At 39.1% G+C, this 72089-nt stretch overlaps 1 protein-coding gene across 1 annotated transcript; it reads right to left on the minus strand.

Annotated features, from left to right (window-relative positions):
* Positions 1-7961: 7961 nt before the first annotated feature.
* On the minus strand, positions 7962-55117 carry uts2r (urotensin 2 receptor). The gene is made up of 4 exons (XM_083933199.1): positions 54678-55117; positions 52738-53461; positions 50770-51148; positions 7962-8048 (listed from the first exon to the last, which is right to left on the minus strand). The coding sequence occupies exons 2-3, from the start codon at positions 53449-53451 to the stop codon at positions 50771-50773; spliced, it is 1092 nt and encodes a 363-aa protein (XP_083789325.1). The 5' UTR covers positions 53452-53461; positions 54678-55117; the 3' UTR covers positions 7962-8048; position 50770.
* Between the last annotated feature and the right edge of the window lie 16972 nt (positions 55118-72089).

Below are 72089 nucleotides of genomic sequence, written 5' to 3' on the forward strand. Positions count from 1 at the left end.
CTAGATCCTACATCTGAGGCTATCAAATCCCCAAGGCTATGATGGATTGTGTATACCTGAAAGTTTACACTGAGTGTGCACTACTGTTAAACATGTAACAGAATAGATTTTAGACCTGGGTACTTTTATTCCAGCCAGCCAAGTGGAGAGGTGTATCCCTTCACTGATTTAAAGCATCTCATTAGGGTTGTAGCTGAATATTTCCTAATTTCCACTGGGTATTGGCAGTCAATATCACATACTGAGGTATACCATTGGGCCATTTTAATTGCATTTCTTGACTTTTAGATTCATGGGGTAAACATAAGCCTCACTGGATATGGAGGTTTAGAACCAGGCAAAGAACTAGCAAAACATTAGTTCAATGAATCCCAATTGCTTTGATCAGATGTTTTCTATTTTTGTGCTTTTTTAAATTTTGCTTTAAGTCTGTAACGTGGCTAGGACAGCGTTTATTGTCCAGAAATGCTGATTTGGGAAAGATCTCTTGGGATGCCCGTTAAGAGAATGCACTCAGCAAAGAGAGAAAGAGCTCTGAGCACTTTGTGATGTAAAATTTAGCAGTTTTGTTTTGCATATGACAAAAAGAGCTGGAGCTGTGCAGGCTTATGCAGCTTCCTTATTAACTTATTCTTTGCTCAATAAGCATGAAAAATATACTGTAGTTCCCCAACTGATCATGACATAGACTCTGAATAACGTCACACATTTATCACATTAAATGGACAGATATCAAGTGTAACTTACCTACTTGCTTTGTAGTCATGATTAAGATAACATGGGTGATCATATCAAGTGAAGGCAATCAAATCATTCCAATGGTGACAAGCTAAGCTACAGGCTACACTCAAATTATCAAATGTACATTAAACCATAGGTCAGTAAGTATCAGCCCCAGTCCATGCTATCCATCAAAGCAGAATCACAGACACCAGTGACCCAATTCTAATATAATTTAGAGGGTTGTGAGGTGGCTGATGATGGCTTGACTCTGTGACTGTGTAAAGTTCATAAATCTCAAGTGATGACCTTAGTAGCCTATCATTAAAACTATAGAAGGAAAGATTATGTAAGACATTTACTGCTTTGGCAACTTAATTTTCAGTCTGAATGGTTGGTAACACGTTACAAAAAGTGTATGCCTCTTGAAAAGTGTCCTTTAAAGGAACTTACGTTAAGGCCTCCTTCTTAGCTGTTAATCAGCTGCTGGCTTACAGATTTGTCTCTAATAGTGTAGTATATAGTAAACATCAAACTTATGTAGGCTTTTCCAAGTCCTCAAAAAAAGTTTACTCTAGGATACAGTACATTTTGAGGGCCCTTGATGACAGTGGTGAGTTCCACAGAGAGGGGGCTGCGACTGAAAACATGTCACCCCAGGTTCGGGGCTTGGTCCTGGAATTTGCAGGAGGTTGACATCAGCAGACATGAGGCACCGGGAGTGGGTGTGCTTTTGAAGGAGGTCAGAGAGGTAAGGGGAAGCAAGGTCGTTGAAGGCTTTGTAGTCATTGAGTAGAATCTTGTAGTTTATCCTGTGATTAATCGGGACCCAGGATGGTATGGAGGACTAGGGTGATGTGGTCATGTGAACGGGTACAATTTAGTAGACGGGGGCAGAGTTCTCTACATACTGAAGTTTATTGAGAACTTTGTTTGTGGAACCACAATTGACAACACTGACAGATGATTTCAGTTGGTTATTTACTGTTATGAAATTAAACTGTAATATGTATATTTATGTGCACATTGTAAAACTCCTCTCTGTACTGGTATTTATGTTGTTGCAATATAATATTCTTGACAAATTTTGTTAACTGTAGTTAATGAGGACATCCGGCTCACTCAGGCCTCTGATAAAGCTGAAGCCTTACTAATGTTTTCTTAGATGACTCCTACTAATGTGAACATTATCTGTAATAAAAAATCATAAAGTTATTTCAGCTGTCAGGACTTGATTGAAGAGATCTGTGATGGAGATCCACATTCCCCTGCTCCTCTGACATTGCTACACTAATTCTCCAGATCTAAAATTAATTATCTTGTTATAAGAAAACGGAGGAAAAAAATCTTGTTATCTCTGGAAAACGGATCAAAATGATCTTGTTATCACGAGAAAACTGAGGTATTATCTCTCGTTACCACAGGAAAACAGAGGAAATAAAATGTATATAATCTATGACAATTTAGGGCTTCCGTAGGTAAGGGAGTCCGGCCCAATGATTAAGATCTTAGTATAGTATGGTGGTGAAGAGTAGATCATGGAGAATCTCTTCATTATTCCCGATTAGCTGTGAACGAGGCGCTAAATGGGGCTAAAACAAACTTGTTTTTTTGTGTTTTCTAAAGAGCTATTGAATTTCTTCTGAGAATCTATTATGGTCATAAAAATGATATATTAACAGAGAGCAATATCTCTAAAAACATTTTAACAATTATATTCTTAACACATTTGCATGCACATTCACGTGTCATATGATTAGCTAACACAGCCAAAGTATATGCTTGTGAGCTAGCAACTTAAAAGTCCCATACTTAGTGGAAAGAAAAATAACATCATTAGCTTGGGATTTATTGTTAGTACTGAGGTTTGTAAAATTTATTTTTGAAAAAATAAATAAATTCATTGTTGTGGGTGTCAAGTTTATTCATGTATGTATTCTTTTTTTCAGCCTTATTTCTTAGTTTCCCTTAATTGCTATGATTGTCGGTAATTGGTAATTTTTCACTCGCCCCATTGCGGCTCCACTCTGCCAACTGGCCACTCCCACCTCATCAGACACTTCTGGACACACAGCTGCTCCTAATCTGTAATCATGTCAAATACTTAAGCCTCCCCAGTTGGTGCACTCTTTTCCCATTTCTTCTCTGTGTTCACACAGCAGACTTTCCAGCATTCTCCATTTCTCTGTCTGTTCTTGATTCCCCTCCCTTGCCGTGTCCCTGGAAACCAGACCTGACTTCGGTCCCACATTACGATTCCTGCCTCAGCCTTTCCTGTGACTTTAGCTTGTCTCTCAGACCTGTATTCTGTGAACTGAGCATGCCTTCCTTCAAACCCATGCCTCACTGTTGGAATCAAAGGCTCTGACACCCAGCTCTCAAGTCAAGAGTGCCACAAAGGATAGTGCTTGTGTGTTTCCTGCTGACAAAAATAAAAGTAATTACAAACTGTGCCAGTTTCCCAGTGTGCTACATTTGGGTCCTAACCATGATGAAGTACCATTACTGTAGTTGGATAGTAAGAAAACAAGCTGACAGATATTTTGGTAGGAGACAAAAGGTGTTGGCATTGCTCTGCCTCGTTGCAATTCACCATTAAAAAGAACTGATTAAGAAAAATCAGTATCCTTAATTGCAGGTTGGCTGTGTGTAATTTCATACAACACTAACCTGTCAAAATGCACTCACTAAATGAGTATAGTGTATTACATGTACAGTACTAACAGACACAACACTTTTGTTACAAGTTACACTTTAATAGGATAGGCTTGTGTTTCAGAATTACCCTTCTGAAACACTTCAATCTACAAGCAATGGAATCAAACCCAGAATTACATAGTGTCTCAAAAAGAAATGAGTGATCAACTAAAAGCTTGAAAGCTTTTGAGAGGTCAATTAAACAGCAGCAGAATGCTTCAATTTGTCCATAATAAGATAAGAAAACACTTGACTCAAAGAACTTCCTCTTATTATACGGCAGAAAGAAAATGGCAACAAATTGTTTCTTCCGAAGGAAAGAAAAACCAATACCACAGCAATAACAAAAAGAACTCCGTTGTTGATGTGCTTTTATTTTTAATAATTGAGAATCAATTTTTTGTCATTTATTTGTTGCTTTACATTCATAAACATACATAATGTATTTGATAACTCTAACTCTGTGTCTCAGGGGCATGTGATTGTGTTTTTTCTCTACCAATCTGTTAGTCGTTTCCTTCCCTCCGGTCAGCTCAGTACATTTCAGCAGTCTATGTGATAATGAAGAATGCTTCATAGGAAGTTTTCTGTCACATCATTAGGAATGTTGAATGTTTCCTCAGATAACCCCACAGTCGTACAATGCAAAATAAGAATTGATTAACCTAATTAATTACAGAGATTAACATCTTTTCTACCAAGAACACACACACTGACTCACATAGGTCAAACAGTTCTTTTTAATACAAGCGCACCTCATTTACATCACTTATTGTCTTCAGTTGAGAATAACAGACTAATAGCATCAGTTTTGCACTGTAGCTGCAGGTAATATGTTACTCACAGGGAGAATGCAATTAAAGATAAATACATCAGCCAAGGGCGGACAAAGCCCTTGTGACTTGATGTGTGGGTCATTTCTTATTTAACCAGATGGAGATTTACATATGCAGTTTACTAAAAAATTCTCAGATATCAAGTACAGTATAACCGCCCACAAGATATATGGTCTGAGTGGCTACATTAGCATGCAAGGAGAGGCCTGTTATTAATCCTGTAATTAATTCAACCCAAGTTTGATTTGGTAGATACATTAACCAAACAAGACGGTGGATATAACCATGCTGGAACTTTTTTGACATTTATGAAAAACATTGCTGAAAGACTGCCTTCGTCTTCATCAGTTGTTTTAAAAGTAAATATTGTTTGGCTTGAATGTGATTGGATTGACAGGAGGTGGATCTTTATTCAACCACAGATGACATTTAAATTTAGAAGAAATTATGAAATTTTAATAGCAATAGCTTTTAGCTTGTTGTTTTGCGTTTCTGTCCCACACAGTATGGTTGAGTCTCACTGTTCGGATCAGTTATCCCATATTAAGGTGTGTTCAGAAAGAAGGTTAAGCTGATTACCATCTATATACAGTATACTCTTCTATGTACATTTAGTAAGCAGATTCATACAGCCTCTGGATTCGTGTGAATCTGAATCTTCATCTCATATTTGCAATTCACGCTTATCCAGGCACATTTCCGTCCAACTGTATCTTTCAGTTGACTTTGTATGCAATGACACTGACTGTAAAATTTGCTTTGTGTTCTGTCTGAATACAGTTAAAGTGCAGGCAGTAATATTCAGCCAATAAGAACTTATCATCATAAAGAAAACTACATGTTCAAGAGAGCTGAAGCAAATGAGTTTCTAGTGTAGAAACGTAAAAATCTAGCTGCCACAGACCTAATATTTTGCTACATAGTACATTCGACTAACATTAATCAGGTGTCCTTAAACAACTTTTTCCCCCCACCTCCTAGTGGTCAAAAATGATTGTTTTAAGATTGTAGCCTGACAGCTAGCTTTTGAAAAAAAAAAAATATTGTTTTTTTTTAGTTGATAATGAGATGGAAACAAGGGTAGAGAGAGGGGCACAGCATGCCACAAAGGCCCCTAAATGAAATCAAACCAGGAACACTGGATATGACACATGATCTCTAGTTATAATTTGCAAATGCATATTAGTCAGTTCATTTTCAATTTCCAAGGGATGTCATTAATGGACCTAACAACCTAACAACAGATGCTTACACTGGTAGAAACGTTGGTATCTACTTGAGCAAATGAAACACAGCTCCGTGTATTTGTGGGCTTCTGCGAGGTAAAGATGCAAAAATGCTGAAATCTTGTTAGACCCTCCCTGGCTGATACATGCAGAGTTATCAAAGTCCATGCCCATGGTTGGGACATGACCTAAAATTCTCTGGGGATTACAAACTGATTTACCCTGATGAAATGATTAGGTTTATTTTTTCGGATGTTAAAAAGCGCTCTCCAACAGAAGATAATGTACAACTGTTGTCCTCATAATAAGTAAACTGTGCTAATTCATGTGCAATAATTAAAAGGCTACTCCATATTTTTAGACAGACAATCTAACAAAAGTTGAATTAATATATTTCAATGCAAGTTCTGCTGAGGGTTTGCCATGGACCACTGAGCTCTGCTCTTCATTCCACCAATGAAACTCTGGATTCATCTGCGGAAGGAGCAGGCAATACAAATGGCTATGATTGGTTTATGATTACAATCCACATGTGGTTGTTACTACACAGTGACACCAGGCCTTGCCATGAATAATAACGCCGCCCTTAGGCATTGCAGAAAGCACAGTTTTGTGTTATGTGTGACGATGCCCATTATACATGTTAGGATTATCACTTTTAGTATTCTAAGAAACCTCCTGCTCAGTCAAATAGGATGGAAGGCAACCAAACCATGCCATGCTTTTTGGTTGGCAGGCAGTTCTCTCTGTGGTCAGTAAATTGGTTTATTTATGACATGGGAGACCCAATCACAGGGTATGAAATCTGGCTTTTCTCCACTTCATATGAGCGTAGCCAGTGTTGATTTCTCATGTGTCTATATACAGTGTACATGAGTACAAAGCCAGCAGGCTACATCTAAAAAGGCGATTGAACATCTTCAGATCCCACTATGAGATCTGTGTAAATTCCTCCCATTTTTCAAGCTCCTGCATACAAATTCCTCCCAAATCCAAGAATAAGATTTCTTCAGAGTATTGATTGGTTAAATATGCATCAGCCAGGCAATGTTTGCCGCTTGTCTCCTGCTGCTCTGGGAGTTAAATCAATAGAGATGTAACAGCATGGTTCGTACCTGCAGCTCTGCTCATGCTCTGTGTGTCCTTCGTTGTATCAGAATTGAAGCCATCATAAGATCAAACTGGCCTGGGATGACAGTAGAGGCCTCTGTGGAGCCTCACAGTTCTGAGAAAATGAACATTAAACGCTCTCGGCTTTTCAGTGTTTTGTTGGGATGTTGTAGAAATTGACAACATCGCACAGTAGCATTAGATAGCAGTATTGGCATGCAAAGGAATTCAAATATCTATACACAGATGAAATACATCAGCAGCAATATTTATATGGGGGAATAGAGTTTTTTTTTCTCAGTCATATATTAAACTTTGATTTTAGCTATTTACAATTTATTTAAAAAAAGTTCCAGGCTCTGATGTTTTTATGTATTCAAGAAGCACCTTGTTTTGCTTATAGTACAAGGCAGCCATTTTTCTTTAATAATGTTCTTGTTGAATTTAAAAAAGACCTGAAGAACCAACAATATGCTAGCACTATGTCATGTTAATGAATAAACAACAAGTGCAACCATATCATTGGATTTCTAATTTTTTTGTTTGTTTGTTTTAACCACGCTAGTGGTGTGACTGTGGTGTGGATGGAAGTGTTGGTCAGTTGAAATGTCTCATGTATAAAATGGATTTTGGTTAATTTTGGTTTGTATATCTTTACCTATCATGAGGTAAACAGAGGAAGTAATCCATTAGGAATGTACCTTTGCACGCGTATGATGTTAAGGTGGTGTTTTAGTACATTGAGCCCGGTTCAACTTTGTTCTTTGACAACCTCATCTCAAATGAATGATGGAGCTGTGTTTTTTTCGTGCAGTGCAGTTCTCTGTCGCTGAACACTACCTTACTGTTAAAATATGAACATTACGGATGTCTTCCAAAATCAGTCTTTTATAGCTCAAGCTCCTTCATGCATTTCATCTTTCATGGATTTAAAATATCACGCCAGATCCTTTTCTTTTTCACTCCAGCTTGACTGACGTTAATTTCCTTTTTTGGGAAAATCAAACCACTGTTGCCTTTACCTCACTTGTGCATCAGAATTACTCCCCCGTTGTCTGTTGTCCTGTGAACAGAACTCCTCCAGTACAAACAAACACAGTTTCAAGGACACCTTCACACAGCACCGTGAGGACAGATGATAAACATATAAGAAAGCATTAATATTAAAGTCTTAGTTTTGTTATGTAAGATGCTGATCTTTCTCCTCATACCAAAGGATGTTCTGGGAGCGACAAATATATACACATGAAGGTGTCTACTTTGTATCAAACAGCAACTTCTCATTCAGTTACTTCTGGTCCACACACATTGAACTGCAAGTACAAAAGTTAGTAAGAAAGATCCTCTACTCCTCTGTCACAGTTGTGGTGATGAGGAGTTCAGGGTCTGCTCATGTTTATGTCGTCTCTGATAGGTTCTTCCTCTCCTTTCTTCTTTGTCCAGCACAGATCAGCCATATCTATCAGGGAGACACCATAGGACAGGCTATTAATACTATTGTAAATCCTCTAAACACACACACACACACACACACAGAGAACATGTTCTCGTTGGGAACAGCATGTAAAAATAGCAAAGAAGCAGTTATCAGCTCCTGTGTGCTTTCAGAAAGGTAGGCACAGCTATTTTTGGGTTTCCCAAACACACTCTCACACACACACTCACACACACACACAAGCAGAATTCAAACTCAAATCCTGAAAGCATGATTTAAAGACCATAGTTGACAAGATTGGCTGGCAGTATCAGATTAGATGTGAAGGGTGTCTGCAGTGTTTTTGGTTTCACTGCCGTTATTGTGTCACTTTCACAGCAGTTTATTCTCATAAATCCTCATACATAACATACATACAGAACCGCTTCAGATCAACCGGTTCTCTCCAGGATAGAGTCTTTGAAGAGCTGAACAGAGTCTGCGTTGCAAGCTCAGAGGGGCCAACAAGAGGTTTTTGACACAATAAAATATATCTGTTGTTGTCATCTCCTTGTCGTTTTAAATGAAAGTGCTAACCAAAGTTATTTTAACTTGTACATAGGTCGAACCACAGGCTAATTTCCAAAGAGTTGCTCCTATTTGTGGCTTCAAAATTTTAGAAAAGACTAAGCACATCGGAATTGTGGTGAAAACAACCAAAAACTTTCTGAAATATGAAATATTATATGCAAAAACTTTTTACAGATATAGACCAGATGTGTGAAGGTGAGACAGTAATCTGTGTTTAAACAACCCTCTCGAGCTCTCTTTATTCATGCGTCTAACAACTACTGCTTGTGCGTATAACTGTATTGAGAAAGCTAATTTAAAACTTTGTACCCAATCACATCAGGACATGTCCCAACCCTTCGACTGTTGGACGATTTGCTCCGAGGAGCCTGATTCGACAGTTGAATCGTCCCAAAATATGGTTATGAAACAATGGATTATTCCATTCTGGCTCTGGGGGTGGGGCTGAATGTCGGATTTTACATATAGATGTTTGGTTTCTCCCAAACGATGATAAATAGCCTATTTGGGTATAAATATAAACCTATTAATAAACACTGTTGCCAAAAATGTGAAAATAACGCCTGTGCTTTTAATCTATTTCCTTAGTGTGCGGAATTACCCCCTCCCCCTCTGAGACTAAGTTGTACTATCCAGGATCGGCACCGTCAGAGTGCATCTTGGCTGGGCTTTAAATCTATCTGAGCGTCAGAAATAAAAAGAAAAACAGCCTGCTACTGTTTAATCATCAGCATTATTTCCTTAGAATATTTTCCCATTTGTTGTTTTTCATTATGGATGTTCAATCTGACACAGTCTTACACAGCGCCGTTAAAGTAAAAAACTACAGTTCTAAATATACCGTCAGCTATTGTCAAAGAAAGATAAAGACAAAACACATTGATGTTATAAAAACAAATACTTTTAACAAGATGCTACTATCATAACTCAAACATCACATCTCTCAGTAACCCTCTGCCTGACAAGCGTGACTGTGCAGCGCTAGGCTCACGTGCACCCGCTGCTGTCTGCTTCATGTCCGTGGCTCTTCACCCCTGATCAGAGGGTTTTTAATAATCGAAAAAAGATTTGAAGATTAGCCGACTATAGGCAAGACGTGAGGAATAAGATTCGACTATGAAATTGTTTAGTCTGGGACATCCTTACTTTTCACAGCGTGTGAATGTTCTCATTCGTCCAGGTCATCGTTATCCTCAAAGCAATTTCAGTCAAAAAACAACTGGACTGGTTGTTTGTCTAGGAAGACGTTTCACCTCTCATCCAAGAGGCTTCATCAGTTCATGTACGCATCTGACCAGGCTGGGACTGGTCCAACTAACTGGTGTGGAGATCCAGGTATTTAACCTCTCACAAGGCCGATAATGTCACTGACACCCTTTGTGCTCTAAGTGCCCACGCCCGTCGTTAGAGTGACAGTCGTTGGTGGGCAGTTGGTTTCGACTTCGTTAGTGCTCTATTGAGTCTGAACGACAGTCGTTGGGGTCACCCGGGCCATGTGTGAACAGTTGTCCTCTGAGGTTAGATTGTTGAATCTCCTGGGAAGGGATGAAAGGGCGGCATTGTAAATTGGAGATAAGTGGTGTCTCAGACCCCCTCCTCTGTTTAGCGATGGTTTCTCCACTTTTACATAGATGGCTTTCACAGCTCATTTTATACAACTATATGCATTTTACAACTCTCCTTGAGCTTATTCAAATGGAAGTGGGTCAGATGTAAATTCATTCATTCAGTGATTTATCTGCCTCACAAGATTTATTCCCACTACACAGATTGTTAATAAACAATTCACTCAATTCTATGTACACAAATGTCTAATTATATAACATACAATATAAATCATGTATACAAGGCCTCAATTTCCCAGCAATCATAATTTATCTCACAAAAATGAAGCTATTGAGTGAAACAAGCTAAGTACCATGAGACGGCATGTGTATTGTTGAGTATTGCTGCGGGATATATATTTATGACCGCTCTAATTTCTTGTTCTACTTCCTTCAGTGTGGTTAAGGTCTTCTCCGGGGTGAATACAATCTGAATGCAATGAAGGTAATCTCAGATATAATAATTTACTTGCTGACTGACGCATATTGATGAAGTAATTTATTAATCAAAAGAGTTGTTTCTTTCAATATTTGCAAAAAAGAAAGGGAATATAATTAGCACTCTAGAGAGGACTGTAAAATCAAAGGAAAAAGCAGATCACCATAATATAACACTTGCCAGACATTTGAATAAAACTCTTTGAAAAAGTTTATATCACTCATTTTATTTCCTTACTGTTGCATCAAGCTCACTGAGATTGCAACAAATTGAAAGAAAGGATTTGCAAAGATAAATGGGAAAAAGTGGCACAAAGTACCAATGAGATGGCAAATGATGCGCCTACGTGAGGTGTTTCTGTGCGATATATTTAGCACCCATGTCTTTTCTGGCTCCACCTCCTTCAGCATAGTTCCAGCCAGGACTTTTCCTATTTGAATGAGGATGCCTATAATGCAGTTTGGAGCATACACAGGTGCATTCTTTGATATACACATTCCATTAGCAACACACAATATCATTATGTAGCCACACTGAATAATTTAAAGGAATGGTTCTACGTTTTTAGAAATATGGCTTTTCATTTTCCTTTAACTTAGCCCTAAGACTGGAAACAGGGAGTGTTATTTTGTCTGTTTAATCGTTAATAAAACGTAAGTGTAAAACTGACAATTGGGGTAATGTGCTGGAATATTTCTTGGTAAGGCAATGAGCAGAGATTCCAGGAATGACTTTTAAAAGCCGAAAAATAATCTGACTACCTTGTGTAGTTCTTTCAATTTGTCCATGGATAAGATGCCAAACACGTAGTGTGTACACGGTAGGACGCGGATGTCATGGCATGCACACAGCAGAGCACATCCATTATATCGAATTGACCATGGACGTCATACACACTTGCGCTGGCGCCGCATGGCTAAGCTCGATTTTTACATGACTCATCTATTTTTTTCTCAGGTAAAAACGACATAGAATCGTGTTAAAAGAAAGTACAATCTGTTCAAAAATTATTAAATCTAATTGTACCAGAGTGCAATGTGAACATAAGCCAAACCCTGCAGAATGAACTGCATATTTGGCAAAACTCAATATACACACAGTGAAACTGTTGACGCACAAGGTTAGCAATTACTCTTTGTATTATGGACTTTTTATCCATTAAGATTTTACACTTGCAAAACTTTCCAAGAGCCTAGAAAGGTAATTGTTATGTGTGTGACGCATGGAGGTATTATAAGAACTGGAATTAAATTGGCTCACTCTGTGAGGTGTGTGTGTGTGGGTGTGTGCGTGCGCATGAGCAGATGCTGTTTGAAGTGATGCTTCCGTCACTCTTTCCACATCCAGTTTACAGGACTCTTTCACAGGAACATCCGGCATCCCCCTGCCCTGTAAATGTGAGAGCTCTATCATTAAACTGGGCACACAATATGGGCACTTTTACGTTCGCTAAAGTGCTGAAAGAATAAATCTACACACTTGTTTTATACAACATCTCTCTCTTTCTTTTTCTCCTCCTCCCTAATCCAATTTCAATCTGTGTTTATCTAATGCATACCACAGCAATCAGAGCTGCAGTTCACATATTTGAACTCCATGATTACTTTCATGATTAAATCTAATATTGGGTAATAAGCCAAACCTTAAGACTTTTGAAGCAAGGCTGTCTGATCTGTTTGAATATTTTTAACTCTCCACTTGCTAAAATCAACTTTCTCACCATCACGTCATATTGCACCAACCCGACACCATATTGTGATATGTAATACTGTTTGGTTAGTAGTCTACAGCTGTATATGACTGTTTACACATGTAGGCCCTTTTGGCTCATAAAATAAAGTACATGTGTGTAATTTGTTTGATCAGTAACAGTTCATTAGGCACTTCACTTACGAGTGTGTGGGTCAGCAGCTGACAGAGTAAACATCCATCGTTTGTTTGAAGGTTACTTATCTATGCTATGCATCTGAACTCGCACTTTATCTGCTGTGACACAGGAATAATAATGTTCATCTTAGTCAAAACAGTCAGAGTAATATTATTCAGTTTCAGAACTACAGGGGCCAATTTAACTTGCTACTTTCACTTTAGTTTAATTGGAGGTGAGTGGGAGGATGGTGCCTGCACAATGTCAAATGTATAACATTTATTACAGATAACTATATTTCACATTTTATCATTTGATTATTTATTTAAATATATTTACTGGAGATCACAATAAAAAACAATAAGAAAACACGTTATTAATTAATACTTGATTTGTTCTGAAATGCTATTTTTTACCGTTCATAATTTGATAGAATATCAGTTTTGGCTGTACCACTGCTGTACTAACATGTTTTTTTTTTTAAATAACCAAGGCACTTCAACAAAACCTTTATTTGGTGATAAAACAGTGAATAAAACACTTTCAGATCCCTCCCGTTATTGTTGTTAATCTGGTACATTGTGACAGTTTACTTAATTGTTGGACACACCCTATTTATCTGTCAGATCTCCTGGTTACATTGCTAAAGGTGAGCTGCTCTAAGGTGACTGAAGCCCTGCATCAGCAGGGTGTTCAGATGAAGGCAAAAGGGATGAACCTCTCAGCCATCAGAGAGAGGTTGGGCGTTCAGTCAGTGATTTTAAGAATATTGATTCAAGGAGTCAGATTCATTTAAGTCCGTCAAAAAGGCCGGTCGTCCACGTAAAACAAGTGCACGAGAGAGATGGAGGACAGGATTATGCAAATACTCTCAATGGGGAATTGGTTCAACACTGCAGCTTGCTCTCCATCTGTCTCTGCACACAGTGTCTCGTCATTCAAGACAATTTGAACTGAAAGCCCACTCTGCAGTGACCAAACCTCTCATCAGCAGAAAGAATAAAAAGGTGAGACTTGCCTATGCTTAGGAGCATGTTGTGTGGACAGAGGAGAACTGGTGCAGAGTGACTTCAGTGATGAGAGGACGTTCAGTTTATTTGTGTCTGATAGGAAACATTATGTTGTGCGTAGGACTGGCGAAAGACTGAACCCAAAGTGTGTAAAGAAGTCACATTTGGAGGAGGAAGTGTCCCGGTGTGGGGTATGTTTTCTGCAGCAGGAGTTGGGCCTCTTGTACAGAGAGAACTCTGAACAAAAAAAAAACAACAGTATTTCAGAATAAATCCAGTATTCAGAATTTGTTCTCTAATTTTGATCTCCAGTGTGTATATATATATATTTGAGAGAGTTTCAAATAGGTCTGAGGTTGTGTCAGTCAAAGAGCAGACCGCATATCTTGCACATTCGCATGCATGCATGAAATGTTGATACTTTATTATGTTAAAAATGTTCACCGAAAAAAAAAAAAACTATTGTGATATGGTTATATGAAAGGATAAGATTAAGAACGTACATCCTTGCTTCGATATACTACATCTTGCATTGCATTGGTGCTAGACATTGGAAATTTATGTAAATTGTGAGGTACAGAGTTGTCCAATATGAACGTACTGTTACTCACAGGATTATGGGCCGAACACATGCACTGATAAAGTCCTCAAAATAGCACATGCACTGTGCACTGTGTGGGTCTGACAAAGCAAGCAATGCAAAATCTCAGTCACACTTACACTCACCCCACTACAGCTTTATAGACTGCTGAGTTGTTTTCCATGCTCATGTAAGTCAGTGTTAGGGTGATATGCAAACAATGACTGACTAATATGCGTCTCATTTTGTTATATATCAGATTTCCAAGGGGCGTAATCAACTGGCACAAACCAAAGGCCTCAACCCGGTTAAAAATAACCAATAAATTGTTGGCATTTTAGGTTTCTGCAAACCACAGATATACTGAATCTAAACGTTTCATTCCCTACTCACCCTGAACACATTGTTAAAGTTCTGAATTCAAACAAAGACTATTACTTAGGTTCAGGCAGCAAAACTACACATTTGGGTTTAAGAAAAGATCATGATTTGGGTTAAATTGAATGTCTTTTATGTCGTTAAGTTTCACTTTAACTCAGGAAGGGACACAAACATGCACTGCAGTCTTCTGGGTGAAAGTCCCGTGTGTTTATAACTAAAGAGCCACCTTAACCTACTCCTTAAAGTTGTACTCTGTAAGATCTCCATTTATTTTATTGCCTTTTAAGTTAATATCTATCAAATAGTCAGTTAAAACAATGGTGATTGATCATATGACCCACTAATAAAAGCACGTCTACTTGCCTTTTTTTGCAGAGTATTCCAATATCCGTGTCTGTGATGACATTTTCGGGCTCTATGTAATTACGCTGCCATATAAGTGAAGCTGCTAACAGCGATTGGTCTGTGTCGATCCAGATCGTCACCAACGGTTATGCTGCATTCACTTGTAATCAGAAATTCCAACTTCTGAGTCAGGCTTGTAGTAAGGGCAGAAGTGTATTAGGAACATGTGTGTTTAAGAGGGTAACATATAGGGGACGGACTGGAAGTAGAGAGGTGAATGTGTTTCAATAAAGTTTACATATGCACATAGAGACCATGAACGTGACAAAACGGAGGCTCTGAAAGAACAGGCTTTCCTACAGTGACATCTTACTGCCAAAGAGGCAGCTAGAAACAACATCTCTCAAATCTTATAGACTACAACTTTACGTAGAGTTCGGGGCTTTTTAAACTACATCAATCAAATATTGACACTGAATCAGTTGAAAGCCCCGTTTCTAATACACATGCTAAAGTGTGTATACATGTTTCATATCAACGTTTCTGTGGTTTGAAGTGACTGGTCACAAACTTTCTCAGATTAGAGACATTCCCTTCAGAATGGATGAATGGACAGCTGCTTTAATTGGCTTATTGAGTGACACTGCCAAAAAACATTAATCATTGACTTGTTAGCAAGGGACTTGGCTAGTTTGCTTGCATGATGCTTTGACTGTTTCACTAGCTTATAGCCTTGGCTAGGGAACACAAGTTATCAACTGCTTCTGGAGGCTGTATCATTTATGTTATGAGTTATATGTCCTCTTCTCTAATACTCGAAGTAATAGACACATGTCCTCTTGCGGTTTGAATAGCAGTGGGCAGAAAATAGAAACCTGAGTGACTCTGCTCCCCCACCCCTCAGTCCAGCTGTTCATTGGCCACCTGTTGACTTGAGATTGCTATGTATTTGGCCATGAGCCCCACCATTAGTGTCTCTCCTTCATTACCCCATCTCATTTTTCCACTGTCTTGTTTCATCAGACCTCCTTTGCGCTGTCTGTGGCAGCCAAACCACCTTACGGCCCACTTGGCAGCATCTGTCAGGCCAAGAGCTGCTTATTTGCAACCTTTTTGCCAATGCCTCATCATCAAGAGCTCATCAGAGACTAAGAGTGGATCTCAATATGCTGAGGAAGTAAGGGTTCAATGACTGACTGACAGTGGTTTCCTCTGCCATTTTCTCTAACTCCACAGATGATAAAATAAGCAAATTTCAGTGTGCTTGCATGCTCCATGCTGCAGGAATTGTATTATGATATTTGAAGTGTTGGATGGGGTGTTACCAGGGGTTCAGTTGACTTCAAAGTTAAGCATATTTGCAGTGCAGAGGTATGAATCTCCTCCACGGCAGAACTGGCAGAAAGATTAACAGGGTAATTACTGTGGTTATCAGAGCTGTTATTATGTATTTCAAACACCCTGAACCACATTCAACCTTGGTGGCAGCCAAATTAAATTAAAAATAAATCACCCTACCTTTGGATGAAAAAGTCCTCAAGAAGTGGAGGGAATTAAATCATGTGTGTGTGTGTGTGTTTGAGCGTGTGTGTGATAATGGCTGAATGTCTGGATAAAAAAAATGGGTTAAAAGTTTGGGTTCCAGTTCTTTCACCATGAGTGCTTGTGTGTCAGTGTTCCTGGTTCCCTGACTGTTACGGCCTGTGCTTCTTGCTCACTCCGTCTCTGGCAGGACATACAGGATTGGCTTATTCAACCTGGCTTAACACGCTGGCTGGTTCTTATCTTCAGCTTGCAGCACCAAAGGCCTTATGCAGTAACACCAATGCACACAGACCAGTAATATCGGGAGTATGTCGATATTGTGTGTGTGCAGACATGCGCCCTGTTTACACAAATGTGTTTTTACTCAGAAAGGAAAATTTGAGATTTACATTAATTCCTATTCAAATTATCCACATTATGAATCATTTATACCAAATAGCTGGTTAAACTTTTGTACTAGCTTCATATGCAGAAAATGTGTGTAATTTCATTTTAACCTTATAATTTAGAAGCAATATGAAATGTCTCCCTCTAGGCATATAATTCTACATATTTATCTTGATTACATTTTTTCCACTGTATTTCAGTATGCCATAAATCCTCCAAAATAACAGCTCCATCGTGATGGCCCATTGTAACCATAGTATGAAACTGATTTTGATACTACTCATGATCACCAATATATCAGCAATAGCCTTTCAATGTATGTACATTATGTAATTATCTTTCTATTGCATATTTTTCTTTGTTGGCGGCGGAGACCGCCTGCTCTGGATTCAAATTAACCTACACAGGATGGAATTCACAGTAAACGTTGCTACATGTAATCCAACATTACTGTTTGTAATTGTATCTCATTGATATGAGCCTCACTATTTAATGTTTACTCTCCTAACACCATATCAGAGCCATATGAAGTTACTGCTGCCAAAAATTTCCAGTTCACATTAAAAGCATTCAACTGGCAGTCACAGGAAAAGTTATTAATAACCAATTATTGAGTGACTTCTGTATTCAAATTGTGATTTTTTTTTTTGGCTGCACTGTAAACACATACAGCAGATGCTCTTCTGTTGTATATCTGATGAAGTAGCTGCTCAACTAGTGTTTGCTATCTGCACTTGCTGTCACCACAGTAACCACGGCTGTTTCCAAATCACCCAGGACTAAATCCAAAGGATAATAACTTTTACTAATGGTTGCAACAACTAGTAAGTTGTCTTTGCTAATAGAACACACATGAAGCATTTCACTTTAGTGATATTCAGCAACTGGTTGGAAGGCTCAATAGGCTTGCGGATCCCCATGCAAGGACAAAAAAAGAAAAAAAAACCCAAAGTAATAGAGTAGCATATTGACTAACTTTTTAAAGCTCTGTAGTAGAAACACTCAAATAGCTTTAAACATGTGTTGATTTCGGGAGCAGCCAGGTTGTAATTTAAAGTTATTTATACTGTTGTAATTATAGTATATGACAGCTGAGTGTTGCGGTAACAAATTCTGTTGACATATTATGTTGTTCTTGTCTAGAGAAAATCTGTATCACACTGTATATTGATATGCAATATTTATATCACAAAAGCAAAACTGACACTCTTGTAAATCCTATTATTAATAGTTTCATGCCAGCTTATGACAGTTAATAAAGACAGACAGAGGTATTACAGTGTCTGCATATAGATAGAGTATGCCCCTGTAGATGGTATCTTTTGAACAAACAAAGATAAAAGAATTGAATTATGAGTTTTTGGCACCCTGCTACAGCAAAAGTGCTGGCTAGTTCTAAAAGCCACAAATAACACCATGAGTAAAAGTAATTGATATAGCTGTTTTATTTGTTCTTACTGTAGGTGTTTTTATGATGTGACTTATTAAAGTGAATAAGTTATTATCTTAATGTTTATATGTGTATCTTTACTTGGCAATTTAAAATTAAGTGTGCTCATAGATTAAAGTGGAATTTATTGTAGTCCCACAATGTTTAGCTGCTTCTTTGCGTTATTTTGATTAAAGCTTAGTCTTCATCTTCAATGATGTCATGAAGAGGTCATGTCTTTCTGTAGCTACATGTGCTTATTTGAGTACATGTGCTGAGGAAAGGAGACATTATAATGTCTCTTTCATGCGCCTCAACAGTTCGTATAAAAGCAGTAAAGATCAGAAGAGCCTTTCTACATCTGCCTGGGTGCTTTTACAGGGTGCCACATAATGGCTACGGTTTTGTACTAGAGAGAACAAAGGGAGGTAAGGAAGGGTCGCTGGAAAGCTTCCTTCTAAAGTAGGATAGAAAGAAAATTGTAATGATGCCTGCATCACAGGAAGATAAGACAGAGCTGAGAGTCGTTTCCCTCCAGGGATACGTCAGAGAGAAACCCTCAAAGTCGCAACAAGGGCAACCTTTTGATCCTGTCACATGTTTAAATGTCACTTCATCAAACTCTGGCACATCAACAGGGAACACATTCAAAGTTTTCTTTGGCTTTGTTTTGCTGCTTTAAATGTGTCCCAGAGCAGACAAGTCAACAGACAAATAAAGTCTGACGAGTCTGGCTCAACTGTTGATGAGACTCCCTACAGAGGGGTTAATGATTTCATGATCTTTTTAGTGTGAGTTTATACTAACAGAGCACCTTATTGGTATTATTATTATTATGTAGTAAATGCCTTGATTTTAATCACAGTTTGAGGTTATTTTCCTCTTAAATTACAACACAAGCTGTAATTTCGGGAATGTCGAATTGATGAGGTACAATGTCCTCTCTTCTCTCAATGCTTGGAAAGAAGCAAAGTCCCTCCCATTCCGCTGGAACACTATGGGTCCTTAACCTGACTCTTGCCAGATAAATTTGCTTCACTCATCCATCTGGGATCGCTCGACTTGGAAGCGATTTCAGGAGGCTGGGCCTTATCAAAAATCCTTGCATATGATTGGATAAACTACTTGTCCGTCATCTTTATTGACGTGCTACTTCAACCAGTCACATCGAAACCAACTTGTGACGCTGATGAGTGACACAGGAAAAAGCCAAACAGAACAGCCGACATGGTTTATGCCAACAAAAGCCTTCAGAGCCGTTCTCTGGTGTTCTTTTAAAAAAGAAATATTCGCTAGATTGGACAACATGGATGAAATAGCAGCATCAATGTTGACGTCTGCTTCCTCGATGGAGCCGCCACAGTCGTTTCCCTGCTACGTCACATCTAAAAAAAACTCACCCAGTTGTCCTGATTGGCCTGACCATTTTTTGCAGTCCCTGAAATCCCTTTCCTATGGAGCGAATCCAGATGGTTGAGTGGAGCTAGGCGTAATGAAAGTCATCTGGCGAGAGTCAGGTTAATGGAGCCTTACATCAGATAAAAAATACATACAGAAGTGGACGATGTGAGACAATTTTCCTTTTGATCCCATTTGATTTGCTATGGATAAGACAGTTTATTGTTGGCGTTGCGCACCACTGTTGCGTAGGAATATGGACGTTCTACGGTTGAGACAATGCAGTCCCAAAGGAAAGGACAGTCTGAGAGCAAGATGAAGCGATGAAAATATTCTATTCATCGCATGCAGTTACAATGATAATTTTATCTAATGGCCAAACCAGACCTGAAGCATGAGCAGTGTTGCTGAAACTGGTTGGTTCTCTTGTATCCCCTCTCACTCCCAGCTTTCTTATACACTCTTTCCCACGTGTGCTCTAAAACAGAAATGATGTCCGCTTTGTTCTTAATTTTGACTGAAGTCCCCTGTGTGTTTGGGAAAAATTGACATTGCAACTTTACAATTTTTCCATTAGCACAGAAAAATACATACTTTTTGTATTATGTGACAAAGTTCTGCTTTTGTAAAGGTTCATTTTCTTTTGTCTGGAAAAAAATACGGTCGCACCTCTTAAATGATATGGCACTATGCTAACACTACATGTATGTACAGATTAAGTCAGATAAAGTCTCTGTCTCTGCCAGAGAGCCTGTATATGAGCTTTGATTGTCCACTTTGCATAGATGATGGAGGCACACTACAAATGTTAATTTCTCAATAATTAAAGAGAATGTAAATTGTTCTCTTTAAGGGTCTTTTAAAATATTTAAAGATCATTTTAATGCTGCTTCAGAGATAGTTATAGTTACTCTATCCTTTTAATGTCAGTGCCTATTTCATTTAAACTGTATATGTTGGGGACATTCTGAAATGTCTAATTCATATCAAAATAGATTTACTTTCCACTTCAAGGTCCAGTAATGGAAGATTTTTCTCACATCATATACATGTACTGTCCAGAGCTTTTATCTTATATAGGCTGGAGTTTAGATCTCACTTGAAGAGGGCTTTCGTTCTGTTAAGAAGCAAATACAGGTCCTAAATGACCAACAATACAGACGAATACAAATTCCTCTCAGAGAAATAAAAACAAGTGCAATAGTGTACTAAGACTTTAATATGTAACTTTAAGAATGTATTTTATATAATTAAAGCCTTAATTTTACTGCCGATACTACAGTCCTTGATATTAGTGCATGAAGACAAGTCACATCTGATGTGAAGGTAAAATATTTTTTATTCTCAATTAAAGTCGCAATGATTTTTCTTTTGTAACATTTGTATGACAGAAATGTTTAAATAGTGATGATATTAAAAAAATCCTTTTTTGAAAGAAAAAGACAATAAAGACAAATACGGTCTTTACAGTAAATGGACACACGTTAGGTAAAAGAATGGATGCAGACTGTTTGACTGCAGTATACGTATGTCCCCTCGTTGATATGTACACATCACTCAAGGACTCAAGTCCCCTCAGCAATTTCTTTAGAAACAACTAAAAAGTAATTTGCAGCAATATTATGGTTAAACAGCTTAAAAGTAAATATTCTATTTTATTTTTCATTGTAATATGACCAGAAACAGAAGTCCAAATGCACTTGAGGTAGCAGTCCCCTTTTGGCAAAGGTGTCTGTGTGTCTGTGTGTGTGTGTGTGTGTGTGTGTGTGTGTGTGTGTGTGTGTGGTAATTTAATGGCATTCCCCTTGGCTATTCGTGGCAAGGTGGAGGAATATAGCACGGATATCTTTATATCCCCGTGTCACATTTCACTCGACCAAAAGCAAATGAGACTGGCTGCATAGTGTTGCTACTTCAGACACCTTGATCTCTTTGATCAACACAGGTCTCATTTCCAGAAATCACCCTCTGATGATTATTTCTGATCAGACAGCCAGCTGAATGAAAGACCAATCAAATTGCAAATTGTCTGGATCACAGCCTTCCATTCATCTTTTTCTCAGGGTTGTTTTGATTCTGTTGACCCATTTGAAATATTTTCTTCTGATCTTCTGGGGCTGCAGACTAATGGATGCTGAATGAGCTGCGGTTTTAATACTCGGTACTGCACAAGGGTATTGGTCACAAAAGAGGCTCTGTGAAAACAGCAACCTCATGAGCAATGGGAAGCAGAAGGGCCGGATGCAGGAGAGAGACAGAAAGCTATAGGCGCTACGTGATTGTGTTTACGCCATTGCTGGCTATTGATAAGATTACTGTGAAATTGCTCATATATTGTGGAGAAAATCCCATTCAAACATAATGTTTATTTAACAAAAGTACTATGCTGAGGGGAAATTAGTCCATTCTTACTTCAGTTTAATTGCTTTCTTTCTTCTCTGATGTAATATATCTTGTTTGGTGAATTCCTCGCCTAGCTTCTTGCTGTAATGGGTTTTGATATATGGCCAATTAATGAAGAGTCCTTGAAGAACCGTCTTTGAACAGACAAATGTACTGAAATGAGTTTCTGTTTGAGTGAAGTGCTTCCATTATGTACTATAGAGTTATGTGATGTTCTCTAGCATACATACAGTATCTACGTATGGGCTTCCCCCCCCCCCCCCCCCAAAGCAACAGCCAAGGCCAATTCTGTTTTTAAGAGTTCATCTTTTGTTTCTGTCCCTGTTGCTGCCTGTGATGGATCTGCTACCTGGCTGACAGCTGAGCATTTCCCATTACTCCATAATCTTGAAGCTTAATTCTAGCAAGAATGGTGGTTAGTGAGCAAAGCCGTAAGGATACAATGTATTTTTCATTGGTCATTTTAACGTTAAAGAAAACTTGTGTTAAATGCTACTGTATGTGAAATATTTTTTTATGCTGACAGTGAGTGTGTGCAAACAATTGATCCTAATTAGTGGTCCATGTCATCTATTTTCAAGTTTTTTATGCTACCATTACCATCTGAATCAATTAAGATTCAGTATCAGGTCTAATTGCGTGATGTCATAACCATCAACGGAGAAAAAAAAATCTTTAATGTGAGAAAATCTCAATATGTATTGCCACACTTTTTGACCTCGGCTGTTTGTTAATTTGGGATGCATCAGGCAGTTCTCTCTATTTGGGTCTGTTTCTGGACAACCACATTTTGGATTGGACCTACTGTAATTAATTATCCTCCTGTCTATTTTGGTCCTTTTCAGGCTGTCCTTCGGTCCCTGTTGTTGGTTTTGGGTTGCTTTTCCACTGGTCTGTTGAGAGCCAACGTTTAAAAACTCAATACTTCTAATCCTGCGGTAGACAACCTACGATAGGATGTTGTTAGATTATGGAGCACTATGCAACAAAAATAAATGCAAATTGAAATTTGCTACAACACATTTTCTGAAAGGGGTCCTCTGTGTAAATGTTACTTCATGATGAATGACGTTACCTTATTTAACTACGTATGTTAGCATAAGTGGCTCCTTAAATATATAATCAACATGAAAGTCTGGACATTTCCTTCATACTGTTTATTCAGGCAGGCTAGTATGAGTAGAAATTCATTCGCACTGCAGAGAACCTAGCTATGACTCAATACAAATTCACCTGAGGGAACAGAGTCGATGTTTGATTTGGTAACTAAGGCGAATAAGTTCACTTTCCTCGTTCGTTATGGTTTAGCCTTCACCGTCAAACCAGTAATCACATAGCTCGTCCTGTGCACTCCACCCCCTACTTCAACTGAACAACATAGCCTGTGATCAATTACAGTTACATGTGTGGCTGTAAAGCCTCACAGCTGCAAGCCTTACTTTGGACGCTTGCTTTGCGGCATCCTATCAACTGTGTCCCTTCATTAATGCTGTGTGCCTCCACCTCGATTGTACACAGGAGAAAATACATGTTATTCCACACACTCCTTGTCCTTACTATTTATCTCTACAGTCGTCAGACAATTGATTTCAAAATCCTCCTGCTCAGATATAAATCACTATATGGTCTAGGGCCGAAGTATATCACTGATATGCTCCCACTACATAAGCCTTCTAGATCACTAAGATCCTCTGAGGCCAATCTGTTAGTGGTTCGCAGAGTAAACTCAAATCAAGGGAACGCATCTTTCAGTCATTATGCAACAAACAGCTGGAATAAACTTCCTGAAGATGTGAGACTTTCACCCACTCTGACCACTTTTAAAACTAGACTGACAACTTTTATGTTCATCTTTGCACTTTTAACGTCCGCACTGTTTTTATTACTGTCTGTTTTTATTCTCTTTGTCTTTCTGTAATGCATTTTAATTCATGACATGTTGTGCTGTGAAGCACTTTGAGTCTGCCTTGTGTATGAAAATTGCTATACAAATAAAGTTGCCTTGCCTTGCCTACAGGAGGGTTTCCTCTTTGCTGCAATGTTGTATGTCTTTTTTATTCCTCTGTGCCGGTGACAGCCATGGCTGGAGGCATCGTGTTCTTGGGTAGTCCGTCCTACCGTCCGTCCTGTTCTTGTGAATGCGATATTTCAGGACCCCCTGGTGGGATTTTTCTTCAAATGAGGCACAGATGTCCTCTTAGCATTATAATGTTTCTATCCATTATTCAACACCATAACTCCGGAACAGAAGGAGAGACATTTGGTCATTTACTAAATTGGTGACACTAATCTTAGAACTATGATGATTATATAAATCTTCTGTGCTTGGCCCTGTCAGAAAACACAGTGTACACTGTTGCTGCATCTTCTCTTGTAATAGTCACGTTAATCCAATTATCACTACCAGATCAATAAGCTAATGTAAGTTTATTGGTTAGGAACAAGTTTTTCCTTGCATGTCTTTATCCAGCTACCAGACATGTTGGATTTGAAATGGCGCAAAAACACAGCAGTGTCCAAGTCAAGCTAGCCAAAATAATATATACTTTTAATATTTCTAATATTGTAATGACATGCACATTGTTGAATAACCTCAGTTTTGTATTTTCTTGTTAATTAGCAATTCAAGTGCATCCCTTGAAAAATACTACTTTATCATGCAGATCAGATCAGTGTGGCAACTTAAATACCTTTAAAGTCTCTACTTTATATTAGGGCTGCCCCAAAATGGTCGACCAAAAACTCATTAGCAGACCAAAATTTCATTGGTTGATTGGTCGCAGGAAAAAAAAATTGGAGCGGTTTCTTGTGAAAGGGGCGTTGATGAGTCGACTAATCGCTCTAAATGACGACCACTGGTCATCCAAGAAAATCCTTGCTCGGGGGCAGCCCTACTTCATATATTATGTAACAGTAACATATATTTTGTCTGGACAGTTTGGATGTAACCTGCAACTTGTCTGTTTGGCGGAAGCAGCAAGACAGTAATTCTAGTTTTAGCAAGTAATTATGTTTATAAATTTACAAGAAATTCCATGCCTGTCCACCATTCTCATTGCTGAGGTATCTGGTAGATATAATGAAACCATACCACCTCAGCAAACCACATGCATATGAGTTAATGTCATTTTTCCACATTAACTGATGGCATTTCCTGTTTATTATGTTGGTACTTCAAAGTATGTGCGTCAACATGTCCTGGTGTGTTTGCAGCAGTAGTATCCCTAATTAAGGTCTTTCTACCGTTGACCCTGCTCTTGTCTGAAATGGCACATGGTAATATGCTCCTCACTGATAACATTCCAGTAGTGATGAATGTAATGCTCCTTGTCCCAACCTTCCAGCCTATCACGGAAGGTAGTCATTACTCAGAGGAAGCTTCTGAACAATGGACAAAACATACATGTTATTACAAAATGCCTCTACAATGATTCAGAGTAGTGGCAGAGCAAAGATTGCTGCAGCTCTTTTTGAATGTTTATAGATAGTAATACAGTTTGTATTGTGTTCAAGTGCGCCCTAAAACATTTCCCCTTTACCTTGCAGCTGAACACACTTAATGTCACAGTCACATCTTCATGCATCACAATTCCTCGAAAAGATAGTTATTTATATCATTTACACGCCTAGTTAATAAAAGATATACCCTGCTGTCAGTGAACTCAGCATCTTTGAAGTGGCTGACTGTACAGATGAATACTTGTTCTATGCCTAGGAGACCCTGGGAGGAAATTCAGCAAACAACTTGCCTCTAGCTTTTCAAAAGTTCTCTGCAGTGTTATAACAAGTGACAACAGAGAAAAGAGAAGGTTTCCTGACAGACAGCAGCCTCAGTCTGCCACCAGATTAATGTAATGGCACTGAGGATGACCTCATGAATAACACAGGGAAGAGATTGCCTGTGACACCTTCTGTTCTGCAGCACAAAGCGTGCCCTTTACTTCCTTTACTCTTTAAGCCAAAATTGTATGGAAAGTTGACTGTAGTCTTCTGGAGTTAGGGGGATTAAACAAGCCTACTCTAATACCATACAATGGCTGTCACAGTCTGTTGGCAGTTTTGAACCCTCTCACTCGGTTGCAACTACAATATTGTTGAAACTTTTGTCATGTCACTTATGTATATCCAGCATATGCACAACTAAAGTAAGTAAAGAGAACGATAGGTTACTCTGCTTCTACTGAGAAAGAATCAAGAAAAAAGTAAATCATGGGAATCTGAAACTAACTGTAGACTCCTCTCCTTTTCTGGTGAAATAGATATTGATCTTATATAATAAATAAAAAAAAAAATTGATTTTATAGGAGTATTAGGGGTCAGTATTTATACGTACAAATGAGTGAGAAATTAAAGAAAGCTAATGTTTCCAAGGTTCGTTCTTGGCCTTGGAAAATGCAGTTGACAGGAAAATCTCAACTCAAGGTCCACTTTCTCACTTGTTCTGGAGCTTTTTGAATCGTCGAGTGCATCCTGAGTAGAGTTTGCTTTGTTGTTCGAAAAACTTTAGGTGTTAAAACTATAAAAAAAATTATTATTATTATTATTATTATTATTATTAAGCTTTTCAAAGTCTTCTCTGAGTTATCTAGACTGACAATTGACTGACCTGCAATTTCGTTCCAATCCCTTCATTATTTCCTTTTTAATTTTAATTTTTACCATGTTTGTGCCTTTGTTAATTTAGTTTAACATCGCTTGGACTAATACTTGATAATTACCTCAAAAGAGATACCTTTTTTAGAAGTGACCAGGTTTCTGACGCCACAACAGCATTGGTGCTCCTTATCATAAGTCTGTGGAACTCATACTCATACTGAGTATCCTTACAAAAGATATTCCATGGTTTATAGCATATACATACTTCATATCATATCCATACTAAAACCATTCAATGAGCCCTGGTGTGTTTCTCACACGTTCCCTCCACACATTTATTTTTTCCTTTAACTGTCTATAGGTAGAAATGGTATCTCATTCAATTATACATACATACAACAGGATTTATTTCACCCTTGTAGCTGCTGTGTTTTATTCCTACTCTTTAGCCCTGAATATTAGACAGGAAAGATGATGTGTTCTTGTTAAGGTTGCACTGGGACAACCAAGGAAGAAAAGTTAAAAAAGAAAAAGGTAAATGCACCCTTCTCGGGGTCTCAAACCTTCCTTTTGATCATAATTCAATCAGTTAGTCACCCATATGCACCTCACTGTTCAAATAATCATGAAAAGAAAGAGGGAAAATATTGAATGAATGAAATAGTTTAAGGCTGTGGTACAGAACGAACAGTTGGCCTACTGTGAAGAAGCTCCCAATAGTTTGAGAGCAAAATGATTTCTGGCTCTCCACGGGCAGAGCTGCCGTTACATCCTTCAGTAACTTCAAGTGCAGTGCGGTTTCAAGCGTCTGGATGAGACACTGATCATTTCATGCAGACAAATTGAGTTGTGTGTGTGTGTGTGTGTGTGTGTGTGTGTGTGTGTGTGTGTGTGTGTGTGTGTGTGTGTGTGTGTGTGTGTGTGTGTGTGTGTGTGTGTGTGTGTGTGTGTGTGTGTGTGTGTGTGTGTGTGTGTGTGTGTGTGTGTGTGTGTGTGTGTGTGTGTGTGTGCGCGCGTGTGTGTGTGTGTCTGAACGTGGGGTAAGCATCTGCACTGTGGTCCTGTTTGCTTGTTTGTTTGCTTTGGCTCCCCATTAAAGCAATCTCTGGGAATCGTTCCCATTAAGCAAACTGCAATGTCCGCCCCACCTTCACCATGCGTGATCTGATTGTAATAAGCCGGGCATCTGTCTACCATCCACCTCGCCCCCGCTTAAGCCTTCCTTCTCTTTCCTGCTGTGTATTTGTCTTTCAATAGTCTCGGCCCCATCTTCACATATGGTATCATCATGCCTAACTGCTTCAAGTCACAACGTAATTCCAATGTATAATCTATTTACCTGTGCGTGGTGACGACTGGCAGGTTGTTTGTGAGATTTCCTCATGCCTGGTATGACAACAAGAATATTCAGTTGCAATGCAGCATCTGCACGTCCAATGATTAAAATGCAACACGCTGCGTGCCGACAGATTTATTTAAGAATGCAAACGCAATGTTTTTGACGCACATGCAGAAAGTCTGATTCAATGTAATCCACAGTGTCAGGGAGTTATTGCTGTAATCAGGCTCTATGAAGACTTTTAATCTCCAAAGGACTTGAACTCTAAAGGGCCCTGCTGGCTCAGCAGACTGAGGTGTGCAGGATGCACTTGAAACGTCCTTTTAATTGAGGCTCACACTGTGTTGAATGTCCCTTCCACTTGCTGCTATATTCTATCAAATAAAGCAGCAGAAATGCCTGAAAGTAGATAAATACATGAGGGATTAATTGTATCATCTCAATTTTGACCAATTTCAAATCTTGGATTGCAGAGCTTCTGACTTGAGTGCATTTTTAACAGTCTTTGCACTTTACGCCTTTCTGTATTTCACAGTTGGCTGTTTCCATTTTCCATTTGAAGTCAAGAGTTGTACATTTTACTTTCCGCTGTGGCTCACTTCAAAAAGGCTTTCATCTTAATGTGGCGACCCTAATTAAATAAAAAGTTATTAGATGAGAAATAAGCTGCAGCTCATCAGAGATGAATGGTTTCTTCTATGAAACACAATTTCAGAGTTGGTATCATGTGGATTATAAATGCCTTTGGACTCAAGAGTCAACAAATGTCTGTCATTTGGTCCAAATGATACAGCCTTTGCAGTTCAGGCCAAGAAGGATCAGTTAGTCACCAAATGCGGCAGGCCAGCTTATAATAAACTAAGCTGATCCACATGAAATAAACAGTTACTATGGGTACCATCTGTTGCTTTCTGTCTGTCCACATTTCAGTCTGGAATGAAATAAAAAACAGTTTGAGAACCCCTGCCCTAGGAATTTTCAAGGAAATCCATCAAAGTGTTTCAGCTCGAGATTCAAAGAAAAGGATTCGCTGTCTCCCCAGGACCCAAAATTATACAAATACATCATGAATTTACGAGATCAAGAATGATGGGATAACAGAAGATACACTCAGTACTTCATATTTTTCAGGTCAAAAACAGTCTTCTTCCATTTTATTTAGGACAATTAACTCACTTATGAAAATGGGTCCGCTTTTCCTAACTTTAAAAAAATGACTGTCCTAGAGGACAAATTATGTTAACATAGTCTGGGTGAAAACTCAATTCTGATTGGCTGCAGGGTGTGCATTAAAATGTGTTATAAAACACCTAAGTATTTCCAGTGAAACTATTCACTGTTCTAAATGAATGTGCCTCCGTTCACAATTATTAGCAATGTAACAAGATAACAGCGAGCAACACCTGCAATGCCCCATTCTCCAACCCCCCAGGGTTGAGACTGTACCACACAAGCTGCCCCCTTGAACTTAATGTGTAAGACACAAGTGATAATCTTACATCTGATTTTCTGTTTTACCCGCTACTTCAGGTTGCGGTCCACATTACACATGGCGTATCATTTGTTTGTTAAAATGCTGATATTGATTCAGAGACAATGACATGACTCTAATTTAACAGTATGCTTATCAACAGAACAAGCGGGAAACCCAAACTATTTACTGTTTGTCAATTGGACGCAATGCTATTGACTTTGAATCTTGCTAGCATAACATTAGCAGTAGCTTTCTGGCTCATAGCCTGGGTTCTATGAGCTGAGTGGACTCCTGTCATCTATTAATTCCTGATCATGGACACCGTGCCTAGCATATACATACTAAATTCTGAGATGCTATCAAATGCCATTCATATCAGATATACTATATGAAAATATTAGCAACATTTTGATTCATGTTTGATTAGAGCTGCCTAGTTTGACCATTTGCGTTGCCCTGGATGCAGTATGACAGTTACGTCGAATGAAGGTCAATACAGGTATATTCAGAAGCACAGTATGAGAAAAAAATCTTTTTCAACATATTCTAGCAGTAAGTATGAACCTGAAAATGAGCACAATATGGAACCTTTAAATAAACTGAGGCAGCACTCTCCCAAATTTGGTTGTTTTTATATCTGCCAGGGAGACCCATCATGACCGGGACACATCCTTAGAGTGACTGGCTGCTGAGTGGATATATTCCAAATGTTGATTTCAAAGACTTTTCAAGGCTTTTAAGGCTTTTTCTGTAGAATAAAACAACATGTTTCTACAAATGGCAAAATAAAATCTAACAAGGTAATGTGCTGATTTGTGCTGGAAATAAGTGAAAATATTTTGCCCTGTTTAAACTATTAGAGATTCATCACTGAAAATTGGCCTGTTGAGGCAAATAGTTTCCCACCCTGCGACACATGAGTCTACATTGTTATTCTTTGTTTTCATATTATTCAAATGGGATATTGACAGTGGAATTTAAGTTCATGAGCATAATTTGCTCTTGTCCCTGGAAAGCCTTTTATTTGTACATGTGGCATACTGATTGCAGTTGTGGCCTTCTCAGAGTAAATGAGTCTCACAGGACAATTAGTCCGTGAGAACCATCAGTAAGAGACATTTAATCTCAGACTCTGATGGATGCTAAACAGTAAAATATTTAGCATCATCAATCATCCAGATGTAATACTGTAGGCGCTCCTTCTTGACTTTCATTACAAGTTTTAGACAATTATTTATCTAGTTAAAGGTTTTAGTTTGTTTGCCAGATATAATTATTTCATCCCTCACTACTTTTAGTGTCTCGGTTAGTCTCTCCCTTCTCCCATCTCATGTCTATTTGTGTGTTTGTTGACACACGCCTTCCACATCCCTTCATCAGGATTGGTTTAGGTGTCACAGGGGAAAAGCCTAGCAGCAGACCCTGAACAATCCTGCCCTGTTGTGAGCTCACTGCTTTGCCCTCCAAAACTACTGCAATCTCCCCTAACCTTGTATTTCTTACATAACCACCATATAAGGTGTTCATTAAAAAAATCTCCCACTGCTATATGGTCCTCGGTGGACTCTCATTTACCTTGATAGGTGTTTGACCTTCTTCGTCATTTTTAGCCACACAGGGTTCTAGGGATGGCAATTTCGATTGATGAGTCAGTCCATTACTTGGGTTCAAACTAAAATATCACAGCTATGAGATGAAAACAGTGTACGTTGTAGTACATTATATGTTCCTTGCAGAAACATTGAATTGTATTGGCTTTGGTGATCACTGACATGATATCTAGTGGCACCATAAGGTTTAATGCAGCACAAATCATTATAATGATATTAAAACCTGGTGAAATGAGAAATATGTAATGTAAAAAAGGGTCACATATGGAGATGAACCCACAGATAATTGTTACCAAACTCTACAGTTCTTCAACAAACAGATTGAAAAGAAGAAGGAATTTCCAGAAACACTAAAACCATGTCAGCTGGAAGTGCAAAGTGGCAGTTGTTTGCTTGCACGTTTGACTAATCAGCTTTATGAAGTGGTAATATGTCCATGGTGTGTTTGTTCCATTTCCCAGAAATAGCAAAAACAAGTGTGAATTTGCAATAGTTGCTACCACATGTGTAGATGCATATTTCAGCCTCCTAGGGGTGAAAACCTTGGCTGCCAAAGGGTGGGGAATTGCCTCATACTTTGGTCAATGACCAAATAACTGAAAAATGAATGACATTCACATGCTACCATCTAATGAAGATGGTGAACATAGTATAACGTAGGGCTCAGTGATAATTTGATATGAGTGTTTATCGCTGTCAATGGAATCGTGATATTGAGATACCATGATACAAAATTACTTCATCTAAATGGACATTCAACAACATCTAATGTTGGCCCCACCCCCCCACTTGCTTAAACACCAGAAGTGCACATTTTGGTCTTTTTTCAAAAGGTAAATAGCTAAATAGCATTGGGCTACTAGCCTGACATTTCTAAAATATAACGGGTCTACAGTGACAGACAGAATGACCAGTAAAAAGGCACAATGCCATAGTAACTGTAGGGTACAAAACATTGCCCATAGTGAACATAATGCCCATGGTTTTGCCGAATCCTGATATTCTGTTCCTGATCTATTAAGTTTCAACAAGTATTGAGTCAGCATTGTTTAATTTCCAGGAAGGTTTCAGTATTGAGTATTGTGATACTAAATTTGGTATTAGTATTAGACTCAATGTGATAAGTGATCATCGAGAGGGACTGCTTGAATTTGGATAACAATGGATTTGTCTTGCCTGCGTAAAGACTAATATGCTGCCGACTTATTATGAGCAATAAAAATAAGCCTCATGTCCTGATGTTCCCTGCTTGCACTGCTGTAACCTCAGCGACACTGATAATGTTGTATTGGTCCAAACACTGTACAGTACACTCAGTTTCTGCTAATTAGGCACATCTAATAATTAATTCAAACAGCTCGAACGCCCAGACATTGACTCGTGTATGAATAAGACATGAGTATGAAAAATGTAGGCAGGGGGAAGAGGTGCAGTGGAGCTGGGAATGCAAGACTTCAAATCATCATTGATTTTGGAACAGAGTAAGTTCACAAATTGGAATGCGATTTTGGCAAGGTGAGTGTAGTGATTCTCACAAGTGCAAAACTGCTGATGATTAGGCAATGAACGTGTGTAGCCTATAGAACAAATCCTGCTGAATCAGGCCTGTTGGAACTTATGCAATCCAGCAAGATCAGCATGTATTCAAATTACTATTACTATATATCTTGTATGTAAACACATTGATAGTTAACACTGATGAGATGGGAAATGCAAAAATACTCATGTCATGTCTTAAAGGACTGGGGATTTGGCTGGTACCTCATAAAGAAACACATATCCCTGGGCTGCAGCCCTGCTGCCAATGAGTGCTGCTCTTTGCTGGTGAGAGTGCTAAAGGATGATGCAGTAAGATTGAGGCCAATATGGAGACCATAAGTATTCAACAACATGTTGGTACAAAGGTTAAGTGCCGAGAAGTAATTCAACAAAAAACTCATCAAACTTTAGACTAACCTTGAGGATGGTGGAAATTTGAATCTTTGATGTTTTGTCTATCTTTAGTGGAGCGGATAAGGTCATTTAGAGAAAAATAGGTGAAATTTTAGATTCAAGGGACCACTCAAGGAACTGCAATTTTTGGCACTTCCTAATTGGATCAACCAGGAAGTCGCTGTGGTGTGGGGGTGGTGCTACATAGCTTCCTGATATCACAAAACTAAAGGACAGAATTGATTATCTAAAGTGATTAGTGGTTCTTTAAGCGCCTCGATGCTGAAAAATATGTGGAAACTTCATATTGACGGGATATGATGGTATATCAACATGTGTTTTACAGAGTGTCCTATTTATATACGGGATTAGTTTTACCTGAGGTATTTTTCCTTACAGACAGTTTACAGAAGGTGAAAATCAGAATAATTACTGACATAGTTCATTCGGACAGGACTAAAACTTGTGATAAAAATGACCTCACCCCACGTCCACACATTAAACTAATCCGTGCGAAAAGGGGACAAAGTTGTTCCACCTTTAAGCGGGAAGTGGAGGTAATAACAGAGCTGTCTCGAAGTCTGTGTAAGACAGTAGGGATGCGCGAGTTGACCAAAGTTATGAATATTAATACATTCTTAAATTGCAAGAATTAATTAATTAATTTCTACTATCATTTTTGATGTCAAATTAAAATGTTCTTTTCTTTAATGTCCCTATGAACTGATTACTGTATTACAGTTCCAGCGCCTGTTTGCCTCACGGTGTCCAGGTTGTTGTTTTCATGCTTTGAACCAGCACTGGGCTCCCACTGGAAACTGAAAATTATGGCTGTGCACAGTTAGGGAACTTCTACACCTATAACCGTTTTCTCTGGTCCCAATCAGTTGTTGAGTGGAGCATTTCCCCCTTGGTTCAGTTTCATTTCACACAAAATCTAAACAAATCAAAATGCACTCCAGGGTTCAATTCAATTGAACTAAACAAGCCCGGTGTAAAAACATTTTTAAAGAGTGCTTTTGATAAAAGCACCAGCGTCTCATTTAACCTCAAAGGACAGCTCTTAAATCTAGAATAAACAGTACAAAGTGTAAATGTCTCCATTTTACGCCCAGTACCCACAATATTGGATGTTTTCCAGTGATGGATCACTTGATCCCTTTGTTGACTGACTAAAGGTGACACAGCAGGGCCAATGCTATAATTGTGTCTCTGAGCTGTAAATGCATCACTAAACTGGACGATTTTAGCATACTCAGCTATTGTAGCTAGAGGCATGATGGGAAGGAAACTATAAGTAAGGGATGAGAGAGGGTTAGAAAGGACAGAGATAGAGCAATGGATATGTCCACGGGAGAAGCAATACAAAATGTCATTGTACTAAGTATAATGACAATAATCTGATTCTGATGGAGCAAAAAAGTACAAAAAGTGATTGGAAAGAGGACAGAAAAAATAATAATGAAATCTTTTAGTTATTGATGGCGGAATGTTATTTAAAAAGCAGAGACGGGTGAAGGAGCAATTTTCCTTCCTCACAACCATCTTCGAACTGGACTTTAATTTGGATCTCAGCTGCACACCTGTAAAGTTGCATGACTGTGTCTTCCACGTTATTGCAAACAACTGGCCGAAGACAGACATATAAACAGCTGGCAAAGCACTCAAATCTCCCTCTGTGGTAGTCCCCACTGCTTCATGTCCACGCGATGACACACACACACACACACACACACACACACACACACACACACACACACACACACACACACACACACACACACACACACACAACCGCATAAGGTCAAAACAATACCAGCACATCGCACCTGGTAAAAACAAGGCTCAGCCGCCCTCTCCAATCATTTTTGTGCAGTTCCTTATTTGGATATTTCGATGAATTGTGAATGTAGTCACCAGCCGGCTCTTGGTTGGTGAAATTTTAATGTTACAACATTAACTTTACTGTTTCTGCCCAGTAAAATAGGCCAATAATGGGGTGAATATGACAAAACTACACTGCCATACACTGCACTATTTTAATTGCATAAATAAATTAAATTAAGCTGTTGTTTTCTATTTGTTGGAGCTTTTGAAAAGTTGGACACATTGTCTTATTAATTGTATAATAAAAGCAAGATGATATTTTTAAACTTGTTACAAGATTACTGCCATTAAAAAGTCACTTGGTTACTTTTTTCAGTAGGTAGCGTTGTAACGTAACAATACCAAAAATGAATGCCCATTTGTTATTCCTATTAACAGTTGGTTATATTGTTTAGGCATAGCCTACTGAATGCCTACCTTTGATTGTATTGATTTTAAATCATTGCATAGCCTGCAGCCCAAAATCTGTAAGGATGGCTAATAACATGAATGACAGATGCAATACCCCTGGCTCTATATTTCAGGACAGGCTGGTAGTTCAGTGGTTTTTTACAGGGAAATGTGATCACAGTTTAAAAGTAATGGATTGCTATTTGAAATGAACTAAATAAGGTATTTCTTAAATTCCTAAACTAACAGGTTACATTACTGAGTATTCTAACATGTTAGTAACGAGTTACCCCAAACACTGGTAAGGCGATTTCTGTAAAGACACAAGTTGTGCCCAAAAATATGAATTTGCTTTTATTTTAAGTATACCATGCCCATGTGTCCATATACCTTTTGCCATGTAGTGTAAGTGGTTGAGAGAGAGGAAGCTGTAAAGTAAGATTACAGGCTGTTCTGTGAGCACACATCCAGACATTCTATTGATTGTAATAGTTTTTCATGACTGCTGGATGACCCGGATTTATTGCACCAGATTAGCCTGCACAGTGAGGATCACCTCAGCAAACAGATGCACACAGAGAAATATAAATACATTTTTGTTTACTGCAACACAAGAGCTTTTTGTTCCCATGGATACCAGTTCAACCCTCCACTGGTGATTAGGACAAGCGGGCGAACATGTGAGCGGAGATTCCTGGTATCCCTATTCAACCCCTCCTTCAGTGGGATTGATTTTATTTGTTTGGACAGGGAAACGGATACACACAAGACCAAAAGACAGATAGAGACATAGACTGATAGACAACAGGGATTCAAAGAATCTGGAGAAAGAAACAGGGAGCGCTGTGTTAGAGAACAGTTTAAATAATGCATCCTCGACATTTAGATTGTTCTTGGTTTCATGATCAAACGTGCTGCTGCAGCCAGGAAAAGTCTGCTGAGGGATGAAGGTATCAGGTCCTAATCCTGTCTGGCCTTGGGGAGGCCATTACAGGAGAATGCACTTGATTTAGAAGAATCATTTTTCCTTAAAAAATAACTCATCCATTTTTACATGATCTCTGTGAGACTTCAAAATCTTGCTCCTGTGCCAACTGCATGGTATCTAGAAATGGTTCCTTCTGGACAATTCTACAGCAAGAAAAGCACAGGTGTAACTAATATAAATAATGGTTTCATTCAAGAAAGACCTAAATAATTTCCGAAACAATCTTGTTTAATATTTTCCCCATAATAAACACTTACTGCTCTATGGTAGAAGTTTCCAAACTGTGCCGTTTGGTCCACTAATTTGGCCCACTTACCAACTAAACGCAGCTCACGGAGGCAATTAAAGTACTTTAAATCCCCTAGCTCCCAATTACCACTTGGGCAAAAATCACACTTCTTCTTAAGTCTCAACTCAAATCTGAATTTACAGATACACATCATTTTAGATTGAGTATGACTTTCACTTATCATATCTCTGATGATTATTGTGTCGTGTGTGATTACCTTAGACCTCACCGAACAGCGGCTAAGTTGTAGCAGGAAAAAGGTTTAAAGATGATTGTCTTTGTGCTAGCTGTTACGTTACTAGCATCCACGTAATCCTTGTCACCCATGTAGCTTACAAGAGTCGTCGTGCTGACACTGTACTTTATAGCTGTTCTCCTATAGACGTTACAAATGGCATTTTTATCAAGTTTTCCTTCCTTCTTTTGGAATCAAAATTCCTTCCAGACTTTATATTTTAGATTTGATGGTGCCCTGGAAACCGTGTCGGCCATATGATTCTTTCTCACATGAAACAATAGCAACGCTCAATGCTAATTTAACATTATACCGTCACCAACAGTGTTGGGCATGTTACTTTAAAAAGTAATTAGAGTTACTTGTTACTTCTCCCAAAAAGTAACTGAATTATTTACTGATTTACAAATTACAAAAGTAACTAATTACGATGGAAAGTAACTATTGCGTTACATTCAAGTAAATTTTGCCCAAATGTGTCATGAGAATTTGGATCCCAGCTCCACCCCTCTTTAACTGAACTTAAATACTGTCACACCGCGGTGAGGAATGTCCTGTCTTGGGCTTTTTGTCTTGTGAATTTCATGGTTTTATTTTGAAAAGTAACTCTCCTCTCGTTTCAGGTCACTTGCCCTTCCTCTTGTGTCACCGGTCTGGTGTCTTCCCTAATCCCTGATTGTTTCCACCTGTGCTCCCTTCCCTGGTGTATATATTGTCCTTGTCTTCCCCTGTCACGTCGCCAGAGTATTTCGTCTTGTCATGAAGCTCCAGCATTTCACAGCCTGGCCACAGAGTTGCCTTTGTAAAATTGATAAGTATTGCCTTGCTTGTTTTTCTGTTTCCTTGTATACCTCTGAAGAAGAGTGATTTTGATTTTTGATAAAGTTTTTTGGTTAGTTGTGAACCCTTTGTTTTCTAGAAAGCCATAGCCTTTTGTTTTGTTCCTCCCTCCTTGTGGAGTGCTTTGATTTTGTAATTATTCTTATTATATAATTTAATAGCCTTTTGTCCTTTTCCTCCTCGAGAGTGATTTTCTGTTGGTGTAACTTTTCTTAGTTTATTCATTATTAGACCAGTGTAGTGTTTTTGGTTTCACCTCCTTCGGGAGCGACTTTCAGTTTCTAGCCCTGTTTATTGTTTTCTTGTCTTTCCTCTGTCTGTTGACGAGGTAGAGTTTTAAAGCCGTTTTGTTGTCACTTCCTCTGAAGGAGATACAAGTGCTTCAGAATAAAAGCCTGTCATACTCGTTCTCCGACTGCATCTGAGTCCTAATTTCGCCAGGCCTGACAAAGACATGTGCATGTTGAATTATTTATAATAAATCGGAATATCATAATTAAATGGACACTTATTACAATACATTATTAGACTAGTTAGCAATCAAATTTCATGTATTATTGTAGGTATTATAATTACTATGCTTACATAGTGCATCAATAAAAATCACACAATAGATGTTTGTGAACTTTTGATATTTATTATATTATATTGAGAGAAATCACACTGGAATTGCATGAAAAACCGACGTGCAAAAGCAGGGGCATTACAGGACATAAAGTGCATTTCATATATACATTTGTTCCTTTAATTACATGTAAGGAAAAGTAGTGGTTATACTTACAGTTCAAGAAGGCTACTTTGGGATAACCTGGGCTCGCTATTCTGACCCAAAACTTTGTAACTACAAATTCACCAACAACGGAGAAGAGACAATTTTGTTGTGTGTGCAACCATGCATGCTTTCGTTTTTGTGACAACACCCGCCAAACTCTACCTCTGATTGGCTTACCACGAAATTTTACTCTACATCAGCGAATCACTATACTTTATGCAGTTGTCTCGTCCGCCCTCACCAAGGAGGAACAGTCTTTGCTGCTCGGCTAAGAGATCTAGTGAAAACAGATTCAAATTATAGTAATCCATCTATCTTCAACCGCTTGTCCCTATACGGGTCACAGGGGGCTGGAGCTGATCTCAGCTGACATTGGGCGTGAGGCGGGGTACACCCTGGACAGGACGCCAGTCTATCACAGGGCACGTAGAGATAAACAAAGACAGACAACCATCCACACTAACACCTACGGGCAATTTAGAGTCATCAATTAACGCAACACGTGCATGTCTTTGGACAGTGTGAGGAAACGGGAGAACCTGGAGAAAACCCAGCCCGGATTCAAACCTGGAACCCTCTCGCTGTGAGGCAACAGTGCTAACCACCACGCCGCCCAAAATTGTAGTAATGCGCCACATTTTTTGGCAGTAATGGTAATGTTCCAATGATGGGAAGAGTAATCAACTAGATTACTTGTTACTGGAAAAAGTGACACCGTTATTATTAATATTTTTTTAATAAAAGATGTTGGGGGCAGTTGGCAAGTAATGTAATTGGTGTATGCCCAAACCCGTAACACTGACTACCACAGCAAGCCTATTTAGAAACCATAACTTCATAACTTCTTTGTGAATCCTTACATCTTTATGTTTTTTTAAGTATCAAAGTAATCCAGTGATGATGTGTGCATCCATAGGTACATTATAAAGAAAACATTCTAATAGCTTATTCAGCATAGTCTTAATGGTACCAATAAATATAGACTTAAAAACCGCAGAAGCCCACGGCTGACTCACTTAAATCCATACTTCCTGTTAACAACCAAAACCCAGACACAGCCATCTTTATTTCCAGTGCTGATGTTAGCATGGTGGATGGCTATGTAAACACATATACGGCTACTTTCACGACTAGGAATGCCATACTTTTTATGGGATATATTAGGCTTCGCAGATCATTAAGCATTTCAGCATTTCTACTGCATTTACTGCATGTTGTGGGAAGTACAACATTTATATGAGAACAATGGTTCCTCACAGTTTTAAATTGTAAGTATCTGTACAAGAACAGCTGAGAAAAATGTCAGTCTTTCAAGGATATAAGAATGTTGATGTGGCCTTGTCAATTCAATTCAATTTTATTGTGTACCTTAGTTATGTCAAAAATGTACTGAGCAACAACAACAACAACTACAACGACAAAAAATCATTGACTTTGTTACATAAAACTATATTGTGTCCTTGGGTCCCTTACATGTATTAATAGGGGTTTCGGTTTATTATACTGTGAAATACTGTATAATATGAAAACTTAAGTTACTAAAAGGGTTTTATAACTGCATGAAAAAAATCATGACTCATCAAAATCATGATACCAATATTGATCAAAATAAAGAGGACATTTTTTTCCTCATAATTAAACAGCCATAATGTTAAAACTTTCCCACTATCTAGGGTTTTGCAGAATCATCCAGCAGCAACCAGGAGATGAGACTGGATGTAACAAATTTTTCCTGTCAGGGGACTACTGCCCAATCAATCCTATTCAGTTGTTTTAAAAGGTATATCACTCATTTTACAAGGTCGGCATCCATCCCAGAGTGTCGGCCTGAACATGAAAAACTGACGGCTCTGCTATTCCATTTACTGCAGTTATAAGGTGCAACAATAATTCACATTAATTGACACCACTGCAGCCAAAATCTCCACAGCTCAACATACAAATTCTGTTTTAGCAGTAAGTGAGGGAGAGCAAAGCACCCCCCACCCTAAACCCCACAAAAGAAAAGAAAAAAACAGTTAAAATGCTAAATTTCTGTCACGGTCCCCTGCATTGGAACATTCTGTCTAACACCTTCCACTGAGCTGTATCTTCTGCTTCTTCTGCAAAAATTTACAAACATTTCCATTATTAGAGCACCACAGGAGCACAAGGGGAAACAGCAGGAGGTGAGGACATGACAAAAGCCAGCTGCAGGATTTAGAGAAGTTCAGTATGATGAGACATGGATTAATGGGGATGGTGCAGGGCAGATTTTTTAATGTCTCGGTGTTGCTTGTGTAAGTGTTCCTTAACCCCTTCTTAGACTGGGGTGCCAAATTGTGTGCAGATGCCAGGCAGTTTTGTTCAGGGTCAGAGGATAAGTATTTACAAGCGTGTGCAACCGAGGACCTGAGGACTATAAACACACACAGCTGTCCTGGGTCAGTCACATCGCTCAACACACGCACACACGCACACGCACAGGCACAGGCACACGCACACACACACACACACGCATGGACGCACCAATACTTTTAGACAATCCTAATCCATATTGTCCTTAGCTCCATCACTCAAAAGTCTAAATCAGTGTATAGCATGACGGCTTTTCTGTTTTTCACTCACACTCATATTCCATGTATTTTCTTGTCTTTTCACTGAATCTATTTTTGCCCCCTCTTCTAACTTTACATTGCTCTTTTTCATGAAACTATTACAGCAGAACAAATAAAAGAAGCAGCTCACCGGTCCTTTTCCTTGTGTTAAAATGCATACCTTACTTTGACCTTCTATCTTTCCTCTCTTCACAACTATCCCTGTTTTCCTTCTTTTTCCAAATCCAGAAGCTATAAATCCTCATAGAAGCAGCCTGTAACACTTGAAGCATTTTGCATGCGACCTGAAAACCAGGGTTTAAAGTTCTAAAGAAACGGTATGCTATCACTTTAGCCACTGTGCCCCCTAGCCTTCTTTTTATTTTGTGGAAAAGAACCAGCAGCTAGAAGTCTAATATATTACCCCCCCCTCTGCATTAGTGTGCCATATGTACCCATGCCGTCACACTGCAGTAAGTTTTTCCATTACGGTTCAGTATGGTCTGGGTAAAGTAAGGCCGGTTTATACAGCAGCCTTATCTTTCTGACTGATATTAACCAAGGCCGGATTACCAACTGGGCAAAGTAGGCAAGTGCCCCCGGGGTCTGCCCCCCAGCGATCCCAAAAGTTTTAAGCTGTGTGCAATTCCATTGAATGTCCATTTTTCAGACTTCGCACCAGTAAAAGTAAAATACTAACTACAACAGGCCATGCATTCGTTCATAATGTTGTTGATGAAGGGTGCCGTTTTGTTTTAAAGAAACATTTCAATATGTTTTTAACCTGGATCCGGGCCGGACTGTCCACATGAGCAGTGCGTGACGCTGAACTTGCTGTGGTTTCCAATAGACAACGTGTAGCTTCTACAGTCATGCTAGCCTGCGTGCATGACTGTAGGATCTTAGTCTTGTTTCAGTATGTATGCTTTGCCTCTGTTGAAATTGTGTTAAATGAAATGGTAAGTAATCTAATTACTGCAAATTGATAGATAGCTCGGTAAGCCTGTAAATTGCCCTAGAAAATCACCATGTAGTTAGCTACAATAGCTAATCCAGTAGCTAATTTATGAAAAATGAATTGCTGTCATATCCTTGTTTAGTCAAAATTGTGGTTCCTGAGCTCCTGAATCCTGAATGGCTACCATTAGCCTACAAGACTAGGACCCTGGTTGAATAATAAATATGTGTATTGCCTTAAACTAACACAAAAACCCAGAGCCAATAGTTCAGGGACTGTAACTAAGCTTCCATGTATAGTGCACAGTCTAACAGGGTGTTTACAAAATGCACAGGGAATGGGAGGTAGGGGACATCAATGGGGTCCCAACAACACATTTAACCCCTAGCCCCCTTCAAGGTAAATCTTGCCATGCAGAGTACTCAACCGTTTGCTCAGCTATGTCTGAGCCAGGGAGCAGATTGCAATTGGAAACTGAATGATAACAATTCAAACTGCGCACAGGTTGGTCTGTACACTGCATAAACCACATGAGAGGAAATTGCTGTCTACGGGTTTCATAACTCTGACATCTTGCCTATCAAGATCAGTCACCAGCGGAAGTTTCTTATCAATTATCAACACTTGATGTCTGCTTACTTTGCTTAACCCTGCACAAACTGTCATTCATGCCAAACTCGCATTAGGGAGTAGAAAAAAAAGAAAAATGTGACCTATGAGCTCCTGAGTGCTAAAATGTATGTGCTATAATTTAATCTTTCTAAATGTGGGTTGCAACATTAACGTGAACCCTGCTAAGGGAGCCCTCGATCAATCCCATTCTCTATAAACTTGTAGAACAGCAGTGGAGGGTGAGTCATGGTGCTTATTGATCATACTATGGACTTTTTCAAACAATACGGTTTATAGTTACAGGCAAAGCTTCCTATCACCTATGAGGAAAGGAGAACAACACCATCCATTTCCAATTCCCAAAATGAGCCGAGTCAATGTAATCAGCTCTCAGATATATGGCTGGGAAATCAATAGTCCTTTCACCATCATGATCGAAAACGAATGAGTTAGTGTGTGTTTTCAGGATGACCTTTACAGAGGTGACCTCTACTCAATTCTGCCAGGAAACCCTCAGTCCAACTTCTATTTCATTTGGCAGCTGAGATGGAAGCTCTATGGGAAAAAAGCTATGAGATGATAACCAAGTTAATGAGTCCTCTATCAATATTTCTATAACATGCTCTGGCACGGCCTGTGATAGAAAAGGATGGCTTTAAAGTGTGCAGCTCTAGACATGGGATTAGAGCAATTATAATTAAAGATGGCGCATGTCTGGTCTGTGAAGGAATGATTATGTCAAGGCCAGCTCTGATAGCGGTCAAGGCTTCTCTCATTTGATCTTTATGGAATTTATGGGGCAAGATTTGTGCATAGCTGCTTGTAGATGCCATTTCACGGCAACCCATCTCATATTCGTTAAGATATTTTACCAAAAACTGCCATGTATATATATATATATATATATATATATATATATACAAACATAAAGCGCTAGCATGGCTAAAAGGTAAGAACACATTAAAACTACAGTTAAAGGTACAATACTTGAGTTTATCTTTTACATTCAATTTTAGTTTGAGGTTTGCTTTGGCAATCTTTTCTTTTATGTCGTCTGAAAATTCACAGGCACCAACATTTTTGCGCTTGTGCTAACAACAAATGGCAAAAGTGGTGACAGAGCTAACAGTGTTATTATGGGTTAGCTCACACTCACCTTGGGGTTAGAACAGAATACTGTGCACTAGCTTCTGTGACACCACCGTGGCTGGACACTGGTGTTAACAACACTACGAGTGCTGGTGACGGGGTAATCCCTATGTTCCGTGGTCGCATAGGCCTCAGCCTTCTCAGGTTTAATTCAGCATTTTATTCCCCTTTTTGTTTCAGGCACAGCTGACATAGAGAGAAATATTACTGAAAAATGTGCTCTTTTCTTAAAAGCCCCATGTCCTTTGCTGACTAATTTCCTCTCCTTGTTTGGGAGGAAAAGGGCGCACATTTTGACATGTCACTATGACAATGAAAATCTGTGATATATTACTGTGTTTATGAACATGTTACTTACATAAGGGGTTATTTATAAACATATATATATATTATGTGAATATTATTATATCTGTTTGTCACTATAGCCCAGGCTAGGGCTTTTATCCAGACTCTGCTCTTATAAGCCTTTTATTTTGTAGATAATTGTAATTTTTATACCAGTGCACATTGATGGGAACGGGCTATACCAAAGAAACTGAAGTGGGGGCTTGAAATAATCATTCCTTCACAGACCAGACATGCACCATCTTTAATGACCCCGTCACCGTTAGATATTCATCCTTTAAATGTATGTAATAATTAAGCCTGGTGGAGGGGAGATTCCATATGCCCTTGCTGATGCAGTGAATATTAAACCACAGCCTCATAAAACTGGGCTATGTTTTCCACAGTAACTGCAAAAAAATGCCTGGCTCCTACGATTTCCTGTGCCCACTGGCTGCATCCTGGTGTGGCCTGTGTTGCACTAAAAACGCAATCCTATCAGCGTTCATTAGTTGTTAGGGCATTTCCACGTAGCATGCCAGGCAGCTGTCACTACGTAGACTCAGGAAACATTTATGGGTGAGCATTTAGCACAAAGATGTATTAGGGGCTGATTTACAAAACTCCACTTAGGACAATGAAAAAAGTGAAAAGCAATAAAAACAAAGACAGGCGTACGTTTTTAAAATTTTTAAGAGAGTAGAGTAAAATATACAATTCAATTTTCATGACCCATTGATCTCATTTAATACAAAACTGAAATTCTAAACCTGCTGTGGTAAAATGAGTCTCCCTGTGCCAGTCTCTATATGCACCATTTTCCAGTAGTCACCAAATCAGCAGAGCTAAGTATGAAGTAGGAAGAGAGGGGAAGCTGCTGCTATCCAGGGATCAGAAATGAATAATGAGTACAATGTGAGAGTGGAATTAGATAAGATTTTGCCTGGTTTTATACATTTTTATTAGTCAGCTAAACATTTATCTATCATAAAGAGCTAATGATAATAATCATTATTTCATTGCAGAGAAAGAGCAAATTATACTATAGCTTCATGCACAAAGAATCCAGTCTTATCTTTGCTGCTGTCTCCTTGGGTCATTTAACTGCAGTGGCCGTAATTCTACAGTGAGATGATATAAAATCAATCCCCACTCTCAGTGTGATACCATGGCTTCCTTGTTTTCCCCCTCATGTCCCCGACTATAAAAACAAATGAGATGATTTTCCAGCTGGTGGGTTGTTGTGTTTGAGATACTTAAATCACAATGTGTTTCATCCAGGCCACTTAAACCGTTTATATCTTGTCATTAAAATATTATACGGCATATTGTTATCTGTAAATTAAAAGAGCAATTATTGTTTCCCCCTTGTTGTTTTCAATCAAAGCACATTTGGCCAGACTGATTGCTTAGAAGAGAGATTGGGCTGAGTCACGACCTTCAGAGTGGTTAATAAGCTATGCAACAGGTCCTGCATGTCTGCCTCTGCTGCAATTTTGCATATTTAGTTTATATGGGACTCATGCAATTTCAGAAAATCAGCAGTGCTATAAAAGTAATCGATACAAAATTTCATATTTCTCATTGAAAAACCAAAATTAATACAGGGTCAGCCAAGGTATTAATTACATTACTCATTACTTGTCAACCAGCACAGCTCCATTAGAGATGCTTTAAGACCTCCAAAGCCTCCATGCCCACACGTCACATCTGCTGTATTTAACTTGCTAGAAAAACAGAATAGAAACTGGAAAAACAAAAGCAGCTGGCCTGAATATCGACAGCTAGCCTGACATTAGCTGGTAACTTAATCGAGCCCACTGCCTTTTTTGTTGAAGCCTACAATTTAAAAAAAAAAAAGGCACCTTGCTGAGTCTTTTTTTTTTATTATTTGCTAGGCAACCACCTCAAAGTTAATCCGATTGGACAATTTGAAAAAAGAAGCTTTTTTTGCTCTGAGTTTAAGTTTTTTCAACTCAAAATATTCAGGGTGTACCTGCAAAAAATGCCATAGAGCAGGAAAGCATGCTCAGCAACCACAGACTTTATGTAAGAGATGTTTGATGCTACCAAGACGTCACCCATTGGTTTGTGGACTACCCTTTTGAAGCCAGGAATTTTTGGGCTGTTGCCATGTTGTTTTTTTAACCGGACAAAGGAACGGGGCTTCAGCAGCCTCAGGCCCGAGGATATAAATCAAGTGTGAAGTATAGTCATTTTCTCATTAACTTCTATACTGACTGACTTATTTTATAAATTTGGAGTCGCTGCCTGCTGGAAATGATAAAAAAGGATGTAGGTTTATGGCACTTCCGCATTGGCTTCACTTTTCAGATCTGGATGCTTTGTTCGTCTTTATTATACAGTCTATGTCAGAAACACAAAAGCAGCAAGCAAAAAGCGTTACTCATTAAAAACAATTACAAAAAGCTGCCGGTAAAAAGCACTCTGTTTAACTGTCACCCAAATGTGCGTTCAGACCATTTGCGAAAGATACAATAGAAGCAGCGCGATTGCATACAAAGTCAACAGACGTGATTTCAAGACTCTTTAAAGAGCCAGACACTTCATCTGAGAGCTCATTTATGTTCTTTTAGAAGCATTCAGATCCCTGGTTAGCACTAGCATTACTTCCCATTTAGCATAACAGCAGAGTAGGGTATAGCTGCAGGTTGAGTCGGAGCCAAGCTTTAGTTAGCTAGCCGCCTCGGCTTCTACCTAACTACCTCGTATGCCTCATTTGGCTTTCCGATGCTCAGAATGCGTAATTGGCGCGATGGTTCAAATATGATCAAGCAGTGCATTCCTCGCTTTTATTGTTATTTCATCGCATCTATCACATCCGGTCAGAACGCAGCTTAAGACAACCCATTGAAGGTGCGGGAGGTATATTTCTCATTAGCATTTTTCCTCTTTTGCTGGATGCTAATCACCTCTACCTCCACCAGCACAGCACTAAGCAAAAGCTTTACTAGGACTAGTAACTGTAATTTAATGACAGAATTGTTATTCCTATCAGTGGTGGTGAGGGTATTGGGGACATACTATGTGCATGTGTCTGTGTCTTCTATGGCAGGCACAAATATGGAGCCATATTCTCTGCCCTTGTGAATTATGGTCTGCGTCACTCAGCACATTGTATTCCGAGGCAGAGCAGTAATATATGACTCGCTGCTGCCATGTCTCTGCGGGCAGCCTGGACACACACACTACATAGTCATCAAGGGTAAAGCATTATTAGCTGAGTGCAAAGTTATGAATTGGCTTGTTAATATTGGATTTTTCCGTTATGGGTGAAAAATAAGAATAGTCTAAAATTATTTGAGAGGTTATTGGAAAGACACTCAGCAAATAATATCCTGCTGTGCCAATCTGGATTTAATTATGGTCCATTCATTTTATTTATGTATCTAGCAGATGTTATCTTCTACAAAATACAAAGAAATCCTTTATGTTGTATGTCAGCTGGGTTTTCTCCTGGGTGACAGATATATGAGTAAGCAACCAAACGCTCAAAGTGGCAAAATAGTGGCAAGTGTGTGTGTGTGTGTGTGTGTGTGTGTGTGTGTGTGTGTGTGTGTGTGTGTGTGTGTGTGTGTGTGTGTGTGTGTGTGTGTGTGTGTGTGTGTGTGTGTGTGTGTGTGTGTGTGTGTGTGTGTGTGTGTGTGTGTGTGTGCGTGCGTGCGTGCGTGCGTGCGTGCGTGCGTGCGTGCGTGCGTGCGTGCGTGCGTGCGTGCGTGCGTGCGTGCGTGCGTGCGTGCGTGCGTGCGTGCGCATCCTGCAGCCCCAACCCCTTTTCTTCTCATCCTGCTCTTCACTCTCTGTTGCCCTATGAATCAGTCCTCTGCACGGAACATTTGCGACCAACATTCAAAACCCTTCTAATGTTGTGCAGACTGCCAGACACATACATAAATACACATAATATTGGACATTTGGTGATAGTGCAAACATATACAGTATATAATTAAACTTGATACAGATAAGGGCTGCAGCTATTGCATATTTTTGTAATTAAGCATTCTGCCGATTATTCCATAGATTAAGCGAGTAATCGGATAAAGAAATATATGTGAGAATTTTGCGTAAAAATGTATTATAATTTGCGTATAATAATGTCTGGGGTATGCCTGTTTGGTGTGGTAATCTAACAGGGGTGTGTGTGTGTTTGTGTTTGAGTGCCTGTGTGCGTGAGGGAAAGACAGAGAGAGAGACAAGATATGTGTGTGTGTTTGTTAAGGCAATACACTTTCAATTTACCATGAATAGGTTCACTATTTAAGCAATTCTAAGTGTTGCATTAAAATTCTACCTGACACACGTGTTTACACAAACAGGTTTCAAAGACAAATAGATTTATTTAGAACATTAATTAACGATAGATATTATCAGGAAGAGTGAGTCGCTCTCTTCCTGTTTACCGTAACCGTGAAATTATCATCTGCCTGTTCCAGATGTAGTGGTGTGCATCCACAAAAATGGTTCATGTGGAACAACGATCCCTGCGCTGAACAGGCTGCATAATGCGCGAGATAGGAATTGAACTAATCATCAAGGCAGAGATTTTGCCTTGATGCATTTTGTAATCGAGTAACTTGAGTAACTCAAGTAACTTGATTATTTGTTTCAGCCCTAATACAGATTCCACACAAGAGCCATCATTCAGTACTTGGATATATTAAAAGTATTGTAAAAGAAGAGATAAAATCAAAATAAAGCAGAATCTGACAAAAATATAGATATGACTATACCAGAGATGAAGGCTCCTTGAGGCAATACAAACAAGAGCTATAAAGGATAGTTTTCAGTCATAGAGTAACTTTATAGCGATCTTGAGGAAATAGAAATTCCATGGATAATACTCAAAATAATTGAGAGGTAAAGTCAAGCTATAAAATCTACAGCTACATTACTGTACATTGTGATATTGTGTATGTAGAATAAAGCGTTCAATGAATAATGTATTTTATATTTTTAGAAACTAGAAATATTCAGAAATACAAAACAATGGTATCACTGCACAAAAGTATTCAACAAGACAATCGATATAGTTCAATATACGAGCATGAAAGTGGAGCAGTTTGTAATGATCATATTGAACTGAAAATTTCATGACCAGTCTGTCTTTGTAATTTAAATTGTAATTTTTCTGTGAATTACTAACTAAACATGCAACTTACATAACTGAATATTATTAGAATATAATTATGAAATTCAAAAATGGTGCAACATTTACATTGTATCAATAACAGCTACAGTAAATAGCTTGCTCGTTATGATTACATTTAAATTGCTATGGCATATGAAAATATTCAATTTCGACTGACAACCCTGTAGCTGTTTACGCTAATGCTAACTTTAGCTTCCCAGGCTGAGGACAGACAACTTCACAACCCTGAATCCCAGATGTCCCAGAGCTTTTACCATGACAAGCTCAGAATGATAGTGGGCCTAAAATGGTAACTGACATGTTCCAACAACTCACTCTTACACTTGACAAGTACAGAGCTATCTGCTATCTTACTCTAAAAATAGACATTATGTTTCCTAGATTCATTCATGTAGAGAAAGACCTGTCATTCTGTTGATATTTCATGAACAGAAAAAAAGGCACAAAATAGTTTTTTAAATATAAAGTTTTCCTCTTCCACAAAACCATCTTTTGCCAAATGTAAATATAATCAGCATGCAGAGCCCATAACCAGACTAAACTCAAGAGCATGTTTTTTTTTTTACCACTCACAATTAATCCTTATTAGCTACAGCTGGGTATGATATGATACCAATGAATTGTTTAGCCCTGAGGCCAACCTACTTCTCCACTTATTTTTAAAGAAGACAATGGGATGCAGTTGAAAGCCCTAAAAAGTGAGTAAGTGTACCTGTTAGATAAAGCTACAATGTAATATATGGCCAAAATCAATGCAGTAAAGTGCCAGATGGTGTATATTGCAACTAAGACTTTACAGGCTGTTAATTTCCACTGATTAAGTCATTGAGAAAAATATATACTTGATTAATCGTTTGATCAATACAAGGGTGATTTCTTTAAATATCTTGTTTTGTCAGTCCAATACCCAAATATATTTTATGAAAAAAAAACTGAGAAAATGTGGAAGTCTTTTTTTCTTTGCATGAAAAAAACAATTTAATGGTTAATCGTTTATCAAAATAGTAATAAATAATTTTTCCGTACATCATCTGATCCATTTCTTGATAAATTATTAGCCTGGTGGCATCATGCTACCATTATGAAATCAGGAGTGACCATGTATCTTTTGATATATTTGACTGAGTTACAGGCTTAGACTTAAAAGAACATGGATCGCTTTTCTTTCAATAGAGGAATTGTTTTTGCATTGAAATACATATAGGTGGAACTATCTCATGGCCCAAATGAAATATGAGATTGTTTTACTCATGCTTTGTGTCCCTCAAGGACAGAAACAATTATCTGAAAACGGTTGGCACAAACATCTCATCTCTCTAATCTCCTGAAACTTCTGAATTTCCCAAGCAATCAGTTATGTATTGTTGCTGAACATGTTTCACCAGCTCACAACACTAGAGAGAGGCAACACTTGTCCAATACGAACATATTTACACTGCATACCAGGAAGTAGGATACTTAACAGCCACGTTTTCAGAGGGCAAGAAATCAAAGTCATCTGTAATCACAAAACCCATCAGAACAAGCCTTTCCTCTCATAGGAAACCCTAACAAAAGCCTCAAGTCTAAAGCTACCAATGGCTTCAAGGCTGTTGATGTGTAGTTGTTAGTAGAAAGATGGGAAAATAGCTGCAAATTGCTCCTACCTTACAAACTGCTGTTATGTGCTCGCAGGGAGGCTGTATGAGTGAACATAAAGCTCTCAGTACACTGCTGACTGCTGGAAGATGGCGACCTGCGTGGTGAACGCTGAAAGCGATTCCTCCTGTTGAAGTAGCTGCCAGCTGACCAGGACCGCTTGTGCTTCCTCAGGTACTCCTTGTAGTTCTTGGTGAGCAGTGTGTACAGAAAAGGGTTAATGCAGCTGTTGGAATATGTCAGACATGTGGTCAGGTAGTTGATGTTGCGTTTGGCTTTTGCGGACAGGGACAGTGAGGGGTGGAACTGACCCAGCAGTTGCCAAATCCAGAAGGGCAAGAAACATGCCCAGAAGAGGAGCACAATCGTGAAGATCAGGTACAGCACCTTTAGGGAAAGAATTGAACCAAAAACAAAAATCATTCATCCAAGCACCATAGGTGGTGGATTGATTAGTAGATTAACTGAATGCATGTATACCACCCAACTACACATAGATAATCACAGTGAAGACAAACTCTATCTGGTATCTTGTCTTTTTGAGAGCTTTTCTGTAAATTAAAATGCTGAATTCACAAGATCAAATGAGGACATACCCTACTACAATGATGGTCACATATGATAACCTTAGTTTTATTAACATGAACGGAGCCTTCCAGTGGAGCTCCATGCACTAAACATTTCCATGGAGGCCTATCAAAATGTCAGGTGTTGTCTGTACAAACCTATGCAATCTGATCAGGTATATTGAGCCCTACTCCAGTATTCCCCCATAGTGATCAGTACTATGAGAGCCAAGGATGGCTTGTCAAACCCTCTCTTGCCCTATTGTGATCAAAGCAAGAGATCCACAGTCACACACAATACTGGAAGAGAGTATGAATCATTCTTCAGCAAGTTGCAGTACTTTTGAAAGTTGGACAGTCTGCATTCTCTCTTGCTCCAAGGGACTAGTAAATCCTGTGAATAGTCTTTATTGCAACTGAATGGCAGCATTTGCCACATTGTTAATCACACTGATAAGACAAAATTAACCCGTCTTAAGCCCTGCTATGAGGCAAATTGGAACGGGTTTTGTCTCAGCGGGAGCAGAAAGCAAGACAGGCATGGGAAATAGAAAACCTGCAGCAGCAGGGAGAGGATTGACAACGCAATGCTTCAAGCAGAGAGCCGAACTGATGTTGCTATAGTAATTTACTCTTAAATAGCAACTATGATGATACTTTTATGATGACAGGTTGGTTGGCAAACCCTTGCCCAAACGGAACATCATACAGTATCTATGAGAAAAAATGCCACCAGCCAATGAGCTATAGGATATAGGACACCACCCACAGGAGTTAGTACTCTTTCCATAAGGAGTATGACTGAATCAAGAGTCCTGGTTAGTTACAATAGCGTCTTGCCCAACGTCCTGCCTATTCATCAGGCTCTACCTCATTGATGGTTCTGGTTCCATCTCCAGCTGAGTTACAGACTGGGTAAGACGTGAGGCACAGGAACTATGGATTGAATTGGAGGGACTGTCCTCTGTCCGCATGTTGACAAAGAGAGGAGGTTGGTGTTGTTGAAAGTGTCAACAAATGGTCAAGCTTTTACACAGGAGACCACTGTTTGTTTCTTGTCCCTTGCCAAACAGTCCATGTTTTTTTAAACCATGACCATTCCCTAATCTTAACCAAGTAGTTATATTTACCAAAACGTAATATTTCCATAACCCTGAACCAGTAGTTTCAGTGACTAAATCTAACCAAATCTTGTGCCAGATCAGAAAACCGTTTTTGTAACAGTGATGACAGTGAGTAATTGAAGTGTTTGTTGATAGGTTATCATATATGGCTGAGCACATACGTACAAATATTCACTGTATACATCTTTGAAGATCTTTGAAGATGAGCAGTACAGCCCACTATTAGAAAACAAGCTAATCAACTATTGAAACACCCTTGAAATACACTACCTTGTGATGTACTTACCTTTTGATTGGGAAGTTTCTTAGTCTGTTTGAAGGTCTCCGTCTGTGAAACCCAATAAGTGCGTGCAAGCTGGATGTAAAGATAGCCAATGATCAGACCAGGAGCCACAATGCTAGTGCAAAACAGGAAGGAGATGTAAATCTTGTAGGAGAGTGCTGACAACGTGGGCAGACACATAGCCTTGGTGCCCACTGTCATCAGCTGAATGCTCACGATCATTGGTAGGGTGAGGATAAGAGATGCAACCCAGACCAACAGAGCAATGGCCTTCCGGTAACTTTTAGACCGCTTGACAGTGTCGAGTGGCTTGAGCACGGCAAAGTAGCGCTCCGTGCTCATGATTGTCAGTGTGAAGATACTGGCATGCATGGTTAGGAAGTCCATGCTGATCAGAATCCGACACCCGACGTCTCCAAAGTACCACCACTTTAGGAAGTGTGTGCAGACTACAAAAGGTATGGTGAGAAGATACAGCAAATCTGCCAGAGCTAAGTTAATGATGTAGATGTACATCGAGGCTGCAGTCTTCATGGAGTGGCACATGACCACCAGGGTGTAGATGTTCCCTGAGACTCCGACAAAGCACATGATGGAGAGGATGGTGCCAATGGTGAAGGTGGCAGCTGTGTCCTCATGAGCGTTCAGAGGGGGGAGGGTGGCATTGGCACCCCTTTCCACAAGGACTCCAACAGGTTCCATGGACACTGTGGTCATATCTCGATTCCTGGAAAAAAGAAAAGTAAAGGGTGAGGGTGTCAACTATATAGACAAATTACTATTGGTAAGAAACCCTTGTCTTCTAACTTGGACTGGTTCATGGACAATTATTTAATTGAATTGGATTTCACATACTGGAGGCTATTATAGTCAGAATCTATATTGGCATGTTTTAATTAATCCATAATCTCCTTTTGTAACAGAAAAAGTCATTAGGAAAGCATTTAATGAGCTTGCTTTCAATGCAAAGCTTCTTTTCAGGCTTCATCTCTACCAGTAAAGTAATTTCCAAAATCTGCATCTCTCAGATGAAGTGCCACTGACTGCTTGCGTGTTTGCAGAGGTAGAGACCTACCATGACAAACTCATCTATCTTGAGGAAAAGGAAATCCCTCATTTTACTCATGCCTTAGAAAGCAGCTCTTAAAATAGCTCTGAGCTTATCCAATTCAATTTGAATTGAAAGTTTTCACATGGCAACTGAAGCCGAATGTGAACGCAATTGCCACAACCAGGTTCAAAGATAGGTTTGGAAAGCATTAAAGTAACAAAAGGACAGCAATATATTCTGAAGGTTGCATTTTGATGGCTTAATGCTATTAAAATTAGCAAAAAGAATTAATGATAGAAATTTGACTTATACTCATTCTACCAGAGTATAATTTATGTTTTCAGAATTAATTTCAAAGGGCTGATGTTGAAATGCATCCTCACTGAGAGTATACAGGCACAATGATGCAAGCTTCTGCGATGCACGCACACAGGCATATTTACAGAAAAAGAGCCAAATGTGTTGATTCAACTGTTGAGGAAAAACAGCAAACTTTATACTCAAAGAGGTCTCACTTTGTCCAGTCTAATGTCAAGTCAAGATTAAGACAGTGCAGCTAGGGCTTCATATTTCTGTCATAACTCAACAGACATTGTTTCTTCCGCCCGACCTTACCTGAGCCCTAAGCTGATAATGGAAGGTGAATTGCTGAGTTTGAGTTAACCTTTCACATAATTGTTAGTTTCCCAAAACAGACAGTATGTCTGTCATTTTTATTTATTTTTACGCTATATTTTCATGAAAAGTACCATGTAGCACCTATCACGTAGGTAAAACCCAACCCAAACAATACTGGAAATATTTGTCCAAACCCAGCCCAACCTGTCGGGTAAGGGTCAGGTGTCCACACTTTACTGAGCATGCAAGTGAATTAGAATATATACATCCTTACCTGGACTGCCTCTTTGTCTCACTTGGCTCCTCCAAACTTCGCACTTACTGCAAAAATTTCACACTCCATAAATGTCCCAACAGATTCTACAGAGTATTTGGAAGGTGGAACACGCAAGTGGAAAAAAAGAAAGAAGGAAAAATCCAGATCCAGCAGTCTCGAGTGGTGGACATAAACAAAAATCCCTCCATTGTTGACTAGCCTCTGAAAAGCAATCAATCCAAAGTATATTGATTCAAAAGAAAGATATACTGATAGCTTAAAAGTTCTTTTCCATTCTCTCTACCATTTGTGCACCTTGATAGCACCCAAAAACTGTCAGCTGTGACATCGGCAGCAGAGTAATTTAATTTAGAAGGCAAAATGTAGAAAACAAGAGAACATCAATGAAATGATGATGAGAACTGAGGATCACGTTCAGCTACAGCTGGTTACGGAGATTTCCCCCTTTGACTGAGAGAGAGTGAGAGAGAGTGAGAGAGAGTGCCAGAGGTAGAGAGGGAGCGAGAGAGACAGAGAGAGAGAGGAAGGAGCATGCTGCTAGTGAGGCGCTCTCGCTCAGAAGCCCAAAGTGGGAGGGAGAAGACGGAGAGAATGGGTGAGAGAGGTATGCAGGAATTGAGTTCTGCTCTCTCTCTCTCTCTCTCTCTCTCTCTCTCTCTCGCTCTCTCTCTCCCTCTCTCAAACCCCTGTGCCATCTATTTCCACCCAACGGTCTGCCACAAACTGATATGCAATGCCAGTACTTGAGACACCTTACACACTGACAGAAAAACCCTGCTGACACACATGCAATATAAATCAAAAGCTAAAAAGACAAAGCCAACATTGCCCATTTGCTCCATCGTGTATCCAGTATCCATTATTTTAAATGGATAGTGTCAGGGTCAATGTCACCTACCACTACCGCAATTCACATAAGCACAGTCATCAAACACCATCTGCAGCCAAGCTAAACAATGTGTTTGGCCTTCTGTTGCTGTGCATGCACGCTAAAGAGGGACAACGCATTGATAAAGGTGTAAACAAGTCTTTCTAGCCTGTCCTTTTCCTCATTGACGCTTGCATTTTAAAGGAAAAATAGTGGGAAAAGCCTCTGAAATTATTCTGATGGCATTTGATCTCGTCTTAAAGTGAATTCTGGAGGGAAAATCAGTGCATATAAATGTAGTGTTAAGAAATGCTGTATGGTGCAAACTGAGGTAAAGATGTGTCAAAGTCAGAATTTTTTAGACTTTCATCATATCAAACCAATTTTTTTAAATGTATAGCTGTATTCTACTGGCTCTATTTAATTTATTTACATTGTAATTTACACTTATTGGTTACCTTTCTATGTGCGAGGTTGCGTAGTCAGTGGCAGTGTCTATCATCCCTGATGGCTTGGGCATCAAGCCCCCAGGCACGAAGCTTTGCTGTGAAACTATTTTGCCATAGTTGCCGCTCAGGGTACTGCAACCACAAAAGGCTTTTTTGACATTACGTTACAAACACTGGCCATTTTCCATACACAATCATAAGAAAAGGAGTGGCTGTAAAATGACACATAATGTTTTTGAGCATCATAAACCTCCCAAAATAATATTTATATGACCAGAATTTGATCCATTCCATCCAATAACAGTTAGAGCCAACCATTTTTGAATGCGTTATCCAGTTCTTCTACTATAAGAAGTCTAGAGGAGAAAAGCAGAAAAATATGAGATCTCCTGATTACCCTTAAATGTTCTGTGTGTAACCTTTACATTCTACATGTATTAATAGTTTTGAACTGCCAATAGGCGGAAATGTTGTAACCTGACTTAAAAATTAGACCTTCCACAACCATCTCGGTTGCCTATAACAGACTGACTATGTTAAGGACTCTGACCTGGAAAACAGAGTGCCTTGCCTCCGTTCAGCTCCCCTACAGCCAACAGTGTGCAACATTAGCTAATGTTAGTCTAGAAATGCAGTCTGCTAATGTCAACAAAGCTACCCGAGTCTACACATGCTGTGCTTCTGTTATACCTTTAGCAGTGGCAGACCCAAAGATTATGTTTGGCAGCTGTCCTGTGTAATGGTATTAACTAATTTGCTGATCCAGCAAGGAGTAAGACTAGGGTCGCTCCGTCATCAGACCCCCGGTGCTGGGGTTTATGTAGGCTGAGGGTCTGTGGCCTGCAGACTGTGTGTAGTGGAGGCACAGCATGTGTGGACTGGTGGTACAAGAAAACCCTTTTCCCCTGGTGCTGATAAAAATCCTAGAGGAAACACTGACATAAAATATATTGTGGTTTAACCTGGCTAATGTTAGCTTGTTTGTTAATGCAGACAAATTGCAGCTGTAAAAGAAACGGACCAGAGAGAAACGGCTTAACAGGCTCATTACTTCTAGCGCTGTCATTGAGCCAGGCTCCTTATCTGCTCTGGGACCAGGAGATACCATGGCACTGTGGAAAGTCGTGGTTTTTGCCAGCAGGGATTCTGAAACAAGAGCATTACATGGAGATCCTTCATCATCTGGATGCAGCACTGTAACATTTACTGTACCTTTGTTGAGTCAGAGAGAGAACAGCATGTTGAAATGTCTCAATTTTAGTTAATTTGGTTAAAGATAGGTGTAATAAGATTAGGATTTTTCCGATAAAGTTATTTGATGTTATTGGAAATATACAGTGTTCTGTGGCAACTCATTTCTGCAATTTCCCAGTTTGGGATCAATAAAGTATTTCTATTCTCTTCTATTATTCGGCATGAATTGGCTATATCACAATTATTTACTATTCAGCTTCATGTGATTGCAGCTTTATCCTCCCATTCTGTCATACTCCTCATCTAATCAGAGCTGGGCTCCAGGCCGACTGATTGTATGCAGAACAGTCAGGCAGGCCTTTTATGCTTCTCAGCTGTAACCTTTTAACCTCACAGGTCAGAATTTAATTTATAACAATAGTGCCTGTTTGTTCTCCTCACAATAGACCAGCCATGTGGTGAGTGGCACAGATGCAGTATTAAAAAAAACTACAGCATATCGGTATCAGGACTGAAATGATAAATGGTTGCTGGAAGTCACTTAACATGCTCAGGAGAGACACAAATCACATGCATTTGCTTTTACGACCTAATCAAGTGTCGAAGAATCAGAGTCGAGCAGGTGTAACGTGTAAACATGTCAGTCGCAGCGCAGGCAGGCTTCTTTTTCTGCATTCCTTACGAACCATTAAAAATAAATTATTAACTGTTATGTGTGTATGGCTATGTTTGTGTGTGCGTCTGAGGGTTTATGTGGGATGTAGTCGGGATTTATATAGGTTGTCTGTGGGATCTTATCACAGCAGGGGTGACATTGCACGTGTGTGTGTGTGTGTGTGTGTGTGTGTGTGTGTGTGTCTAAAGGTCATCTTTATTAATTATTTAATTAGAGGCTATCTGTAAAGGGATTAAAGGAGCATTGATGAGTGCTACTACAAGGCAAGGCAGGGCAATGTATTTACGTATATAGCCATTTATACAAACAGCAATTCATAGTGCTTCAGAGAAAAAAAATATAAAAGAATAACATCCGAAAAAGACAACGGAACGAATATAATAGCCGATAATTAAAAAGGATAAAATGAGCAATATGACAAATGCATGAATAGTAAATCAAAGGCAGTAAAACAAAAATTAAAATAATATTAAAAAGCACTTAAAAGGGTTAGGATTGGAAAGTTAAGATTACAGTCAGGATTGTGTATCTGCTGCTTACACAGTAAATGATGCAGTGCAATGCAGTGCTGTCACAGATTTCTGCAATCACAAGAGATTTTACACGATGACACCCACTTCCAACTCATTAGTCATCACATACACGCACACAGGGGAGTGGAGAAAAGAAACAGAGAAGGGGGAAAAAAAGGAAAGAGGGTAATGCACATTATTATCCCGGCCAAACTGACAGCTCTGTTGCATATGTGTGTGCATGTCTGCATGCATTAGTGTATTAATCATCTTTTAGCATACTAAACGCCAGGCCAGTTGCTAAGGGGCAGATGCATCAATCAGCTGTTCAGAAAATCACACACTTTATCATAATAGCCTTAAGCTTGTGGTAAACTTGACTGATTGCATAAATGCATCTTCAAAGTGCACTCACTAACATTGATGATGGTATGTGTGTGTGTGTAATGACAGGTGTGCCTGGCTCTGTGTGCCATTTGATGTTGTGCGAGCGCACAACATGCATTATTCATCCAAACTCCGAAGCGATGAACAGTGCTGACTGCTGTCTGCTCTCCATTGTTCTGTGGATGAAGAGAATAAAGTTTGTCAAAGTAGCAGACAGAGAGGTGAAGAAATGACTAGAGTAATGGGGAAATACAAATAAGACAGTTCAAAATTAATGCATGTCAAAAATTGAAAACTCAACCAAGGTACAGCAAAATCCCCAAAATGAAAGCAAGGACAAAGAGAACAAGAGCAGTGCTAAAAATCAAGTTCTCCTTGTTCTCTTCCTGGGGAGGTACAACACCAAAAATTCAAAAGACATGTTTCATTTTCACCTCCTTTAAAAAAAAATGAAAACACAAAAAAATATTCTATCAATCAAACTAAGTGGAGTATAATAAACCTTGTTCATAAACATAGACATTTCTCCCCTTAAATGAACCCAAGCTGCAAGCAGCCATACTGCTTCAACATGAGATATAGCCCAGAAACACTTCAGTAAAGACATAAACACAAATCAAAACCAACAACAACAAAACATGTGACTTGTGTAATGAGTATACTTGCATCTAAATCTACCAATTATTATACAAGGCGGCAGTAAAACTTTTGTCAGAAATGACCTCTATTAGGGCCAGAAAGGAGCCCCAGACTTGTTCAAAATATCTTCTCTTAGACATAGAGATCTACATAGCTACCATGAAAGGTAATTGGTTTTTTGACTACTGTTTAAAAAAACTCAAATTTGGCGTTTTGGCCTCATGTTGTTTATTTTGAACGTGATCATATTTCGACAAGAGGCCGGAGCTGGAAAGGATCACTAAGGATCACGCTAAAGAGGGAAACTGACGGAGCTCCATCTGCTGGTGCTGTTGTCACTTAACTTACCAGGTGACGGTAGCATAGCTAGCTAACTTTAGCTTTGTTATGGAAAATTGCTTGCTTGGCGCATTGGCCAAAAAAAGTTTCAGGACCTCCGGGTTTACTTTCATAATCTACCTTGTTTTTCAAGGTGTCGGCTGGCTTGACTACAGAGATGCGATCGACGGCCAGCTTGACCGCAGTGTATGGCGCTCCTTAGTAATGAGAGGTAACAGTCTTTTGTTTTCTTGTGATAATGAGTTAATTTCTCTTTACCTTGAGATAAAAATAAGCTTGCTTTCTCGAGAGAACAATAACTGCATTATAGAAATAATTGCAAGCACAGCATTTCTCTGCTTCCATAGTATAATCTATGACAACACATCACATCTTATATACTGATCAGACAACTAAGGACAAGGCCGATAGTCTTGAGGCTTTTCTTATCAATGAGTTTACAGCTCTGTGTTTTTCCCACAACACGTCCTCCTGTCCTCTGATGCTGGAAAATAGCACTGGCAGGGAGCACGCTGTCTCAATGGGGTGAGCTGAGGGGACTATAGCTGTCAGATAAATGGAGTTGAGGAAAAAATATAATATAATAAAAAAAAGTCCAAGTACCTTGAAATAGTACAATTTAGTACTTCAGCTAGGTGCACAGTGTCAAACCACAAGGCCGACCCACATTTTCTAGCATTATTAGTCGTAGTATAAACACTTCATGTTTCTACAGTGAGACTTGATCTTTCTTTTTCTATGCAAAGTGTGAACATCGGGACAAATTGGTGAGTGGAAAGCCTGGCTCCTATTAAGGCTGGTCCGGTCTATTTTGTAGCTGGGTTATTAAAGCCAAATGAGGCTTTCTTCCTCCAGTTTGTATAAAGCCAAAAGCTTCATCACTGGATCTGACTTATTGGCCACATCAAAGGCACAAAAACAGACAGAAAACACAAAGACAACACCAGAGGGAAAAAAATGAGAGCTGGACTTATGTAAGTGTTAGTTAGCCAGTAAGGAGAGCCGTCACAGTTCATTCGTTACGCTGACAGATAATCACAGTCAATCCTCCCACATGGATCAGTTCCATTAAAGATCGTGTCACCACACAAATAAAAGCACTGCTGTCAGCTCATGTCGTGTATATAAACCTCCAGGTTGGGAAGGGATTTGGGACCGTCTGAACCCACATCTGCAGCCCATCACAATGCAATTCATTCCTCCATCAAAGGGTATAACAGCAGGAGACTCCATTGAAATGTGAAATCAGGGAAAGTCATAATGCTGATGCAGGTAGATTAATCGTGTTCCCTATTCCATGTCCTAATGTATCAGCTTGTAGGATCCCATTATATCAGGATGAATTCAGAGATGGATCTGGGTGCAAGAAAAGAAACATATATTGCTCATATTGCTATCACATCTTCAACCAGTCAATCATCTTCAACCAATGTGCATTCTGGCCCCAGTCCTGTCATATTTCAGGGATCAAAAATGAAACATGTTTATAAATACTGTAAAGGCAGCAACAGGAGATACAGACCAGCAATCTTCTGGCTAAAAGTGGCCAGGGAGTGAAAAATCTAATCTTTAAAGTCACAGTTACTCTCAAAATCTATTACTGTGTTTTAAAAAATGCATTTGTCCTGAGAGAGAAAAATGCCACAGGGGTGAGATGCAGATTTATTGTTTTTATACTAGAGTGATCTGCTGGTCTGTCGTCTCAATGCGGTAGACCTGCTCCTTTTATAGTGCGTAAAAAGTAAAATAAGTACTGTCCTTTGGGCCTTTTCTGAATTTGTGCTTTATTACATAACACACAAAGAGAGACTCACTTATATATGCACACAGAAATAGAAAAACAAACTATATATATTGAGATGAAGCATCTTAGAGTGCTTTCACACCTGAGCTCTTTGGTCTATTTTAACTGAACCCTGGAGAGTTTAGTCAGATGGCTGGGTTTGTTTCGGGTGGTGTGAAAGTGCATTCCAACTCAAAACACCTGAACTCTGGTCGGCCTGATAATGTGAGTCTTGGTTCTCTTCCAAGTACATAGAGTTCGGTTCGATTCACGTATGAACACCATCCAACCCAAATATAGGGCGTGAACCAGAAAAAAGTACATTTACTAATTTTTCTATTTGCAATTTAACCTTGCACAAAAATGACATACTAACATATGATACAGATGATAAACTATTCTGACCAAACCGTGCTTATTTTAAAGTTTTTTTTTATTTGACCAGGTTTGTTGCATTGAGCTCAAATATCTCTTATACAAGAGAGACCTGGCCAAGGCAGCCTGGACTCAAAAGACTCAATAGAAACCCATTCAGTTTTACTGTTGTGTTTTGCCGAACTCTAAAATATTCAAACCACCAAAGGAAAACCAGAAAACCCACTACGACATGAATATGGTGCTGCTCTATTATTTCTGAGACCAGTGTGAGGCAGGTTCTATTCTCTCCAATAGACAAGAGACTTTTGACGGAGTGACATTTGTTTACAATGTTTGATGTGCTTGACAAAGTGCAGTGTGAACGCTAACTGAGCCAAATGCATTAATGTGGCAACTTCATCCTCGAATCACGCAGAGTCTACCAAACTATCGGTGTGCAACCTTAGAAGTTGTGCGATAAACAACGCAAAAACGCAAAATACTCAGCTGCGAATATTTTGCTTAAAAACTATTCACATCGGCCGCGAAGCAAATTTGCGACAGTTATTCATTAAAAGGTTTGACTATTCACACCAGCTCATTTACAGTGGCTAGTTCAGGACAGAGGTCCGTCTGGGGGTGCTGCTGAAGACTGAGAAGAGAGTAAAAGGAGATGTCTCAAGAGAGAGCGTTCAGAGCAGGGGAGAAATATAGTTTATCAAGACATGTGTGAAGATACCAAGTTAATGTACAGTAGCTACAGTTTTCAGTTTGAGAACAGATAAATGTTCCAGCTCCTCCAAACTAGCGTAGGAGTCTTGTTTCGTGTTTCTGCTGCTGATCAGAGACTCCGGCCTGGGGCCAAAAAAAGTGTCTCCTCCTGTGATTTCTGACAACAGTCAGGTGCCGAAGCAAGAAAAGCTAACACTGAGTCCCTTTGTCGATGTTGACAGAGTAAAATAGTTTTCCATCTGATCCACGGATGTATGATGTATATGTACAGTATGAGTAGTAGACCTCTTCGTTGTTGTTTTATAATCCTCGTAAGTAAATGGTACAAAGTGTTATATTCGTGTTCTGTGTGAAATTTCTCATAAGAAAAACAACTTTTTGAAAATATATATTAACAGGCAAATTAATCGCATTACAAAATTGCCCCCGGTTTCTAAAGGCCTTCAACTTTAGGACATTGGAATTCGAACAACTGCTTCTAACAACTTCTGAAACTTTCCAAAACTGAAAATGCAACATTTGATATCCTTTAAAGCTCTCTTTTTTCATTCTCGACCTGGGCATTGCAGTATTTTATTATTATTATTTTTTTTACTGTTAACTGAAACTCTGGAAACTGCTGGCAGGAGGCAAATGGGGTGTTTTAGATAATGTTGAGATAAATAAAACGAGTTGGAACAGTGGAAGCGTTTATGTGGATCAGAATCTTATGTTGACGAAGATAAATGCTCTTTTTCTCCATAATAGGCCAGAAAAAGGCCAGGCAATATCAATTATTTATCTAACCTTAAAACCATTTTTCTAAAATTGAATGAAAATCATCTGAGAGAATGAAAAATGCAACAATATTTGCATCTAATTAATTTGTTACCAGTTCAATAGCCATGTGAATAAAAGTAACAACTGTTTCACTTTGTAATGAGAGTCTTACTGAGAAAACTTTACTTCTGACAGTTGGAGGGTGGGTGCTTTAAGGTAACAGAGGAAGAGCAAAGAGATCCAGCAGCAGGGAGGGCTGGCAGGGATCCATTGTTCTGGGCCCACTGACTTTCACCACTAATGGACACTACTGCAGCGTGAAATCCACTTGATGAGTTAAACTTGCCCACAGGGTGGCTGTACGTGTATGTGTGTGGCTGTGTGTGCCAACAGGTGTCATTGATTTCTTTCTGATGTCAAGCTGAGATTACATTGCAAACAGGGCGGGTGCTTCTGGATGTGTGTGTGTGTGTGTGTGTGTGTGTGTGTTTGTGCAGACAAACGTGACCACAGATTTCAGCAGGATTATACGCAAACAGCATAAGAAAAGCTTCCTGGTGTGTGTGTTTGCGGCGTGGTGTGTGTGTGTGTGTCAAGGCACATTTGTACTTGTGATGTCAGGTTGCCATTCAGTCAAAACAGTGACAGTGCCTGTTGAGCAAGGCACCGAACCCCCAACTGCTCGGGGTGCCTGTCACTGGCAGCCCCCTCGCTCTAACATCTCTCCATTGGTTGCATGTATATAGGTCCTGTCTGTGCATTTGTGTGTATTTTGGGCCTGTGTGTTTGAAAAATGTGAGTGAAAATTGAATTTCCCCATTCGCTGGGCTAATAAAGGAATTCTTCTTCTTCTCTGACTCCTAGCATCTCTTTCTCCTATAGCACTCTTCTCTTTTGATTTCTTTACCTTGGTGTCCACATCTGTGAGAGATGTGTGCTACATACTGACTCAGTGGTGAGCAAGGCAAGACAGAGACTGTTTCACCTGAGAGAAATTCCAGGTATCCCCTCAAATACTGAGGAACCTCTATGAGGTGAGGCACAAACTATTGTGTTGATGTTGTGGACCCTTAACATCCTTTATGTGTTGAGTTTCAGATGCAGATTGAGTCTCCCTGAAGATAGCACCAGGGCTGTGGTCAAGAACAGCTTAGCTGAGTCCAAATCAAGTCCAAGACCAGGTCCAGTCGAGTCTTACTCAAGACCATAATAGGCAGTAGTGTCTTTTCAATGCTTATATAGTGATTAAGGAGTTGTGATGGATCTATACATCAAACTAAGTATGCTTAGAGTAACGTTCTGTACAACTGATCCCGAATTAGAAGCCAGAAAAAACTTGAGTCTTGAGTTCAACAAGGCAGGAGACCAAGACAAGTGCAAGACTTACAAAAAGTGATCTTGGGACCGGCCTCAAACTAATGTCCAATGAAAGTAGCAAGCACAGGCTCCTTGCACATCATTTGCATAAGGCTTAGTGGTTGTGGTCGTATGCCAGTGCCAGACGGCATATGCAACACCATCCATGGGAATGCATCCTGCAGCTGTTTGGCAACCCAATTTTGCCATCCACTTAAATTGTTTTTGTTGTTGTGCATACCAGTCATTGCAGCTGCTCCATCAGTCCCCAGCCCAAACAGTTTGTGTGTGGGCATTATTCTGGAGCACCCCTTAATCGTAGCCACTATGGTATTTGACTTCTGGCACTGTGACGAGGTCTAGGAAAATGCTCCACAGTTCCCCCTAATGCTCAATGTTTTTGAAAATACTAAAAGCATTTTTAATAAAGGACCACGCAATTTGGGGTCACTGATACAATAGTTGACACTAATATACTTTATTTTAGAACCTGAACATGCTGATCCAACTGCCCCCCAGCTGCTTTTCTCTCATCGGCCTATATTGGCCTGTATTGCTTTGAGGTTGGGCTTCTGCACCACCACAGCAAGGAACTCTAGCATTTCATCGGTTATGGATAGAGACCTGCAGTTTGTGTTTCCTCCTATCTATAAGTGAAGCAGAGTATGTGTTTTTTTTTTTGTTTTGTTTTTTAGCAATTAGGTGTTACTGAAAACATAAAAAAATAGCACAAAATAGTTTGCCACCTTTTACCTCAAACTTTTCAAAGAAATCACATCAAAGTACAGTTACTCTGCCAAGTCCAATAGCACTGGATAATTGTTGGGTGGTACAGACTTTTAAAGGAGAAGGGAAAGGATGATGATTCTAATATTTTTTTATATATGAAGATTTCTTTATTTCTATATCAAAGGGGTAAATACCACTATCAATAAATACCAACCGGCATCGGTCAAATTGTTATCTTAAACATCAGTATCGGCCCAGGATTTTGCAATCAATGCACCCTAGTGGAGATCTAATGTATTGCTAGGATGATAAGCTAAGTGTAAGACAAGTGGCTAATGCTAATACTGATAATGTTTGTCAAAATAAAAGATAGTTTTGCAAGACAAGAAAGCAAGTTTGTGGTAAAACTGATGAAGTATGAGGCTGTGAATATAAGTAATTAGAAAATTACTCACTCAAAAGTTGTGTAAGTCACATGTCACTGAAGCCACGACACCTGTGTGTTTGTGTGTATTTCGCACCAGGATATAATGTGACTCACATGAGCATCAGGTCTTGCTCGTTCTTTTACTTCCTGGTTGATAAAAAGAGTTGCTGGATAAAACACATCAGGTACGATAGTGTTACATGTTTTGTGGAATTTAGCTAAGTTAGCTAGCTAGCTAGTGAGCAAGCGGAGCTAGAAATGTGATTTATACGGTATATTGAGATGCAGGTCACTCAACTGTTTCACACTACACGTGGTATTATGACAAACTGGCCTTTTCATTTTTAAATTGACAGACATCCTGTGTAATTCAAGGCACAATTCAAATGGGATCAAAAAAGGATGCATCTCATGACGTTCATACATATCTTTCTCAAATAAAGTCCCACAGGATCTACAGGAAGGGGAGGGACTTCGATTCTCTAAGCCACACTGGTTCAATGTGGTATTCCTGGTAATGCGCACAGGGACTTTCTCTTCTCCACAGTTGTGGGTGCAGTTGTGTTTTGGGTTCCGTTTGCCACATACATCTCCATGCATCCAAAATCCACGTTTGGTCAGTTCTTAATTATGATTTTTGTAAGTAATATGTAATATAATTTATTACTTAATTTCCACTTGAACATTCTTCTGATCTGATCTTTTTTACAGGCTTTGAGCTGGGCTAGATCTTTGGCACAAAGAAAAGGAAAGAATGTTCTAGCTCCTCTAAAACACTATTCACCTAATCCTTCATACACCATCAGATAACGTGCATCAATAGAATGTGACCAAGTGTTAGAAACATTAATGTTTGCTTCACTAACTGTTAGAAACAGGTGACATACAGTATATTACATTACTGAAAGATATAGGAGGGACTCTTTTTGCCTCACTTGTTTTCATAGTTTCAGTTTGATTGAGTACTGCCAGCTGGCAAAATCTAGAAGAGAGCACTTGATAAAAATGTTATGTTCATCTGGTTGCTCTCAATTATTATTGTGGGTTCATAGAAATAAGCTTTTAAAGCAGCAGCAAGTTATGAAGAACTTTCTTTGCCCCGGGTTTCACCTCTCAGACTACTTAAAGGTTTTTTTTTGTTTGTTTTGAAGAAAGTCTGACTGCATTTGCCCTGTGGTAGAAAGACTACTAAAAATCTGTACTCGAGTAGAAGTAATGTAACATTACTGAAATACTACTCAACTACAAGTAAAAACTAATAAATGATTAGAAAAATAAGAATGGATCAAACTCAGGCAGATTTTTCTCAACACATAGATAAAGCAGGATTTTTGTGTATTAAAAGAATACAAAAACCTTTCTTGAACCCGCATAGAACACAAACTTATACCACTGCACTGCCAACAAATAGCCAGGCAAGGGCAAACTCTTGGACATACTAGCATATCTTGCACAGGGAAAGGAGTAAAGCAGCTCCATGCTGTCTGCGGCACAAGCAAGACCTGGAGTCTAGAGAGGAAATCGTCATCAGTTAACTCTCTTTGCTGTTGCTCGCTCTCAAGCTTAAGGAGAGGCATAAGGGAGTGCATTGACACATTCATGGTTAGTGGTGAGGAAGAGCTAAAGCCTCCGGTAAAGGCAGTCAACACACTTGTCGTCTCCACTGCAGTATGCAAACGTGGCTTCAGCCAAATGAATATCATCAGTTGAATGAGGGCCACCCTCAAACTCAAAATCTGTCAGCTGTGATTTTAATTAAATGTGTTGGTCCTCTGGTGAAACGCTTTTCCCCCAAGCAAACAGCAAAAGGACAACTATGAGCCAATATGGAGTCTGTTATGAGCAAGTAAATGATAGTGATAGTGATAGTGAAGACTGGAGTCAGAATCGTGTCTTATGCTCATATAATACTTTTCACAGAGAACACAAAATGTATTCCTATTCCACTGCCACTCATTGGTTATTTTAGGGGTGCAAATATGTATTGTTCTCACCTTGTGAGTATGTGTGTATGTGTCATGGTGGTAAAATGTGGTCCCAGAGACACCAACTGTAGAGGCACCTACCACAGAAGAGGTTCTGAGTATTTTGCTAGGTGTTTATATGTCTGCAATATTTCCTCAACATAATAGCCTTGCAACTGTTCAAGGTACAGTCACGGAACTTTACAGTTGTAAAGATACTTGTTTTAAACATGTGTGTTGGTAATGGTGCGTGGAATGGGGTTCTCCCATTTGACTGGCCCCCTAAAGGTGATAAAAATTGTTAACAATTTTACTCATGAAGTTGATTAAACTTGTTGATAGGAGTACTACACAGCCTGTGAAAATAATTATATAACATATTTTCTTGGTCTGGAGGAGCTTTATCGAGTCTAACCTGACACAACTTGCTGTCTTGTAAGGGGGAGTCTTGAAGTCAATGTGGTTTTCATACTACATCATTGACACACACTTAAAAAAACCCACAAAATTACAAACAGTAGACCAGTGATTCCCAAAGCTTCAGTTTTGTTAAGTTTGACATCTACATAAAATATGTATGTATTAAAAAGCAATCAGAACAAATCCATGGAATCTATATTATGTGTTGTTCTTCATAATTTGATCTTTTTATGTTGCAAAACAAACGTTATCTCATCATTTGCTTACATTTGTTGATTTACAAATTGTACCATGTATATGGGTATATTATTTGTTTACACAGCATAGAACTGTTCTGTTTATGAAAACAACAAAAAAACTGCATCTGGAAATACTTCATCTTATTCTTGTGTGTTGATTAGAGTTGTTATCAAAGGTTTGAGATGGCCGCAATATAATTTCATATTCAAGTTTGAGAAGCCTGGCACTAGACAGACAAGACAAAAGTCAGGTTGAGTCTTCAATAAGCACTCAGCAGCACAGTGATATTCACTCAGACTCAAGAGACTAAGCGAAACATCACATTTCATCATCCACCTGCAGTATCTTCCCATCCATCAGTGTCTAAACTCCAGCAAGGGAACTGGTACCAACTTATCAATTTTTCGAAGCTATGCAAAAATAACAAAAAAGAATATGAGACTTTCTCCGTATAGTTTCCTTTGGATTTGAACTCAGTGCACTCAAAGAATTCCTCCAAGAAATGAAGATCTCAAAAATTGAGAATAAGTCAGAGTGGAATCCTACAAGATATTGGATGTTTTTTTCTTTGTGAGCCCATAAATAAGGATATAAATTTGGATTTAGAGCTCACAAAAGCAATAACCATCATTTTGATGAATGGACTAATGTGATTTACTGAAACACAAGCATTGCCTTTCAATTTGTTTTCTGGTTCAGTATTTATTGAAATAAGTTGTAGCAATATGCTTTTACAGGTGGACTCTTTGGAGTCATATTTAAAAAGGTGCACACAGTATCTTCCAAATGACTATTAATCACCTAATTGCTAAAAAAAAAACAACCCACATGCTCTGCTTCACTTTCATATAGATTCATCCTCAAAGCAATACAGGCCAGTATAGGCCTAAATAAATGTTTGATGGTGAAAAGCACCAATAAACCATTATAATGCATAAAAGTCATATATGAAGATCTCATCACATACAAGTACATTCTCTGTCAGCTTTGCATTATTAATAACCATTTGGTAACACATTTCCACATCCACTTTTAAATGTGCACTCAAAATGTTTTACTCATGAATACCTACCTATTATACTTCAGTTCTTACTACAAGCCTGACTCAGAAGTTGGAAGTTCCTGATTTCCGATTAAGAGTGAATGCAGCATAACCGGCAGTGAAGAGCTCAACCTGGCAGACCAACCCTTGTCAGCAGCATCACTATCATGGCGGCCTATTTACATCTAGTGAGTGAATGTCGCCACAGACTTGGTAGAAGTGCTTTAATTAGTGCTTTAATTAGTGGGTCACATAACAATTATTGTTTTAACTCTCTCTTTGATGGGACGTAACTTTACAGACAATTAACTACATGAAAATCGTACGGATTACAACTTTAAGTAAACTTGTATTGAGGAGTACTACATAGCCTGTGAAAACAACTGCATAATATATTTTGTCGTCTGGAGGAGCTTTATCAAATAATATGACGTACATACAGTAATGACATCAGGGTTATCTTGGCTTTTGCGTGAAGTCTTCAAATGTATGTAACAAAGTCTGTAAAACAGACTGTCACTGTTGATTGGGCCACGGTATGAATCATGATGACTGCCGTGATCCTCTGACTTTCCATCTAGGCCACCAGCAGGTTGCTACTTTGGTTTCAAGTGAAATACCTGAATAGTTTTGTAATGTAATGCAATGGAACTTAATGGTGGTCATGGTCCTCAGAGGACTGAGTTTTATAATACCCTGAGTTCTCAACCAGAAGATCAAAATTTACACTTTACTTTTACTATGTACTGCAGCTATTACGGAAAACATGCTGTTGCATGCAGTATGTATATTAACGACTTACTACTTATTAATTCACAGGCCCCCTACGATTGAAGTCATCCTGGTATTGGGACATATTATATCTTTTTTTTTCTGGCATACGTAATAGTATAGTTGTATGAGTATTGTAACACGTACAGTATCTACTGACACAACAATTTGTACAGGCATTCATGGTTCCCAATACTAGCATGCTAATACGCTAAACTAAGATGGTGAACATGGTGCACATTATCTGGTAAAAAAAACAGCGTGTTAGCATTGTAATTGTGAGCAAGTTAGTGTGCAGACTGTAGCATTAAGCTCAAAGTCTTCCTCTTCAAGTCAGTGGGGGAGGGTGGTGGTTGTGTTCTCTGCCTCCACCCCATCAGCGTCATCTGATTTATATTGTATTTTCAGGTGGTGGGATCACAAAGGTTTTCATAATTTCCTGTGTAATCTTCCTGAAAACACAACTTTGGGTTTTTAATTTATTTCACTTTACAAGCAGTCAGCAGGCTCAGTCTGGTTGGATTTAAGAATAGCTTGGAATCACATCAGTGGTCTGCTACTTATCCTGTGTTCTTTTTTTGCCCTAAATATGAAATCCAAATATTATTCAAGCTCTCCCAGTATTATTCAGCATAATGACCGTAATGACCCTTTCCCAGTGCTTCACCAGCAGGCTGTGATCTGAAGCCTGGTCTTTGACAGAAAAGTCTGGTCTGTGGGAGCGGAGAGGGAAATGATCTGGAAACAGTTCCAGCCAGATGCTCTGAGTCACGACCTCTGTGAGAAACGAAGAAAGGAGGAGAGACATTGTGAAATATGGAGAGAAGTTATTTAAAATAGTTTGCAGAACTTCTCCCCCTAGTTCTTCTGATCATTTGTGATAAAACACTTACAGATTAAGGAAAAATGTAAAAAAGAAATGAGAAAAAAGAAAGAACACCAGACAAAAAAACATCCAGTTGTTATTATCAGATACTGACATCTTTTCCCAATTTCTGTCTCTAAATGTTGCTGGACACTGTTTTCAAAATGTCACAGACAATACCTCAAGGCCACTTTCAGTCAGTCAGCCGCTGTATGTTTATCTATTTAATACAGAGCTGTTTCAGGCCCCCCTGGTAATGGAAGTAAATAATGGATTGGATTAATTTTACTCACAGACAATGTGATGTGACTCACAGTTGGAGCTCTTTTGTGGCTTGGATCAGTGGGAAACTCTCCTGGGCTCTGTTTCGGAAAGCAGGTTGAACAAACTCTGAGCCTAATCATGAACTCCGCGTTGACTGATCTCAGATCATTAGTTCAATCAAAATCCTGAGCAAGTTCAACCTGGCATAGAAAGCCATCACCAGTGGAGCTACAATTTATTATGGCAACAGGTACTAAATAAAAGGCAGAGCCACCATTTTAACCCAGTGGACATATGGTATAAATGCCTGTATATGCAGACTGTGCACATTCATTTTTAAAGAAAAGAGCCACAGAGAGTCATAGTGGTAGAAAGTGTCAATATTTTAACACATTCCACAGTCCAAAGACATGCATATGTTAAGTTTAATGAATGTGAATGTGAATGGTTGTCTGTCTTTGTTTGTCTCTATGTGCCTGTCTAGGGTGTACCCCGCCTTACGCCCAATGTCAGCTGGGATCGGCTCCGGCCGCTATATAGGGACAAGTGGTTGAAGATAGATGGATGGACATACGGATCACAGTGCATTCACTTCTAGTTATAATGAAATACACACACATTTTTGTCGATCACTTT

This window comes from Echiichthys vipera (genome assembly GCF_963691815.1).
Source record: "Echiichthys vipera genome assembly, chromosome: 18".
In the NCBI taxonomy this organism is placed as follows: Eukaryota; Metazoa; Chordata; class Actinopteri; order Perciformes; family Trachinidae; genus Echiichthys; species Echiichthys vipera.

Bases quoted from the DNA above. Each gene is read 5' to 3' on its own strand.
- uts2r (XM_083933199.1), bottom strand. From the start codon at position 53,451: ATGACCACAGTGTCCATGGAACCTGTTGGAGTCCTTGTGGAAAGGGGT. The intron at 51,149-52,737 runs GTAAGTACATCA...CTTTCCCTAAAG, and splicing joins AGAAACTTCCCAATCAAAAG to GTGCTGTACCTGATCTTCAC.